Below are 72,089 nucleotides of genomic sequence, written 5' to 3' on the forward strand. Positions count from 1 at the left end.
TCGATGTAAATGTTAAACAGATCCTCACAACAGGTGGGGGAAGCTGAGCAGCCTTGAAACTGAAAACATTTGTGAACATAATGTACCACTCAGCGGGTGAAAAGGCCCTGAGCCTTCCAATTAGGAGGACGGAAAGGCAACCTGATTATGGAACGCTGCCCAATGCAGCAACAGAATAATCTTGATGAACTAAAAAATGGTAATGAGGGCGCACATGTCTTACTGTATTACCTTTACACTTTAATATCCTGAATTAGATTAGTGTCTCTCGTTCTTGTTCAATGGTAGTTGGTGTAGCGCAGTACTGAACGGGTCAAAGGGTCGTTGTTTCCAACTCCACTGCAATGTATAGGGTATTACAGTGGAGCACTGGGTTGGGCTGCTGGTAGTTGACAAATTAATTAGTCATTAAATTTGTAGTGACTTGGCATGTGTAATGCCGTTTGCTCATTATAAGGTGCATCACTTTTAGGCCTGCTACAAATTGATTAATCTAATCCTCCCATCTCACGCTGGCAGGTTTCAGTGCCAAGATGCCTAATACCTTGAGGTTGCTATCCCTGGATTCTCAAACAATGATTCTTATGAGCATGACATCAAACATCACTGTGCAGTGCATGTATTATTTAAATCTTAGAGGTGATGGGCAAGTTATCATGTCTAGGCATTGTCCAGAGGTTGGCATTCCAGACAAGGTATATAGACCAGAGTAGCAGTACTACCTCTTGGTTTAATATGTTGACATGTTTTGACATGTTCTTCAGCATGTTCCCGTATGCTTTGCAGTGAAAACCAGCTCTCCTCGAGCTCAGAAACCTGAGCTCAAGTTCGGGTAGCCGAAGGCTACCGAGGGTTTGTCCAGGGCACGCAAAGCATCCTGGAGTTCCCACATAGCACACATTGTGCATACACCCGGTCTCAGCTGCCTTACCATATTCCCAGACGTATTTTATATTATTTTAATATAAGTATTATATATTTTATAATTATGCACCTCTTTCCCCCTCTCACCAAATTCTTTAACAGAATTCTCACTCTGTTCCACCTCACTCAGTTCCCTCCTCACGCTGCTGGGTTCTCTGCTCAAGATTGCCAGGCAAAGATTATTGCTGTAAATTATTCTGCACTGAAAGTAGTCTACATCAGAGCAAAGTTCTTGTGAGTTGATGTGACATATTTCTGTTTTTATATTGAGGACACTATATATAGGAAATATTATACTCCAATGGGTCATTCATAGTTTACTGTCAAGGATTTTTTTGCTTGCAGGCAAAAAAAATAATGTTGAACAATTCTAAATTACTTTTATTATTCTTAGGCCCAGAAGCCTAAACATTTATATAATAATGACTGATAATCCTTGCACTTGATATACACTTTATCACCTCATCAAAACATCTCAAAGCACTTAACAGGATTTACTAAAAAGTGTAGTGAGTGTGAATTTGTCTGTGAACTTGACAGCCAATTTACATGCAGCAATGTCCTATTGATGGCCAGGAGGTGGCCAGGATATGTTTATGCAATAGATCTGACCAGTTCAATTTTGACATGTTCTACATTTCATGGATCGAATGTTTTAGGAGGTGTCACCCCACAGCCACAGAGGGTTCATGAGGAGAGTGAATGGGTGACCACCCGGCATGGTAGGAAGAGGGGACGGGCAGTGCAGAAGTCCCCTGAGAGTGTGGCACTCACAAACTGGTTCTCTGTACTGAATACCTGTGAGAGTGATGGCACCTCTGGGGAGAGGAGTCGAAAGTAAATGGATGCACAGGGGAATACAGGGAAGAGTGTCAATGCAATTATCATTGGGGACACAACGGTGAAAAGAGTAAACAGATGTTTCTGCAACAAAAACGTGACTCTCGCATAGTCTGTTGCCTCCCTGGTGCCAGGGTTGAAGACATCATGGAATGGGTGCAAAACATTCTACAGGAGGGAGGGGAACATACACAAGTCGTGGTCCATGTTGGGATCTGTGACGTAGGGAAAAAAAGGGTTGAGATCCTACACAGAGTGTATCAGAAGCTAGGGAAAAAGCTAAAAAGTAAGACCTCAAAGTTGGTGATCTCTGAATTACTCCCAGTGCATTGTGCAAGTGAATGGCAATATTGATTAAAGACACAGTTACGGTCCAAAAACACAATATATTTGGTTAGAGTTAAGGAGCAGAAAAGGAGCTATTACTTTGTTAGGTGCACACTATAGACCACAAAATTGTGGAAAGGAGATAGATGAGCAAATCTGCAAACAGATTTCAGAAAGATGCAAAACCAACAGAGTAGTGATGATGTGGGCTTCAATTATCCTAACATAGACTGGCAAAATAATAGTGTAAAGGGCAAGGAGGGGAAAGATTCCTGAAATGTGTGCAGGGTAACTTTCTGGATAAATATTTTCCAGCCCAACAAGGAAGGAAACGTGCTGGATTGAGTTCTGGGGAATGAAGTGGGGCAAGTGGAGTAGGTTTCAGTAGGAGCTCATCTGGACAACTGTGATCACAACATCATTAGGTTTAGAGTACTTGTGGAAACAACAACAACAAAATTACATTTGTAGAGCACCTTTCACGTTGGGAGGACGTCTCAAAGTGCTGAACAGTCAGATGCCAGGACCCGAGCATGGGGGAGGGGTGTTGTAGGGGTAAGGGTAGGCAGAGAGGAGGGAGGGAGACCAAAGGCACAGTCGAAGAGAAGGTTCTTGAGACCGGCCTCGAAGGAGGCAAGGAAGGAAATGAGGCAAAGGGACCGTGGGATGGAGTTCCAGAGTGTGGGGGCAGAGAAGCTGAAGCCCGGCCACTAACGGTAGGGAGGGTCGGGAGGGGGACGTAGAGCAAGCCGAAGCCTAATGAACGGGACAAGGAACAATCAAAGGTGAAGATACTTAACTGGAAGAGAACTAATTTCAGTGTGTTAAAAAGGGACCTAGCCAAGATGGACTGGAAAGAAAGATTGGCAGGTAAAACAGCTAATGAGCAATGGGAAGCCTTCAAGGAGGAGATAGTTCAGGGACAGAACCAATACAATAAAGGTAGTGCATCCAAACCTTCCTGGATGACAAGTCCTGTAGCTCAGTGGTTAGAGCACTCGCCTTGCAAGCGAGATACCTAGGTTCAATTCCAGGCAGGGCGAAACCTTGGGCAAGTTTCCTTACTCCACACGCCTAATAATAATCCCTCCCAAAAACAAAACAATAATAAATTGGTCAGTTTCAATCCACGACTGTTTGTGGGACATTGCTGTGCGCAATTGGCTGCCACATTTCGCCCACAAATATACGGTCAATTCACTTTACAGCATATTCTGTGAAGCGCTTTGAGACGTCTCGAAGATGTGATAAGCGCTATATCAAATGCAAGGATTTTTATTATTAAGGAAATTACGATTAAAATAAAACAGAAAAAGGTAGCTTGTGATAAATGCCATGTCCAAAATACAGAAGATAATCAAATCAAATATAGAAAGTACAGAGGAGAACTGAAAAAGGAAATAAGAGGGTCAAAGAGATTGTATGAGAAAAGATTAGCAGGTAACATAAAAGGAAACCCTAAGGAATTTTATAAGCATATAAAGAATAAAAGGTTAGTCAAAGGTAGGGCAGGTCCATTTAGCAACCAAAGAGGAAATCTTCTTGTGGAGGCAGAGATGGCTGACATACTGAATGCCATACAGGTGCCAGAGGACTGGAGGGTTGCCATGTACAAGAAGGGACAGAAGGATAAAACTGGGAACTACAAGCCAGTCAGCCTAACGTCAGTAGTAGGGAAACTTCTAGAGACTATGATTCGGGACAAAATAAACTTTCACTAGAAAAATATGGGTTAATAAAGGACAGCCAACAGTGGCAGCATGGGTACAGAACTGGCTAGGAGACCGGAAGCAGAGAATGGTGATGAACGGTTGCTTTTCTGACTGGAGGGAAGTATTCAGTGGTGTCCCCCAGGAATCAGTATTGGGATCACTGCTTTTTTTTTATCTATATAAATGACCTGGAATTGGGTATAGAGAATACAGATGATACTAAGCTAGGAAAAGTAGTAAACAGCGAGGAGGATAGTAGCAGATTGTAAGGGGATATGGACAGATTGATAAAGTGGGCAGACATGTGGCAGATGAAGTTTAATGTGGAGAAATGTGAACTGATGCATTTTGGGAGGAAGAATGAGGAGAGGCAATATAAGATGATGGTAGAATCGTAAAGGCAGTGAAGGAACAGAGCGATCTGAAGGGTTCATATAAGTAAATCTTTGAAGGTGGCAGGACGGGTAGATAAAGCTGTTAAAAATGCATCCGGGATACTAGGCTTTATGAATAGGGGCATAGAATACAAAAGTCAGGAAGTTGTGATGAACCTTTATAAAACACTGGTTAGGCCTCAGCTAGAGAACTGTGTTCATTTCTGGGCACCACATTTTAGGAAGGATGTCCATGCATTAGAGAGGGTGCAAAGGAGATTTACCAGGATGGTACTAGGAATGAGGAACGTCAGTTATCAGGAGAGGCTAGAGAAGCTTGGATCCTTGGAGCAGAGAAGGTTAAGAGGAAACTTAATAGAAGTTTTCAAAATTATGAGGGGATTCGATGGGTGAACAAGGAGAAACTATTTCCACTGGCAGCTGGGTCGGTAACCCGAGGGCATGGATTTAAAATAGTTGTTAAAACAGAGCGGAGGTGAGGAGAAATTTTTTCACATAGCTAGTTGGTTGGATCTGGAATCTGGAATCCATTGCCTGAAAGTGTGGTGAAAGCTGATTCGATAACAACTTTTAAGAGAGAAGTAGATAATTATTTGGGAGGACAAGTTTGCGGGGCTATGGGGAGAGCGCGGAGGAATGAGATTGATTTGGATAGCACTTTTCAAACAGCCGGCACAGACACGATGGGGCAAATGGCCTCCTTCTGTGCTGTATAGTTCTACGATTCTATGATTTCATATACAGGTAGAACCTTAATCAATTTGCTGAAATGTCTCAACGTGCTTCACAGGATTAACTGTAAAATGTAATAGTCACTAGGCGAGCCCTAGGGCTGATTTGGGCACAGCAATGTGCCACAAACAGCCTTGAAGTGAATGATCAATTTTATCTGAAGGACTGTTACAAAAGCCTCTCAAATCTGTGTGACTTTAATCCAAGTCCTGGGCAAAGTCCTCACTTGGTTTCAGATTTAAGAAATCCTGTTAGAAAGTGTCATATATTAATCCAACAGTTGTGCATTAATAGTAGAGAATTTTGAGCAGCTTGTGTTATCTATCACAAGTAGTTGTTGCTACTGGCAACAGTATTTACTGTGACTGTAGCTACTCAACACAGCCGAAAGGCTTTAAATATTAAGCTACTCTTTCCAAATTGTACTGTGGTTGTAAATATTACTGAGTCAGTATGAATATGAGAAACAGTTCACTGTTTGACTAAACATGGTATTGTTGCTAACCAATTGGACTTGATGTATTACATTCAGTGGACAAATCACTGTGCTTATTATGCTGAAAAATTTGTTCTGAGTTTAGATTAAGCTCAAAGGCCAATTACGTATGTGCATTCCTTGCACCTACACAGGTTTGTTGCCATTTAGACTCATGGCTCACATACTCCTAAATTTAGGTGAGATTACTATACATTTACCGCAACTAAGAGGCTTGGGGGAGGATTCCACTGAAAAAGGTACACTTGACAGCAAAGCCATGATCCTGTTGTGTCTTTTGTAATCACAGCACTCACTACTGATGACCAACCACAGTTAAATATTAGTTTCCTTCCCACTGCACTTAGTTATCAAGTTGCCAAATATCATTACATGATATAATGTACAAAATACATATAAGGTCTCTTTCGTGATTCCTACAGCAAATTCCTGGCATCAACTGGAACTGCACTTCCTACCCTCTCCCCACCATCCGCACTGCCTCCTCCCAATTCAGAGGAAAGGCAGCACTGGGCAAACTATAGGAGCCATAATAAACTTCAAAAGAACTGTATAATGAATGATCTCAAGTGGCAACTTCTGCAACTAACAGTGTGTACATGTCGGAGACAATTGCTCCATTTAGGTTTAGAAACCCTGTGGAAATTAATGGGGCTTTGTACAACAGAGCTGAAAGACATTGATTAGTTGACTTGAGCAGACTCTCTCCACTTATTCTCAATGAAAGGATTCGATACGGTGGATGTTGATAGGCGGTTTCTACTTGTTGGTGAGTCCAAAATGAGAGGACGTGAATATAAGATAGCTCATAGTTCTAATATAGAGTTTAAGAGTTTCATGCAGAAGGTGGTGAGAATATGGAACTCATGGGTGGAAGCTCTGGTTGAAGCAAAAAGCATCAGTGAAATGAAGAGGAAAGCTGATGTACATATAATAATAATAATAATCCTTGATAGAGCGCTTTTCACGTCTTCTAGACATCTCAAAGTGCTTCACAGAGTATACTGTAAAGTGAATTGACTGTATATTTGTGGGCGAAACACGGTAGCCAATTGTGCACAGCGGTGTCCCATAAACAGGCGAGGATTGAATGACAACATTTTTATTGTGTTTTTTTTGTGGGGGGAATAATATCCCCAGAAAAGCAACCCACCAATCGACTAACAGCCAGTTTCCTACTTACTGTTAGGCAAATAAAGGTGTGTGGAGTAAGGAAACTTGCCCAACTTTTCATCCTGCTGGGAATAGAACCCAGGCAAGTGCTCTAACCACTGAGTTACAGGATTCCAGCAAGGGAGAAGGGAAATGGTGGGGGAGAAGAGAGGAGTATAGGAGGGGTGGGGGCTCATGTGGAGTATAAATATCAGCACAGATACTTGGTCCGAATGGCCCATGTCCTATCGTTCTATATAACTCTCTTCCAATGGCAGTGAGTCCGTTGAGGTTCTGTTCAATGGATCCTGGCAAATGGTCGTTTCATACAAATGGCCATTATTTATCCATGATCCTGGATGGGCAAGCTATTTGACTGTGAGGAACATTAAAAACAAGCCTGATCACAACCTTACCCAACCATACACACAAACACACATAGGTTCCAGTTGGGAACGATGGATAGCAATTGGGAATGAAACCCTTGGCTGATTTTGCCCCTCACTAACACAAGTGCAGCGAAGATCATTGTAGAGTAGCAGGCCAACTACTTAACCCGAGTTGGCTGGATTGAAACTTGTAACTTTCTCGTCTTTCTGGTTTTGGGTATACACCATTTCGGAAGTTTTAGAACCCAAGGCGTACATGAAGCTAGAAACTAAATGAGTGTACTGGCTTAATTTATAACAACTGTACAGCCACTGGTTAATTTGGAAATTTGGAAACTTCGAGGCTAGACACAGAAACGGAGAGAGAGGGGTGAGTGAAACCAGAACATTCCCATAACAATTATATCAAGCTTAACTCAGTTACGACTACTTTATTTCACTGTATGGTATTATTTGTTTGGCAAATACATGGAAACAGATAGCCTCCTCCCAAGTAAACTGCTCCCTTTAAAGCTTTGAAACTCTCCCACAGCAGATCAGAGATTAAATCTTTATGTGAATACTGTAGCTTGGGGTTGGGATTCTGTTACTCATACGTATAAAATAAGGGGTGGAGGGGAGAAAAAGAACCCAGAACCCATTGCAATAAGTATAAGTGAACAAAAAAAAGGAGGTGAAGGTTTTGAGATGGTTGCAAACTGAGCTGCCACAACAGAGGTAGTTGTTAATTAACTGAAAGGGAGAAAGTCTCCTTCACTGCTCTCTCTCTGCTGCTCTTTCTATGAATCCTGGATTGAAATCTGAGTCCAGGTAACCCCTCCTCTTCCCTCCCTCTCTCTCCCTCCTCCCTCCCCCTCTCTCTCTCTCTCTCTCTCCTTCCCTCCCCCTTCTCTCTCTCTCTCTCTTTCTCTCTCTCTCTCTCTCTCTGCCCTCCTACTTTACTCAAAGTGAGCCCAGATTCGAAGTGGATCCACAAAAAACTTCTGCAAAAGTTGGAAGAAAAGTTTGTTGGGTGTCTCTCTCTTTTTTTTTTTGGGTGGGTGGGTGGGTGGGGGAGAGGGTTTGGGGTTGGAGAGGGGGGGGGGTGGTAAATTAACGTTGCCACCTGGAATCAGGGAGTGGTGTGAAGGAGCTGGAAATCCTTGGGGGAATTAGTTATTTCTTGGCTGTCGAGAAAGAGAAAGAGGGAGAGGGACAGAGAGAGGGGATCGAAAGTGTTTCCTTTATATACAGTGTATAGAGAAAAGCAGAGCCTGGGGAAGACATGGAAAGATTGCTGTGGTTACTGGTAGCAATGCTGAATTTTGGTAAGTTTTTTTTTATTCTTCCCCCACCCCCTCTCCCCTCCCCTCCCCTCTGCAAGCTCTTGACATTGGCTTCTTAAGTCACCTCCACGTGTGCCCCTTTTTTTTTGTAAAAAAAAATTAAAAATAACCAAATTGTACTTTTTATTTATTTGTATGGAAAATCCCCCAAAGGAAAAAAAAAAGGAGAAACAAATATTGGGCAAAGGGACGATTTGCTTCGATCTGGTATCTGCAAGATCCGAAAGGAAAGGGTAGCAATGCAATTTAACCCCAATTCCTTCCATGGCCCTGTTGAAATGAGTACCTGAGGTGTCTTTAATATATGTGTGTGTGTGTGGGAGTGTTTCTCCAGCTTTCAGTCACTAGATAAGCAAATAAACAAATGCACAAATAATTGCAAAGCTCTTTTTTTTTGGGGGGGGGGGAGGAGAGAGACAGACAGAGAGGGAGAGACTGGGAGGCTTTCCCCCTTTTTTCCCCTTTCTCTCCCCTGCCCTGTTGGACTCTGAATCAGGGTTGAACCCATTCCATGTTGCCAACCCATCGCTTTTCCAAGTGTGTGGGAATTCTGTGTGTGGTTTCGTGCTCAGTTTTGGAGGATGAACTGTTTGCAGAGACGAGAGACACAGAGACACACACACACACACACACACAGACACACACACACAGACACTAGACAGAGAGATTCAGAGACAAGAGAGAGAGAGAAGAAGAAGAGAGAGAGAGAGATTGCTTTGAGAGCTGCAACTGTAACATGTTAAAACAATTGCCAAAATAAACCCAGAACGTGGGTCCTTCCTAAATCCGACCTGTTCCTGGAATTCCAGAGAAAGGGAAGTTGTTTCACGTGCACCGATCGTTTGATTTCATTGCATTGTAAATGTATGTGTGTGTGTGTGTATATATATATATATATATAAAAACAATGCACAGGCACCATTTTAATCTTGCGAATTCTGCATGTACATGTGAAACTAATGGGAAGAGATTGCAAAATCCCCTGTGAGTGAGTCAGTCTGCAAAGTGGTTTTCCTCCCCTCACCCCTTGTCCTGATGTTCCCTTTATCTTAAACGTGTTGGTATCTAAAAGATATATATATATATATATATATATATATGCACATCTGCAACCTCTGCCAGTTTATTGCTATAAACAGGCATCGGTGTGTCTGGAATATTTACTCATCCTGTAGATTCAGTGTCTCCTGTGGATTTATTATCTCTGCACCAGTGTCATTTTGGTTGGTTTGGATGCACCACTTTCCCACTGGGATACCGACGTGTGTACCTTTGCAAATTTCAACAGTGTGTGGGGGGCAGATGGAGAGAGAGAGAGAGAAAAGAGAGAGAGAGAGAGGGGGGGGGGTGGGGGTGGGGGGGAGACACTGTTCTCCCCTCACCCCAAAAATCAATGGCACATCCAGGCTTGAGACTTGGCTTCAATCTTTACTGCTCTCCTCCTCCTCCTCCTCCTCCTCCTCCACATCCAGCTCAGAAATCAGAGCTGAGTCCTTATCCACAAGCTTGTTCTTTAAATGGGATCATATCCCCATGTGTCAAAAAATAAATTGCATTACCTTGCAAGCAAAGAAGAGAGAGAAATGAATAGAAAGTGCCAGACAGAAAGTGCCTCCATAATGGATGCCAGCAGTTTTGCAAGATCCTGGGAATCACCAGGCATTTTCAGTGTAATAAGAGGGAGGAGGAGGAGGTGGTGGTGGGTTGGGGGGAGGGGGGGGGTGGGGAGTTCTGATATTTTTATGTTCAGTTTTTCTGCTTTGTTAGCACTCACTGTTCGCATTTAAAATTTTAATGGGTTTAACAAAGATGTTCTTCAATGAAAGGCGAAGATGGTTATTTTTTCATCACCTTCCCCTCCTCCGCCTCCTCCTCCCATCCCTTGAGTCCTCTGTACAAATTGGCATCTCTGTAATTTAATCTGGGATGTGATTTCAGTTCATTGGAGTGATATTAGCATCTCCAATCTGCGATGATGATCTTTTCATAATTAACATCTGAAGAATGCTGAATGAGACTTTAATATCTGAGCAATTATTAGAGAATTAAATTGGGAGTTGTCCTCCCCCCAGATTAATTTAGGATTCCCATTTAAAATATTTTTAGGCTTGTTGTCATAGCAACCAACCTTAAAAGACACACCCATTTAGGAAGAAAGAATTGCAGCCATGCCTTACTGTAAGTGGTGACCTTATGATAATGGTATTGGTGATATCAATAGCACTTGTGGTATTTTTAATACTTTTGTTTAGAATGCAGAGGGTTTTCAACTGATCATTGCAAAAAATATTGCATTCATTAAAGTGCTTTCATCTTCACAGCCTGTCTGTTCTGTGTAATTGGAGTACTGTATATGTGCATTGGCTTCCTGGCTAACATTGCTCTAGAAACTTGCAACTCCTCGTTTTAATATTAAATTGGCAAAATTCACTGGAGAGAATCCAAGGGTGGCTGGTAGCTAAATACAAATGAAACCCAGAACTGCTTAATGATGAATCAGTAAAAACTCACTCAGTCATTTTCCAGCACTGAAGTTTCTTAGTTCAATCCATAAAAATCACATACCCCTCAAAAAAAAACAATGGTAACCAGAGATTAACTAATGTATATTTTGACCTAAACTTTTAATGTAATTTATTTTCAGAAGTGCTTTTGGTTCCTATTTTTAGAATGGGGAGTGGAGGTGCTCAAACCCTTGTTAATTGTCACATTAGGAGCTATTAGACATGGCCGAGCATGTTTCTGTCATTAATAATTCTCATTCACCACTTTGCTCTTGTCTTGTAATGGTTTTGATGCAAATACCGTGGCCTAAACTGTGGTGCTTGCTGAAACCCTTAAGCCTCTCTGAACTACAATGAGTTTGTTTCAGCAGGCTTTTATGTTCAATCTAAAAAAAAGAAATTACTGCAGGCCTTGTGTTTCAGCTTGATAACGCATTAGGAGTGCGAATGTCGTGAGCATGTCAGTGATAGACAGTGAATGAAGGCGTAAGTGACAACAGAGCCTCTGGAGAGCAAGGGAAGAAAAAAACGTTCACTTGTCATTTCAGGCCTGGAACAAAAGGCTCAAGGCTCCGGAAGTTCCACAGGGCTTTGAAACTGAAAATGTGTCTTCAGAGCTTCAGTGTTGGCCTGGGGGAATTCTGAAATGTCTGCTCCCATTTTGCCTTTCGCCTGCAGTTTTAAACCATGAAGCAGGAGAGGAGGTGGGGACAGGAGGGAAGTGAAATGCCAGCGACAATTTTCTTCACCCTCCCCATTTCTCCTCATTTGGTCTTGCTGGGCTTCATAGGGGGATGAGAAGGATAGTTGGGCACTTGGCAATTCTAAACTTTTAGGAGTGCCTCTCTCTTTTGGCCCAGCTTCCAGGATGTGCATCAAGACTTCCCAGTGCAGACCCTTTTTGGTGGAAATGCCTGTCACCTGGCTTCTAAATGGTATCTCCGCGCAGTGGTGCAGTTGAATGAAGATTGAGGACAAGCCTTGCCATATTGAGTTCTGACTCACTGACTTCACTTTAGGTTGAGTAGAAAATCCACCTACCTGCCCTTTAGTGTCTAGTTTAAAGCTCTGGTGACTGTGCCCAAGGAAATGTCCATTCTGCAGTATGTTATGGTCTTTATGACACCTGTGTTCTGAGATGCATTGAGATACATTTTAGAAGAATGAAATCTTGATGGTAAAATCATCTAGGTTACACTAACCACCAGGATGAGGGAGCAAAATGTGGTTTCTTCCTTAAGTGCTCCGAGACGCCGTCCAGCGTGAAGGGTGCTTTATAAATGCAAGCTGTTGTTGCTTCTGCGCTGGTGATACTACTGGCAGTGATGGAAAATCACCAGTAACGGAACAATTTGGAGAGAAATCCTAGGTTTCTAACTCCAGCTCTCTGTTTCCTGGGACAAAGCTGAAAGCTCTTCTTACTCATGTTAGCTCTAAATCTCATCATGTGTCTGTGGTTTTTTGATGGCCCTAAAAGCTTCTCTCAAATGTTCAGTGCTCTGAGACGCTACCCTACGTGGAGGGTGCTATATAAGTGAAAGTTGTTGTTGTTCAAAGATCTGTTTAGAGCAATGGCTGAATTAATTTGCACTGACTGCAATTATATTGCAAGGTGAAAATCCATGACCTGCAGACACTGCCGTTTCATAATAAATCACTGCAGCCAAACTGAAGTACAAAAATAAATAAATAACCCTTGCATTTGATATAGTTATGTCATCAAGACATCTAAAAATGCTTCACTGGGTTTACTGTAAAGTCTAGTTACTGTCTATAGCATACTTCCAGATCATGTGTCTCAACTCAGATTTAGACTGTCTTTGGCAAATCTCGATTAAACTTAAAACCACCAGAATAGTTCTGAATGGTCTAGGTATTTATAATATTAAAAGGAAACTTAGCTGTTTTTCTCTTCTCTTTGCCACCCCCCGCGCCGCCCCCACACACACTTTCCCTGTTTTCAACACTTGGCAGTTCATTTTCTTGTTTGCCTATATAGCCAGGGCACTGGTGAGTGTACTTCTGAGGTGCACAGCAATTGGGAAGCACAAGGCTGCAGAAGAACAGTGCAGGCATGTAGGGCTCAACAGCATGTTAAACTTCATCAGCCGTGTGTTTATGCGTAACAGAATAAATAGCCCACCCAGGAGAGGGGCAAGAAGTGACTACTGTATATACCTTCACTCTGTTATTTTGGCTGCCAGGTTGATCGATGAATATATAAATAGTGGTTTAGCTGGTTAATATGTACAACATAGAATTAGCACTATTCCTATGCTTTTATGTACTGCTCTGAATTCCCTCCTTGCCATGTCCTTGCTCGAAGTTATAAAACTCACCCTATATAAAACTCTCACCTGATGACTTTTATCTTCACTCACCAGCATCTTATAGCTTGCACATGAGTAGCTGTATTATAAATAAAAGTTACGAGGCACAGCAAAATCTTTTAATATCCTTAACTGTAATTTGATCAGTTAAGGACTGCAAAACCTCTGCTACAATTTTACAAACCAACTTTATAAAATTGGATTCTCTCATCTACTTCTCCCATTGTCTTCAAAAGTCTCCTAAAAATATATATATTATCTCTTTGACGATACCTTTAAATTTATTACTGAATTTCCCTGCTCAGTATTTACCACAATATTTATCAAGTGCTTTGACACATTCTTTCACTGAAGGGTGCTACAGTATCGATATGCAGGTTGTTGTATTGTGGTAGGTGTGGCTTAGTCACAATATTGTTGTTTGTGGGGTATTGCTGGTGCAGATCAGCTATTGCATTTGCTTAGATAACACTGAATATGTTTCACAATAACTTGGGTGACACGCTTTAATGTGCTACAATGTGGTAATTTGATAAATCAAATGCCACCAGTGTTACATATGTTAGAAGTTGGTTTCTCTCAATGGGTTACATCCTATGGTACCCTGTGTTGCACTGTGGTTTTAGTGGTAATTGGCATTGTGTCACACTTGTGGGGATGGTGGCAATGTATCAGGCTCCTGGTTAAAGCACACGCCCTTGATTTATTATCCCTGTCTGATGGGGTTAATCTGAAAATAGGGAAGAAGGTCGACTTCTACTGTATTTTGTACTTCCTTTGCTTCAAAGAAATGAGCCCAACTGCGCTCATCAAAAGACAAAAATAAAACACAAAATAATGTTGAAGAAGTAAAATTTAACATGTTGTGGCATTTCACTCATTCGTTTGCTCCATTCCTTGTTCGCTCACTTTCTCGTCTGACTATCTAAGCAGCATCTCTTCCTTCCTGTATCCTCGCTTTCAGCTTTTTCGGTGCTTTTTGTAGTTCCTCTACAGGGCTTACTCTCCATTTCCTGTTGCTGCCTATTTGGGTCTTGTTGTGCTCCTCTCCCACAGCCCATTCTTCTCTTTGCACGTCTTCCCAAACCAAAGATTCTAGAGCAGAATTTTTCCACCATCCAACCTAACTATGACGAGGTTCCCTTGAAGTTGCACTGAAAACCTTTCTGTGTGTCGATGGCAAAAAAAAAATAAAACAAGGCTTGGTACTGTAGCTCCAGCTCCTCCACTTATCAGCCAGTGTAACTCTTTGACCCTTTATGCACTTGAATGAAGTGGCCCAGCATGACTAGTTTGTTTTTGACTGAACCGCCAAGTCCAGATTTGCGCAATTATTCTGCTATTTCCTCCTTTTCTAAAGGGCATTGTCTGGTCTTCTCCGCAGACAGCTGTCTATATTTGCAATCTATATCCAGCAACTACTGCAGTCACATTGACAGTTGTCTGGAGCTGAAGGACAGAATAGGTTCCTTACAAATGCAAAAAAAGAAGCTGCACAATGGAAGAGTTATTGGGTGAATCCTGGCGTAAATGTAAGGTCTGGAGTTATTGTGCTAAGGTTTGCCCTGATGTATAAAGACAATGAGGAAAATTGTAGTGTTTAAAACTATGCTACACGTAAGCTCCAGACAGCTGGCTTTACCAACACGCCAGTAAAGTGTATTATACAGGACATTATTACAGCTGTCTGTAAACCAGTTCCATTTGTCATGCAAGGATACAGACTATTGCAAAATTGCAGAAGCAAATAAAACTACAAACAGGGACTCCTCAAGCGCTTCAAATAAACTCTTTTAGTGAGATAGCACGACTGTTTATTACTTTAGTATTTCAAAGTTTTTACTTCAGATGAGATACAGAATTAGTCATCGGTAATGGAGAAAGGTAAAAGCATAAAGATCCTCTATTCAAAGGTCTTTCTTCACATTTGTTTCACTTTTGATAACTCTTGTCAGCATGACTTTGTTGGTAGCATTCTCCCCTTTGATTTTGAGGTTGTGGTTTCAACCCTCTCATGTTGGGACTTTGAAATCACAGTCATATAGTCCAGGCTGACACTACAATTCAGTACGAGGCGAGATCTGCATTGTTGGAAATGCCTTCCTTTGAATGAGACATTAAACTAAGCTCCCATCTGCGTATTCAGATGAACGATAAAAATCTCATGATACTCTTCAAAAAGAAGAAAGTTTCAATTAAAAAAAATATTCACTTCATGGCTGTTTGTGGGACATAGCAGTGTGAAAATTGACTGTCAAGTATGTCAACGAAACACATAGTAGCTACACCTTACTGTATATCCTGTGAAGCACATTTAGACATCCTCCTAACATGAAAGATGTTATATAAATGTAAATTGTATGGTGTTATTATCTGTACTTGATCCAGTTATAAAGCATAGGCCAATGGTGAGGCTTATTGGAAACATTACTGGATTGCATTGAATATAGATACTGGATCATCTTGTCATCCTCATTTATAATGCCAGTTGATATATTGCTGGATAGAAATGCAAATTAGGCAAAGTAGTTCTTCAGTTAGAAATTGAAATAGCGGCAATGCCTTTTCATTTGAGATGCCAACTGCATTCCAGTGCTTGTACTTTGTCCTCCCAATGTACCACACAGTTGGACCCCAATAGCAGTACCCAGGGTTTTTTTCACGGACTCCTTACTCATACGTTCCAACTTCATAGCAGGCGTTGGCACAACTAACTGCAGTCGTTGCACTCTTCAGCTTTGAAGTTGCCAAGCCCTTTCCTACAGAGTAAAACAAAACCATGTTGATTATTGGCCTGAATCCAGATCTGAGAATAGTCAACGTAATGTATTGGGGGATAAATTATCCAGTCTTAGCTTTGCTGTCATGTCCAATGGCAACCTTCTATTAAGAAAGGGAGTTCCTTGAGTTTAATATATGGGCACAGAGGCCTTGAGAATAAGAGTAGCCTTGATTGCTTTTTCTGTTCACTTTTCAGTTGAATGATGTAAGTTAGTGACTGTATGAGTACAGAGCAGCTGACAAACCTCTTCCCACCAAACTTTTATTACATAGGAACGCAGGAATGTACAACGATGGAAAAATATACCATTGCAATTTATTTGTCTGGTCCTGAAAAGTGCCCCAAATTCTTTACATATGGGTTTTCCTGAGAAAAGTGTTTTAGAGAAGGGAGACCTTGCGTTTTTTCACTTGTGTCCTCTTATCTTTAGTTCCCATGGACATCAGTTCTAAAGGGCTCAGTGGATAAAAGCACCACGTAGTGTTACTAAGCTGTAGAAATTTACATGGCTCCAGGTTTGATCTGTTGTCTATGCGGAGTTATCTGATATAAAGTCGAGTGGCAATTTGGGGTCAACAGTGCTTCTGAGTTCAATGACTTGGAGAGGAACAGTCTGGGGTGTACCTGCTATTGGAAACTCAGTACAAGTTATTGAATAATTTATCAAGGTTCTGGCCAGTCTTTTGTCATTCCAATGGGAACAGCGTGCATTTATTTAGCACCTTGCATGTACAGTAATATTGTAGCATTTGATATATTGCCTTATCTCAAAGTCGAAAAGTCTCAAAGTACTTCACATGATTTAACTGTAATGTGTAGTGACTGTGTATTTTTAGGGAAACACATCAGTCATTTTGCATACACACAGCAATGTCCCACAAATAGCCATGAACCGAATGTTTAATTTTACCTGGAGGATTGTTGGTAACATCAGGAGAAATTCCCTTCTCTGCCATGTAAAACAGAAGTGAAAGTTTTTCTATAGACAAACACAGCAGATGATGTTACAAGGTTGTGTGCTGTTTTATATAAATTACCTTCATAATAGTTTCATATTTCATTATAATAAACCGACTGCACAAAATTGGACATTTGAGATTGCATTTACCCTTGCGCTGGTTTTGAGGTCATTTGAGCTTCATACCTCCTACATTGCTCTGTCTTTCCTATAGGGTTAACTAAGTCTGTACATTTTTGCTAGGATAAATACCTGAATTAGTCAGCATTCATGCTTTGTGCCAAATCAAATGTCCAATCCAGACCGAGTTCCACATATGTGTGCCACTTACACATGGAAATTTCCCTGGGTCTGGAATAAAATATGCACTCTCTTCCTTGAGGGCCACACCCTACTTACCTAATTCTGGAAAGTCTTAAGTGCTAGTTGGCAAGAGCCAAGGCTTGCGGACCCCAGAGCGTGAGTTTAATTGCAGCTGGAGTTTAACCAGCTAAAACCACCTAGCTTGCCATTGAAGGCACTGTCTGGCAAGTTTTCCTGCTGCTTGTTCATCTGGGACAACCCTGCATCTTCGGGTTTTGGCTTGCGGAGTTAACAGGAGCGCAGTGGGAAGAATCCCTGATCCCAGTGACTGGTCTGCTAATGAACCAAGCTGGCTGGTCTGTCATCAGAAGTGCCCTGGAGTACTGTGGATCTGTCTGGCTCAGGAACTGGACGATCAAGATTGCTACAGAGGGTTGATTCGATTATGACATTCCAATGCCAACAGGAGCCAACTCAGTTCCAAGGAGACTCTGCTGACCCCTAATAGGATAGTCATTGTCTGCTCGAGTGATGATCTGGGCTATCAGGGCATTTACTGCATAGCTGTTGTTTGTTTCTTTCTTTCTTTCTTTCTTTGAGTCATTTCAGCTCCCAGATTTTCTCTCCAAGATGGATTAGTTCAGGTTTGCAGTAAATATCATTAAGAAGCAGGTCATTAAACATTGCGTTATGTCATTGGCTACACATACAGTAGTTTATTAAGTTTTAACAATTCTATAATCCAGTAACCACTCAAATTTTGTCTTCAACAATCTCCGTTACATAAATAACTTCTGTTTGTGAAGGTGCTTTCTCACATTATTGGAACATTGAATGCTTTGCCACAAATTATTATAATTATAGGAATCCTTGTATTTGGTGTAACATCTGTAACACTGAGAACACCTCAACATATTTCACAAAGTTTCTGTAAACTATAGTGACTTTGTATCTGCAAGGGAAAATGGCAGCCCCTGTCCCACAAACAGCCATGGGGTAAATGACCAATTTTCTCTGGAGGCTTGTTGGCCAGGACTTGAGGAGAAACTATTCTCTTTGTGAATGGGATCCACCTGAATAGGCAGGCAGACAAGACCTCAGTTTAATGTTTAATCTGCAGGACAGCACCTTCAACAACAATGTAGCACACTCAAGCACTATATTGAGTGTCAGCTGGACTATGCAAGTCCAAAGTCCCAACATGAGGCTTCAACATCTGTCTTCTGACTCAAGAGTCCAGAATGCTACTAACTGAGCCAGACTGACACCTCTATGGACCTAAATATACTCCTGTACAGTAATTTAATTGATCCACATCCATGCAAGTACAAAGAAAGCCAACCCCCAGTTTTATAGAATATAACACTAAGGCTGTCTTGCATTTTTCTGTTTTGTCATGACCTATTGTTCAGAACTGAATTCCTTTGTACATGAATCTTTGCAGTGCTCAATACCACCACATCCAATGCAACCTTTAACATTATTACACCTTCAAATTGTCTATCAACCCTTAAATATGTACAGGAGACAATAGACCCTCCCTAACAAGAATACTGACTTGATCTAAGAATTTCTGGCTGTCAGTTCTCTTGGTCAGGTTAGATGGTGTTGTAGTTTCAAAGTTTTTAAGGAAATAGGGAGCAGAAGGCTGTAAACTGGAACGTTGGATCATATCGAGAAAAGGTCAACATACAGGGCAGGCAGTTTCAGAGCAGTCGAAGGAAGATGTTGGAATAATAGAGCCCAAGTTTGGGCAGTTAATGGGATTCTGCTGCTCAGTTGTTCAGTTTTGTGATACAACTGATACAATGTCCAGGAAACCTAAAGAAACATAAATGGTATCTGTCTCAGAATGTGCCAGCCTGTGTTGTGCTATTTAGTGAAGCCATAGTGGATGTGTGGTATTCTAAATGTTGGCTTTCATGATGTGTACTGGAAGTAACAGTTCCAGTTCCTTGTACAATCTATAACCATTGAACCCTCATCAAAATCCTTGCACCTTATCACATGAATCGAGACATCTCAAAGCGCTTCATAGGACTTTCTGTGAAGTGCAGTGACTGTGTAACTGTAGGCGAACATGGTGCACAGTAATGTCCCACAAGGAACCCAGCATTCCCTAACCACTCAAAACATTGCACAGCAACAACTTGTACTTGTGTCACATTTTTCACATAAGAAACCATCTCAAAGCACTTTCCAGAGATGGGGAGGAAACAAAAGTAAAGTGTGTGTGTGGGGGGGTGGGGAGGGGGTGGTGGTGGTAGGAGGTTGTAGGAGGAAGCACGGTCAAAGAGGTAGGTTTCTAGAATGGTTTTGAAGGTAGAGAGGGAGGGTGCAAGCAGGAGGGATTTTAGTAGAGTTCCAGAAAGAAGGTTTGTGGTGCAACATTTCGTTTTAATTAATTTTCTTTTATTTTGATGTACAATAACTTTTATTAATACCTAAGCTTTTTGGCCATCCTCCCTGTTTTGCACTTGAGGAATTTAATGCTCTGGCCGTTTTTGGATTAGAATTCGATTCCTTAACAATGCAAACTGATGTCAGTGCTTAGCTCACAGTCCATTTCAATGCTTGGAGAGCATTCTGTTGTCAGACATACTGTTCTTCGGTTGACACATTAAACTAAGCTGTCTTAAGCTGAGGTTCAGGTGGTTGTTAAATATCCCATTACACTATTTGAAGAGGGAAGAGAATTTCTCCCAATATCCTGACCAACAATTGTCGTATAAAATTGGTCATTCACTTCATGGCTGTTTGTGGGACATTGCTGTGACAATTGCTTACACAGTCACTACACTTTACAGAAACTTGTGAAGTGCTTTCAGATGTTTGACATTATAAGTCCTGTCTCAAATGCAAAGATTATTGTTAATTATCATTTAACCTCAAAGCTCAGCTATGACATTTATACAACCTATTTTCAGTGTATAAATTCCTGGCCGTTTTGCTTTGTAATATAATCTTAAACTACTTTGTATATGAAATAAAAATATTAAAAGTTACAAACTAAAGACCCTGTAGCCCCTTTTCCTGGCCAGATGCTATTGTTGTATGACAGAAAATGTCACTCTTCTGTTGTTTAGAGCATGTATTGCCAATTGTTCCTTTTGTTTTGGCTGACGTTATTTGTCCTTGAGAATTTTTTTTATTACATTTTCAGTCAAAATGTTTTGGCCATTTTATTGAAGCAATATAGAAGTTAATGTACTGTCCTCCTTTAAGGATCCGAGTGGCCTGAATTAATCAAATGAGAAATGTCAGATTAGCCAGCTGTAATCATAGCAATGGAATTATTTAGTATCAGTCGAGCAGAAAGTTATTTTTCATTTCTCAAGTGTAATATTCCTTGCATTTGATACATTGTGATGTCGCAAATCACAGGTAAATGATGTAAAGTGTATTTACTGTGTATTTTGTTGACAAATGCGGCAGTCAGTTGGCACACAGCAATGTTCCATAAACAGCCATGAAGTGAATGACCAATTTATCCGGAGAAATTGTTTGGAAGGACACCGGCAGAAACTCCTTTCTCTTTTTAAATAATAATAATAATAATAATAATCCTTGCATTTGATATAGCGCTTTTCACGTCAGGAAGACGTCCCAAAGCGCTTCACAGAACACACTGTAAAATGAATTGACTGTATATTTGTGGGCGAACGCGGCAGCCAATTGCGCACAGCAATGTCCCACAAACAGTCGTAGATTGAAAATGACCAATTTAATTATTGTTTTTGTTTTTTGGAGGGATTATTATTAGGCGTGTGGAGTAAGGAAACTTGCCCAAGGTTTCGCCCTGCCTGGAATTGAACTCAGGTCTCTCACATGCAAAGCGAGTGCTCTAACCACTGAGCTACAGGACTCCACTAATGCCAAGGGATCTTTAACTTTCACTTGAACAGGCAGACGTGACCTCGATTTAATGTCTCATCCGAAGGACAGTGCCTCCTCTTCATCCTCTCAATGCAGATGTAAATTGACTATACCCTCACATATTTATAAGAGGAAGGGAATTGGTGTTTGAGTGGGAGATTTTGAATCAGATCAGCTGAATGGAGAATTGTAGACCTTGGCTTGGATCTGAAATCTGATCGGATCTCTGAATCTCAAGATGGCATGCTTGGAGCACAATCTATCGAGAAAAAGCTTTTCATATCATGGGAACCAGTGGCTACACATTGGATATTGCACTAGAGTAACTTTTAGAGGTGCCCAGGTCTCTTACAGCTATACTTGAGCTACAAAAAAAATTATCTCGATAAAACAGCTGATTTGGCCTTCCTGGGTAAAGTACTCCATAGTCTTGACAATCATTTGCTTGGAGAAATGTCTACTGGATTCGCTTTTAATCGGTTTAGCTCCAGCTGTAATATTATGTGGTATAAGAGAAATGACCTGTAACTCATGATCCCAATGATTTAAAAAAAGTGGAATTTGCCCTGCTTCCTTTACAGGGTAAATTCCACAACAACAGCCACAACAAAGAAACACGAACACTTGTTGTGAAGACCCAGGTAGACAGGCAGCTGTTTGTAAGTTGGGATAAGTTTCTCTCAGTTTCCATTTCCAAAATAAGGAAGGAACAACTTACTTGTTCAACAGTAGGAAGTACACTCAAATAATATTGTAAGCACCTCTGGCACTCAATGCTCCCAACATCCCTAAAGGAATTAACAAGTTAACAAACTGTTCATAGCCTGCCAATGCTCACTGTCTAGGTTCATGGTTGAATAAAGGACAGTTAGGCACGGGTGCTTAGTGCTTAATAGAGAAAAATGTAGTCAAATGTCTTCAGGAGAAGATTTGTCTTGGACAGGGGAAGAGAAAGAGAAATGCTGCAGTAAAGACTGGAGATTTTCTGTTAATAGATGGCCATTAGTACTGAATGAGGATTGGCAAGATCCTCGGTACAGTGCAGGCATAAATCATTGTTACTGTTCACTTCAGTTCCTGATAATTTGCTGCCTTGCTGGACAGAGGTGCAGAATTCCCCTGCTGGCCCCATTGTACTGAAAGACTGTTTGATAAAGGTTTCATACCCAGTTCTGTATCTGAACTCTTCAAATGTGTGTGCGCTCAGTCTGCCCGGATTCAATTAGTCAAACTCTTTACGGTTAAGCTACTTTGAACCCCTGTGGCTAAACATGATTTAGTAAGAGCCCTATGTGCTGAACTGGGAAAGGGGAAGAATAAGCCCCACTCCCCCTCCTGACCGCCATCCACTGATACTTGTTCACGTGTGGGTGTTTACTACAGGCAGGATCGGGCTTGTCTGTAATGAGTAATGCATTTATGTAGTCTGCACTTAACACATGAGGAATGACCACCTAAACGAGATGTGTGGACTTGGATTTGTGCCTGTCAATCTGTACTCCAGCTTGAATCAGTGTCCCGAAGAGAGTTGGGAAGAAAATTAGAGATTAAAATAAATGCAGATGCTTCACTTCTGCTGAAAGAGATTGCAAACTGATGCTTTGAAAATGAGATGCATATTATGCACAATTGCTCCATTCGGATAATACTCAAAATAGTTTCTACACATCAGCCGGTAAAACAGATTCAATATAATATCATCATCTTCTCCCACTGCTTTTCTGCCCTCTCAACTTCACTGCTTAATAATGGTTTATCTACACACTCAAGTCTGAGCAATGATATCAACCAGACTGAGATAAGGAGGCATTGGGCGGAATTAGAAACTATGTCCAATCTTGGCTGATACAATTAAGACACAGGGTCAAATAATCTCCCAGACCATGATCAGAGTTTGAATAATTGCCCCACGGATAAATAATTTATCTTGCATTCACTTCTGTGTTAAAGCTGGATTGCCTACTCCAGTATGGAGCTTAGCCCTTCATCTGCATTTTTCAAACAATATAGCTTAAGCATTGGCTGATCTGATTCAAATCCATGTTGGAACAACTTAACAAATAGATAATTATTTGGGGAGAGAGTGGGAGAATGGGATTTATTTGGATAGTTCTTTTCAAAGAGCCGACACAGACACAATGGGCTGAATGGCCTCTTTCTGTGCTGTATGATTCTATGAACATGCAGTGAAGTTTGCCTTCAAGTATTGATGACCATCAGCAACTGGCTCTGTAGCTTCAATCACTGGATCGCAGTTGATGGAGGTTTTGGGCGCCATTCATGGGGAAATTGTTTAAAGATCTATAAGGAGCTTCTAGGGCCCCAGGTCATCATGTTGTCTGTGTGAGGGGAGGAAAGAAGCAAAGACCTGCATTGAATTGAGTCTAAGGGAGGTGAATACAATACAATTTACCCTTATTTAGCACCTTTCACATCAAGAGGACATCAATGTGTTTGACAATTGCAGCTGGGCACCAGAGTAGGGGTGGGAGCTGGGGGGGGAAGAGGAGAAAGATAGCCAAAAGTGCTGTCAAAGAGCGAGAATATGAAGCGCACCTTGAAAGAGAGGAGCGATGGAGCGATTCGGTGGGACCTGGGGATGTGACTGGGGAAGATGTGAGATGCCACAGTATTCTAAGGATACATTGTTGATGACAATGTGACCAGTTTCCCTGATTCATCCATTGAGAATTTAAGGTTTAGACATGATCTCACCTTGTGAGCCAATATCAGATGGAATAGGATAAACCCTACTGTACAGTCACTGAAAAATGTACATGAGCTTATTACTGATATGTTGTATGGTCACTGTTACACTTACCATCCTATGCACCCAAGGAATCTATCCCATTGTGTTTTATGTGCTCTGGAGAATGTAAATAATACCCAAGTTGCTAAATCTATTCTGCAGTTAATGATGGATCAAGCTTTAAATGGATTTAATATTCAGCCAGATGCCTGGACAAATGGGCTGCTTATGCCATTTTTCACTACTTCTGGCATCTGTGTAGGACCCCAGCCAGCAATATGGCTGATACCTTGATGCTCTGCATTAATTCAGTGCCAATTTCATGTTTCATTTCCTTATTAGGATGCCTTTGTTTTGGATGTTATTTTGTACAGGGATTTGCCTGGCTTGTCATCCATGTTCTGTGCCCTGCTGGTGGGTTGTAGGCTAATTACTGTACAGTTTTGTTCTTAGTACTGTAGCGGGTAATTTGGCTATGTTTTCATTGGTTATTGATGTCTCCGGAAAGCATTTGTTACCAAGCCATTTGTAGTTCATCTAATCTGTATTGAGTCCGGTTGTTACTGAGGAGAGTTGGCTACTGAAATACCTCCCCTCCAATAAAAGTCAGGATAAGTGCCTGTGTGACACTTGTAGATGATTGGGTGGACGTCAACTACAGTATCTGTGAACTTGGTTGCAGAGAGTTCACGGATTGTTGTGTATTTGGCTGTGCTTCTGTGTGTGCGTGTGTTTGGTTGTGTGTGTGTGTGTAATAATAATAATAATCCTTGCATTTGATATAGCGCTTTTCACGTCGGGAGGACGTCCCAAAGCGCTTCACAGAACACACTGTAAAGTGAATTGACTGTATATTTGTAGGCGAACGGGGCAGCCAATTGCGCACAGCAATGTCCCACAAACAGTCGTAGATTGAAAATGACCAATTTATTATTGTTTTTGGTTTTGGAGGGATTATTATTAGGCTCTGTGTGGAGTAAGGAAACTTGCCCAAGGTTTGGCCCTCTGCCTGGAATTGAACTCAGGTCTCTCACTTGCAAAGCGAGTGCTCTAACCAGTGAGCTACAGGACTCCACATATATGAAGGTAGGGGAGGGATAGATCTTGCTTGGGTCGGCTACTTAATATAATAATAATCCTTGCATTTGGTAAAGTGGCTTTCACATCAAGACCAACTCCCAAAGCGCTTTACAGGATATACTGCAATGTTGAACTATTTGCATTCAGATTATTGAGTGAATGTAATTGCCACTCCCGTACTTTTAAAGCCCGAGGCTTGGGGTGTTTTGTATACTAATAGGGTCGCTGTGGTGATGAAAAATATTTTGGCATAAGTCAGGTTCTACAGGTTTTATTCGCTTTTCATTGAGGAGTTGGCTTGTCTACGGGAGAAGGGAGAGACTGACTGGTGAATTCTATTATAAATGGATTCACACATGCCTGTGAAAATGCCAATCATCACATTGCTGTTTATACAACAAGAAGATTACATTTGTATAGCACCTTTCACGTTGGGAGGATGTCCCAAGGCTCTGATTTTACAGGGTGGGGACTGGGTGAATAAGGGGTAAATATTGTGTACAGTATGGATGTAGCTGTATCATAGACTACTGTAAGCCACATTATCTTTCTATTTGCTGGTGTGATTACATAGAATTAATAGAAACTGGAGCACCTGGACAAGCTATTTGACCCAGCAAGTCCATGTTGGTGTTTAAATTCCTCCCATCCTAATCTCCCCACGTCCCCATATTCCTCTATTTTCTTTGCCCTCATGAATGTAATGATGATGACATCCTTTTTGTTTTTACAGCTAGTTTTCACCATTACTTCCCCTTCTTGTTCTCTTAAAGGTAATGATTTGTGCTAGGCATTATTCCTCAGGTACCTCTTTCCCTCCTGGTATCTTGGCCGTACCTTATTGTGAGTGTCAGCTGTGGATATTGGCTGAAAGATTACAGGTGTATCTCAACAGAGCCCAATCCTGCCTTTATACAACAGGGACTGGAACCCTGCCTAATTCTCCTTGCCACTCCCTCTCCCTGCCAGTGCCAATTGTTGTGTCCCAATTGCAACCTTTTATGGCGATTGAACGGGTTGTTACCGATGATTAATGCTTTGCTGCTAAATAACCTCAGCATATTGCAGGTGTAACACCAATTTTTACTGAGGCTTTTAAGTTTCATTTGATTCATACATATAGTTGAGAGCTGCTGTGGAGAAAACGTAAAGGCTGAAATTTAATCTGTGTCAGCTCTGCTGATCTTAAACCACGCGATGGGAGTAATCAGAAACCCAAGATTGAGTTATAGCTAAGCATTTCCTCAGTAGCAACCCACGTGTGCCGGAAAATGGTATGAAATCATTATGAAGGTATACAACTGTGGCTTGATTTTAAAGGGGCCACTGCCACTGTCAGAATGATATTAGCGCAGGATTCCAGCAGCGCCTGGAAATGCAAAAGGCAGCAATGCTTGCAACAAACAAAATGGCTGCTCGGATGCAAGGTTTGCTTGATGCAATATTCTCCAATGATTGATATTCTCCTTCAGTTCACTTCTCACTGTAGAATGACCACAGAGAACCACCTGACCAATCTCCTAGAAATGTTGGTAACCCAATAAACCAGTTCATTAGTTACAGTAAAATAGCTCAGGAAAATTCAGCCCACAGTTGATATAGGAAAAAAAACTTAATTTACAATGGGTTACTTAGGAAAGAGGCCAGCTTCCTCCTCCTCTTCAAGCTGTGCTTTATAAGCTAGTTTACTAATCTTGCACCCTTGGCATTTTGAAGGTTAAAGGATACTTTCATCAGCAAAAGAAACACTTAACTGGACTGAAAATGGGCAATTGCTTGGCTTAGACTGTCCAGACATTTTTTGGCTTGCAGACCAGAAATTTCTGCTCACCAGTTTTGAGAGTTGAAAGGGGTTTCGTTTTCAAAACATCAATTGCTCATATGACCTCACAATATAAGGCTTATAAATTGAGATGAAAGTACGCAGCCATTACAATGCATTCTTTTTCACATGCTCCAAAAATTTACAAAGAACCTAAAACTGGAGTGTTCGGATTTTGGCCTGAATTCCAGAGTTGCTATTCTTGAGAATGACCTTTGACTCTTCCCGTCATGCCAGCTCACAGTCTGGCCTGCCTGCCTGTGCCTTTCAAGTCAAAATTTTCAAGCAAAGTGAAAATTGCAGAGTAAGCAATGGGCAAATCTTGGAATCCCCTTTATCTCATAGGAACAGGAGAAGGCCATTCAGCCCTTTGAGTCTGCTCCACCATTCTATAGAATCATGATGATCTGCACCTCAATTCCAATTACCTGCCGTTGTCTCATATCCCTTGATATTCTTACCTAACAGAAATCCATTCACCTCAATCTTGAAAATTTGAATGGTTCCAGCCATCCACAGCCTTTTTTGGGAGAGAGTTCCAGATTTCCATGACCCTTTGTGTGAAAAAATGCCTCCTGATTTCACTCCTAAATGGCCTAGCTCTAATTTTAACATGATGTCCCTTGTTCTGGATTCCCCCACCAGAGGAAATAGTTTCTCTGTAGCTGCCTGTCAAATACAGATCAAGTTTATGCAACCTGTCCAGCTTCAAAACCTACCTAAAAGTGCCTATGGGCATCCTCCCCTCCCCCTGGGCTGATCTATGACCTGGCCACACTTCCAAACTACTGTATCACTATGTTTATTCCTTTTACATTGATGGTTTAGGATCGCTACCCATCAACCATTAAATACAACCATGCTTAGAATCATAGAAAGTTACAGCGCAGAAGGAGGCCGTTTAGTCTATCGAGTCTGCACCATCTGTGAGAAGTTGTTAATTTAATCCCATTGCTCCGCCCTATCCCCATATCCCTTCAAGCCTTTATCTTTCATGAACAGACAGAGAGAACCCTGGTCACAAATCAACAGAATGTCATTTGTAACTTTGACCAAGGCTGTCTCTGTGCTATGGACAGGACGGAAACCAGATTGGAGAAGTTTGTACAGGGAGTAGCGGGAGAGGAAAGAGTGAAACTGGGAAGCAACAACTCATTCCAGGACCTTGGAAAGAAAGGGAATGTTGGAGATGGGGCGGTAACTTGAGAAGAGAGATGGGTCAAAGGGTTGTTTTTTGGGGGTGTGGGTGTTTAAGAGGGTGGGAATGGTGCCAATAGACAAGAGAGAGGTTCACAATGTCTGATAGTATGTGGGCAAGAGGATAGAGCCGGGAGGTAAGTAGAGGGATAGAGATGGAGATAAGGGAGCAGGTGGCGAGCTTCATTTGGGAAATGATGGAGGTGAGAGAAGAGAGGGAGATGAGTTCAAAAGTGTGGAGGCCAAATACCTAAACTAGGTCACGTTTCTACAGCTATTATGCTAAAGCATCATAGATACCTGTCCTGGCCAACAATCCAACTTCCAACAACCTGGCCTGGCCAACAATTCGCCAAATAAAACTGGTCATTCACTTCATGTTTGTGGAGCATTTCTGTGCCCAATTTGACTGTCGCATTCACCTACAAAATACAGTCGGTGCAATCTGCAGCATTTCCTGTGAAGGACTTTGAGATGTCCTTCTGCTCTTGAAGGGCGCTAAATCAAATGCAAAGATTATTATTTTTATCCAATTTACCTTTATTCTTTCAAGCACAACACTGTTGCTAAAGATTTTACAATGTATCCTATTGAATTTACTCTAAAAGAAATAGATATGTATTTACCTGCTTAAATATGCTTTAGCTAAGACTTTTGTTAACTCAAGGAATCGCTGGAACGCTTTCCTTAATATTTCCCAACAGCTGGACGCATCCTTTCAGCTACTTTTGGAGTATATTTTTTGAGGAGAAAAAGTTACTATTAATGAAAAACTAAAGTGCAAACATTTGACTGCAAACACTATTTTTAAAATGGCTGCCCTGGCAATGGGTGAGCAAGGGAGAGATAAATTAATCATAATTTATGACATAAATGCATAAACACACATATTTATTTTATGAACTTTTTTAAAAACGGTTCGAGCAGTGCCCAAATAGCTGAAGCAGCCCTTGGGAGGTGGTGAATCTAAGTTCTGGTGGAAAGATTATGAGTTCTGAGATTGCTTTGTTTAACCCTTCAGGCATCAGTCACAGTAGTACAGTTGTTCTGCTTGTAATGGGTTTCTGATTTATTCCATGTGGCGTCAGATCAATGCAGGCGATTCTCTATACATCCTCTGGTGAGGCTGATTTAAACATAGCGGAGTGATGAATGCATTTTTGTGTGCAAACCCATTTCCTCTACTTCGGGGACCCGATTCGCTCAGGTGCAGTTACTGTGCCTGTTAGGCTGCCTGTGGACTTTTATAAAAGCAGTCTGCGTTTTTGTACGCATATTCAAACATGCATTTCGGAAGTGCAGAGGATTGAATCCCTAAACACTGACAGATTTCTTCTGGAGTCAGCTTTTAATGAGGCTGGTTTCGAAATATAAATTGGAGACATCTTGGATTGAGGACTGGCGAGCTGGCCACATAGTTTTACTCTGCAGTACAGATGATGCATGGGATTCTCACAGGCCTCTTGCTTGTTTTTTGCACCTGGGACATGTTTCAAACGTGTGATTTGGTGTGAAGAGCAACTACTAAATAGCAAGCTGCAAAGGAGAGAGGGAGGTAATCTCTTCAGATCTTGGGAATACTCTTGGCTTGTCAATGAAATTTATAATGTAAGTTCACACCGGTAGAGTGTTGATCATCCGAGAATAAGCCCCCTCAAGCTTTTGCTAATTTGATTTGGCTCGGTCGGTATTCCTGTTTTTGGGGTCAGAACGTTGTTGGTTTAAGTCCAAAGTCTGGACTTATAGTCCAGGCTGACACTAAAGAACAGTACTGAGGGAGTGCCGACAACTGTCAGACATGACGTCCTTCAGATGAGGCATAAAAATACATGTCCCGGCTCCCTTTTCAGTTAGAAATGAAAGATCCTATGACGCTATTCTAAAAGACAAGGGAGTGTCCTGGGCAATAAACCTCACAATTAATTTGTCATTCGCTTCATTGCTGTTTGCAGGACATTACCGTGAGCAAATGGCTGCCTCCTTTGCCAATGAAAACAGACACTTCACAGTCATTACCTGTGAAGCACTTTGGAAAAAGTTTTGATGTGATAAGATGCTACAGAAATTCAAGTTCTTTCCTTGCGGACACAATCTTGACAGGGCTATGGTGGTGCAATGACCGTACTGTAATTACTGTGAATCAATATTGAAAATATTTCCTCTGGTGGGGGAATCCAGAACATGGGGGCATAATCGTAAAATTAGAGCTAGGCCATTTAGGAGTGAAGTCAGGAAGCCTTTTTTTTACCCAAAGGGTAGTAGAATTCTGAAACTCTCTCCCCCAAAAGGCTGGATCCAATCACGTTTTTACGACTGAGGTGGATAGATTTCTGTTAGGTCAGGGTATCAAGGGATATGGAGCAAAAGTAGGTAATTGGAGTTGCTGCACAGATCAGCCATGATCAAATTGAATGGCGGAACAGGCCAGAGGGACTGAATGGCCTACTCCTGTTCCTATGAAAGGAAATAATTGTTGTTCTTTCTTCCGTTCTCCTGCAGGTCTAAGCTCTGGTCGTATAGTGAAAGTGCCGTCAGGCCCTCTGTACCGTGTGCTAGGCAGCTCTGTCGACATCCCGTGCAGTGTCAGTGAGTACCAGGGCCCGGCTGAACAGAATTTTGATTGGACGGTGCTCCGCGGGGACCGGTCTGTTAAGATTGACAGCACGTGGGAACCGAATTTCTTCGACCCCGAATATAAAGAGAAAGTGACGAGAAGAGAGATCACAGTGCAGAGGCTCAGCAACAACTCCACCCAGCTTCATTTCACCAGTGTTACATTTCAAGATGAAGGACAATACACTTGTGAGACACCCAGTACTGATGAGAATAGTGCCGGGAACTACGACGCTCAGGTATATCTGAAAGGTAAGTTTAGGGGAAGTTGTATTCATTCTTACAGTATAATGCAATTTATGTTTATATACTGTTATACCGCCTTTCGTATCGGGAGAGCATCTCAAAAAGCATTTTACCCTGCTGGCTGGGCACCTGAGCTGGGGGTGGGGGTGAGTGGGAGCTGAAGAGGGTGAGTAGCCGGAAAGGTGACTAAAAACAGTCAAAAGGGTAAGCCTTGAGGCAGGAAAGGAAAGGGGAAGAGTCAAAGGGACTCCAGGGAACATGAACAGAGTGGCTGAGAGCTCGCCTGCTGATAGTGGGGAGGATAAGTCCTGTAGCTCAGTGGTTAGAGCACTCGCTTTGCAAGTGAGAGACCCGAGTTCAATTCCAGGCAGAGGGCGAAACCTTGGGCAAGTTTCCTTACTCCACACAGAGCCTAATAATAATCCCTCCAAAACCAAAAACAATAATAAATTGGTCATTTTCAATCTACGACTGTTTGTGGGACATTGCTGTGCGCAATTGGCTGCCGCGTTCGCCCACAAATATACAGTCAATTCACTTTACAGTGTGTTCTGTGAAGCGCTTTGGGACGTCCTCCCGACGTGAAAAGCGCTATATCAAATGCAAGGATTATTATTATTATTATAAGGCAGGCGACATGAAACGTGGGTAGGTAGTATATTTAACTGGTCTTTTCTATTGAAAGACTAGGCATGAAGATCCCCAGCTAGATTATATACACTTTCATTACATTTCCCACTGTTAACAGTACAGTGGAACATTGATGATCTCCGAGGAGACAATCCTGGTAGATAATTGAAATCAGTAGATATTTCAGATTTGCTTCAAAATCATGAGTTTCACCTTTTTATTGTATAATTTTTATGTTGGGATGTTTGGGATGTCCTCGCAACATGAAAGATGCTACATAAACGAAATGTGTTATTTGTTGCTGTTGATGTTACAGTACATCAAGGTAAGTAAAACATGGGATTGTTTCATAACTGTTATACGAAAGCTGGGGGGAGAAGGGAAGTGGGAGGGGTAGAGAGATTGCCACACTCTCAGCAATCCCATCTCCCCAGCCAATGGCACGATGGATGGGCTTGAAGATTTCAGTGCTGGCTCTGGAACTCTTATCCCCCAGTGCCTTCGCCGCTTCCTCCCTCTCCTCCTTCAAGGCCGGTCTCAAAACCTTTCTCTTTGACCGAGCCTTCAGCTCCCCTCTCGACTCTCTTCCCCCTTCTCGCTCCCTCCCTTCCCTCCCCTCACCCTGACCATTCCCCCTCCTTGCTCCCTCCCTTCCCTCCCCTCACCCTGACCATTTCCCCCCTGCTCGGGTCATGACCCAACTGTGCAGTGCCTTGGGACGTCCTCCTGACGTGAAAGGCGCTTTATAAATGGAATCTTGTTGTTGTTGTTGTTGTTGTCATTGCTGTTTGCAGTCATGGAGAGCAATGTTATAATAAATAATAGTTAATCCTTGCATTTGTTATGGCGCTTTTCACATTTTCTAGAAGTCTCAAAGCGCTTAGTGCTTGTGGTGCACTTGCACACTGAGCACTTTATTTAACCAACTGATGCAACAGGAAGCCCAGACTCAATGAAATGAGAAGTTTCCTTTACTTTACAGATAATTAACAGGTGCTAGAGAGAGTTTGTTTTAATGTCTGTGACCTCCGCTCCTCAGACTTCAGTCTGTGTCTCATTCTTCATTCCCTCTGCCCCACCATTGGTAGCGAGCCTTGAGCCCCCGTGCCCCTCTTGTCTGAAACTCTCTCTCAAAGTGCTTCTCTCCTCACCCTGGAAACTCTCTTAGAATGAATCTTTAGAATGAATCTTTTTGAGCATGCCTTTAGCCAATCTCCTTAAATTCCCCCTTCTTTCCTTTCTGCCTAGGTATCCCTATTACCTTGGGAAGCCCTTCAGTGTATTATAGCTTAATGGTTAGTACACTCGCTTCGCAGGAAAGGGGACCTGAGTTTGATTCCCAGCAGGGCGAAACGCTGGGCATGTTTCCTTACTCCACACGCCGCCTTTGTTTACCTAGCAGTAAACAAGAACCCGGTTGTTAGTCTTTTAGCGGAACGTTTTTCTGGGGGTATTAATCCCTCCCAAAAATAATAAAAATATATAATAATAATTTGGTCACTCAATCCACGACTGTTTGTGGGACACTGCTGTATACAATTGGCTGCCGAGTTTCACCCACATAATGTACAGTCAATTCACTTTTGCAATATATTCGTATATTCTGTGAAGCGCTTTGAGATGTCTCAAAGACGTGATAAGGCCCAATATCAGGTGCAAGGATTATTGTTATTATTCTTGTTCATCCGATGTGCAAGGCCCTTTATAGGTGTGAGTTGTAATTCTGCTGTTTTCATACCAGAATGGATTATCACATTTTTCTGTCTTTAATACTTGCTCTGTTGATCCAGTTACTGAACCAGAAAGCTTGTGACAGTCAAAGAGGCTTTACTGTGTAGAATAGATCCCAAGTTAATGTTGTCATTCCTTAATGTGGGAATGTTCAAGTCTCACTGGGGTGTGCTTCCAGTAGCATTCTTGGTCCTGGCCATCTGCCACTATTATTACTGTACTGCGTGAAGCAGTGTAAGCTGTTCCAGAGTGTAAAGCAAGGGTGAGTGAGTGAGTGAGTGAGTAAACTGATTGTCCCTTTATAGTACTTAGTTTTGCAATGAAATTCAATACTGGTTGCTTCCCTTTTAAGCTTCTTGAAATATTTCTGGTTTCAATCAGTCCTGACTTATTTCTCTCATTTGAACAGTGATTCCCGATGGACTAACAGTGACACTCGGAAAATCCCGAAGTATAAAATCTAGGAATTACACGGAAGGGGAGTCACTGGAACTCCAATGTATCGCAACCACAACCTCAACTATTCACACGCATGTGGCCATCACGTGGAGGTTAAAGTCAGAAGAGAGTGGGACCATGATGGATATTCTGTCGCTTACCGCAAAGGGAAAATTAAAGTCCGGTGACCAGTACAAAGACCGGTATGAAAGTGGTGACGTGAGGATGAGCATTGAAGAAAGCGGTGTCTACAAATTGCTTATTGACCGTTTGCGTCCCGAGGATCAGGGCACCTACCTGTGCGTAGCAGAGGAATGGGTTATGGAAGATGTTGCCACCTGGAAAAATATCCTCGAGAAAAACACAGACATTGCATCGATTAAAGTACGATCATTGGGTAGGTCACTTTTGATTTGACATGTAATCGATTCTAGGACTGGTTAAAACTTCATGGAGATGTTACAGAACAACTGGTCCAACGTTAGCCAGGGTCGGGTCCAGTTGGTGATAAATAAGTTGATACTTATTGAGCTTTCACGCACGAAGAATGGTAATTCTGAGCAGAGGTTATTTTTGCTTTCGATTTTTGTTTCTTTTGACAACACCGAAAGGGGAGAAAGTACACCTGGAATTCGGGTCACTATCATTTTCTGAGCATGTCAGAGCATTCAGAGTTTTGGAAATTGTTGAATTGATTCTCGTCTTTTGAGACATTTTTCTGTCCAGTTCTTAAAAGAAGCTGGCTGCAAAATATAAAGATTTGCCTAATTCTCAACCCTCTGAAACTCTACATGACTGGAGTAAATCTTGACCTAGGTGGAATTTCTCCCCCTGAATTCGTGCTGAGCAAACAGCTTGGTACCAATCATGAATTTGTTCATCTTTTGAAAGTTGTTTGCTCAGACATACAGTTTTGAGTTCGGAGTTCGGAGCTCAGACCCACCATTTCGAACTGCCATGGACTGACTCAAATCTCATACACCCTGCCCTGGGATCACTTCTGCTATTTGAACTCCCTGGGCTTTGATGATCTTGTCTGAAATATTACTAAAGAATGTATTTTTTTTTCAGCTGAGGCTCTGGCAGTCTCCACATTCAGTGGCAACCTGACTCTAAACAAAGAAAGTAACCTTAATCTCAGCTGCCTTGTGACAGGAGTTGAGGATCTGGCTGTGGTCGAGGTGGGCTGGTATTTCAGCTCTTCTCTGCCAACCAATGCTCAGAGCCAATCAAGCCTGGTGTACATGGACCGAACGGCAGTAGTGAACAATTCGAATTCCGTCACACTGAGCAAGATTAGCAGCAACGAGTACAGACTGAGAGTGCAGCAGGTTGACGAAACGGACAGTGGCTACTACTACTGCACAGCATCCGTCTGGATCCGGGGGTCGAGCGGAACGTGGAAAAAAGCAGCAGAAAAGACATCTAATTCTGTCCCTGTCAGAGTTAGTTTCTTAGGTAATTTATTACTTACAGCATTTTATTATAATAATAATCTTTGCATTTAATATAATGCCTTTGAGACGTCTCAAAGCGCTTCACAGGATTTACTGTGAAACGTAATGACTGTGTGTTTTGCAGGCGAACTTGGTAGCCAATTTTAAACAGAGCAATGTGTCCCAAACAGAAATCTATATTGAGCCACAAATCGGTGTGTTTTACAACTGTAGACAGGATAATTAATGTACAACATTACCTGTTATGCACATAACCCCATTATGACGATGGATCCATAACACTGGACATGGTGTTACAACAGGTCACGTGGTGGTGGTGGGAGGCGGGGGTGGTGGGGGGGTGCGGCGCGGGGGGAGAACTAGCAATTAGTTGCACTTCCAGGTCATCGGGTCACCACTGACAACCCTGTTCTCCGCTCCTCAAATAATGGTTAAAGAGGCTGAAAATCAGACTGATTTGCTCCTTTGACTCGGCTGTTATTTGGCTAGCGAAGATCCCATGAAAACAACTTTGAAGGGAAATCTACAAGAAGAGGTCAATGCGCTTGCATAGGAGTGGTGTATCCCCAGGGCTAGTCTTTCTGCATCTCCAGCTTTATATTTTGGGAGTCAGATCCACTGTATTTGCTGTCAAGCACTGTGGGATGCTGCCCTGCCTGAGGAGCGCTATATAAATGCAAGTTGTTGCTGTTGTATGCGACTTGGCCCGGGAGATCAGGCTCATAGTCGGGTCTTGCTGGACGTGTTGTTGGGAAAACCAGACATTACGTATCTCAGGTCTCCTCAAGAGATGAAAGTAGTTTACAAACTGAGTAAGTCACACTCTAATATTGGAGGGTGAGAGGGGGTTACTGAGATCCAATTGAGGCAACTTCATTTGCTGTCCCCACTCTGCACAGACCCAGGGACCATCCATTGAATGTCCTTTATAGCAGGATAATCCTTGTATTTCATATCACGCCTTACCATGTCTTTGAGACGTCTCAAAGCTCTTCACAGAATATACTGTAAAATGAATTGACTGTATATTTTGTGGGTGAAAAGATAAGATCTTATAAGTCAGGCTGACTGACCCATATCCAAGGTGCTTTTCTTTGGTTGTCCAGCATGCATTTGAGATGTGAGGTGAACTTTGTTCTGATCGACTTATCATCCTCAGATTCTTCGTATTCTGTGAAAATGAATTTGATAAAGGGAGCTCATTCCTTTGGGGATTCAGCGGTGATGGAATGTCAAGTGGTGGATGTGCAGAACCTAGGGAGCTCGGGGATGGAGAGTCCCAGACTCACCGTGTCCTGGTATTTCAAACCTGAGAAGAATGGCAGTGACTGGGTGAATATACCCTTAGCATCGATGAATGAAGAGCTGATACTAACAGTGGACAATGAGTATAAGGAGCGAGCAGAAAAGGGAGAACTAATTTTCACCAAATCTCAGCTCAATACTTTCAGGTTTCAGATTCAGCAGGCTCTCATCTCTGATAAAGGCGAATATTTTTGCAAAGTCTCTGCCTGGGTTAAGCATCGGGATGACTCGAGGATGAAATCCAAGACAGTCGCTTCAGACCCTGTCATCATGTCCTGGCAAACACAAGGTGAATTAAGTGTTCCTGGCATATTCTAACAAGAACAAAAGATTTATTTATTTAAGACAAGGAAAATCCATTGCTAGCAAACCACTACTGATTGTTTTCAAGCAACATAATGTATCCTTCTCACTTTATCTCTTCCCTCTCCAGAAATGCATCCAAATATTTGCCTCGAGTTGTTTATAATGTTCACTTCAATAATTCCTGTCAATTTATTAAATACAATCTTGCTTTTTATATATCAAAGAGTATTTTTGTATGTAGATTAAATTATTCTCTCCTACTTTCCTAAAAGTGCGTGCATTTAGTTTGATAGATTATAGTATCTCCCTTGTTGAACCATCAATGCCTGGGTTGAAAAATTTCCTGTGTAGGTCTCCCCCACTGCTTTGGAAAAGCAGCTGATTGAGGTTGGAAACTTGATCTACTGAACTTTGAGGATGCTATACCATACCCAACTATTCTAGGAAGTTTGAGATCCAGCATTTTGTGCATTAGACAATCCACAAGATCATGGGATAGGTTTGGATGAAGGACTGTTGGCCCATTTGATCTCATGCCCACCAGAATGCCCACCCTTCTGCCTTCCTGTTATTAGCAACAAGCTGTTTCTTAAACCAATCCATTGCAGCAGCTTCAACAACCCTTCCTTGTAAACCATTCCAGCTGTCCTGGAAGCTCCCCTCTATGTAAAGGAATACTTCCTGTTGTCTGTCTGAAACTTGCCCTTCACATCTCAGAGCTTGCGACGTCTAGTCTGCTATTCTCCCCATATAAGGCTAGCAGGTGGATGATCTGAAGGGATCAGTACGATACCTTTTGATAGCAACAGCTGCCAGTTACAGTTGACCCAGATTTCCTGCATTTCACTGTTTTGTCTTGATGACTTGATAAGGCACTACGTCAAATGCAAGTATTATTATTAATATTATTGTTCTCTATTTCTCAGTTCCAAGCTTGAATATTAAAGCAACAGGGGAGAAGCCAGTGTCTACAAGAGGCAATACGTTTGAGATGACCTGTAGCGTTTCCTCCAAGCACGTGACTGTGTCCCGTTACTCAGTGGTGATCGCAATGAAAGAACCAACCTCTCCCGATGCAAATGACATTAAAACACTAATTTCCTTGAGCCGGGACTCTGTGGTCCAACTGGAGACCTGGGACACCAAGGACCGATCGGAGGATGTCATTCTGGAGAAGGTCAGCGACAACGAATTTCGTTTCCGGCTGTTCAGGACCCAGTTTGCTGACGAAGGAATGTATTATTGCATGGTTCAGGCATGGATACCAGACACGAATGGCGGGTGGCTCAAGTCTGCTGCAAACTCATCAAATACAGTATCTATTGCCTTTAAAACAGCAGGTAGGTGTGCATTTAATCACTCCAGAAAAGTACAGTCCTGCTATTAGCTCAGGCTGCAGTTATGCTGGACATTCATATCTGCTTCTGCAGAAAACTGGTGATCTGAGGGGAGAAATTCCTTCTGGGTCCAGACTTTTTCCCCTTATCATTTTGAAGCGTGGACATTCAAGAGAACTTTCAAATTCTGTCTCAATTTTGAAGCCAGTTTTCCGTAGTCCTAAAAAGAACCTACAGAAAACCCGCTTCTAGATTTAAGATTGAGTTTAAGAATTGACCAAAATTTGCAGTGAAATACTAAGCGAAAAAAATTCTAACTCTGGATCCAGATGGAATTCCTCCAGGGTCATAAAATCCCTTGGTGCGTGGGTGGTCTGGACTTTGGAACAAATGGAAAGTTTGCGACCTTGAATGCGCAATTGAATGGAAGTTCCTAAAACCGACAGAGGAGGGTTACCATTTCGGGTTTTTTCGGAGTGCTGGTTTTCCTCAAAAGTCTCCCAGCTGATCCAGTGAGAAGACTCTTTTCCCCCCTCATACACACATACCACCAACACCAATGATGTGGACAGCTGTTGTGCATCTGTTCTCTGACACTGACTGCACTGCTAAGTTGTGACCCAGGCAAACAATAATCCTATGTTTGGCTGGAAACACACGTAAGCCCTTACATACCACCAAGGCCTTTCTACCTTACATAAAGCAGGCATTTTCAGGACAGACTCACAGATTGTACCAAAATAAATACTCATGTTAGTTACAACCGTTTCCCTGACAGGGCACAACTCATCAATAGTTAAAACACTACGTGGTGTATAGATTAACCCCCAGAGCAATTCTGCAAAAGGTTCTGAGCCTCACGGAGTTTGTTGAAATAAGCGTGTCTCAGTATTTCCATTGCTCTGTGTTCTGTTTCTTTCAAAGACAGAATAGCAACATTTCTTGTGGTGAACTACCAGAGTTTTGTTCAAACTATAAAAGAATATCTACTGAATACAGTATTTCACTCTGCCTGATAAGAGACTGAATTTAAGCATTTTCCATACATTCTGCGTGAACTTAATATCTTAAAGAAATTTACAAAAGACTCAGTGAAATTTCATGGGTGAGACCATTGATGTGCAGCCCAAATTAAAAATGGTTACGAGGCTGCCCTTGGAAGAATATGTTATATAACCTGCAAGCACTTCCATAGTGTTTGGAAGTTATATAACTTATAATACCCGCATTATAAGGCGCTATATTGTAATGTGAGTTTGCTTATAGACCCCAACATTTACTTAGTGAAAAACAAATGCGGCCGAAGGTGATGTTGGCAGCGACTTGATGACAGTCATGTTTTAGTATACATGCAAACAGCAAAGTCGACATTATGAACTGACCAGAAGTGCTGTGAATGTGGAAGTGCCTACCAATGTGATCACGCCCCGCCATAATACTGTTTGGTATTTTATAGAAGCCCACCCCACCCCCACCCAATCTATTCATATAGGAACAGGAGCCCTGCGATAATGGCACTCCACTATATTCCTTTTATTATATGAGTAATATAGAGAATTACTAAATCCTCTATTTGCCTGTTCACATTTGTGACACTGTTTCTAAGAGGATTACAATACAGTGATGGTGCATGGAGCTGCACCAGGGCTGTAGGAAGTAGTGGTGAACAGTCCACATTAATTTTATTCATTACTGAATGCATATAGTTGATTCTACGTCACCTCTGGGACCTTGGATTGAATCCAACCCAAACAGGGAGAATGAAAGCCTCCTGTCTAAAATCATAGAACTCATTTACTGTAGGTTGTTCACCCATCATGTCTGTACTGGTGCTTGCTCCCATACTGGAACTACCTACAGTAAACTCCTGATACCTCGATGCTGGGTTAACTTCTCACTACCGTTTGTGTCATCATGGTGTCAATATCCTGGCTGCATTTATTTATATACTTATCCAATAGCCTAAATCGCGACTCTGGATAACTCGTCACTAAGCCCTTTCTCCTTGGAGTGGCGAGTTATCAGGAGTTTACTGTGTTCTGCTCCCATTCTCCTACTTTTTTCTCTGTTGGAGGCCTGATGTAAGGTTGTATGATAAAGCACTATGACTCCAGTTCTAATGCAGCACAGACGGAGAGAATGAATGTTCCTTTTCTCTTCTGACTGTTAAGCTTCCTAATTTTGGGGTGGGTCAGCCGGGTGTCTGACACATGCGGAAACCCATCACCATGATGAGATTTCCAGGCATCCCACCTACACAATTCCCAGAGAGAGATTGTTCGAATGGAATGCACGCTTTCTCCCTGGAGGGATGCATCCTGCTTACCCAATTCCGGAAAGCATTAGGCACAGGTTGCAAAGAGCCTAGACTTGGGGACCCCAGAGTGTGCGTTGGGATACTGCTGACATCTCACCAGCTAAAACTGCTTAGCTTGCCATTGATGTTGCTGTCCAGGAAGCTTTCCCACTGCTTGTCCAATTAGGACCACACTACCTATTGGCTTTGACTTGCAGGGTTAACAGGAGCTGAGTGGGATGACTCCCTGCCCCCAGTGACTGGTCTGTCCTTCCAGGTCCTGCCGATGAGCCAGGCTGGCTGTGCAGTTATCAGCAGTGCCCTGGAATACTGTGGACCCGCCTGGCTCGGGAACCGGACTACCGAGAGCGCCACAGAGGACTGGCTTGATTCTGACATTTCATTGCCAGGCATGTCACCTCGGAGCCAATTCAGCTCCAAGGGGACCCCGCTAACCAACCCGCCTCCTCCCCCACCCCCCAGAAGGATAGTCACAGTTGGTTGTTCGACATCCGACAAGCATGGGTTTGAGTCCTCACTAGGTGGATGGTAGATACAAGGAACTCCCTGTGAGCTTCCCGGTGGGCAACACATCTCAGCACGAAATGGTTGAGAGCCATGCCACCTTCTTTCTGTGTACAGCTTGGGCACATGGTCCCTTCCCATTGAGCGATGGTTCCACCAGTTGGAGGTACGGAATTTAAGCGGCTGCTGCTTGCCTCTCTGCAGGCCAATCAAGGTGGATTCCAGGCGCTGGACATACAAACATTTGTTCACGAACTCAGGACCCCAAGTAGCGCTTTCCTGCAGTTGTTACCCCAAGCCTCAGAGTTTCCTCATCAGCTATCTAGTAGGCATTTGCCTTCAGTGTGGTGCGTGGACATTTATCATGGTGCAATCCTACTTAATCCTACGAGGCCCTCCTGATTGGCTCACGTCAGCGCCTCCGCACCTCAGGCGCCGACACCATCAGCATCCAAGGCTGCACTCTCCACCTCTCAGGAACCTTGGCTTTTTGTTCGACCCTGAGCTGTCCTTTCTCCCTCACATCCGCACCACAACTGGCACCGCCTTCCATCACCTCCGGAACATCGCCAGACTACGGCATTACCTCACCCCTCACGCTGCTGAAACCCTGGTTCACGCCTTTGTCACCTCAAGGCTGGACTATGGGAACTCTCTCCTCGCCGGCCTTCCCGGCACCTCCCTCCACAAGCTGCAGGTCATTCAGAACTCTGCAGCTCGTGTACTGTCCCGCACCAGACTTCGGGACCACATCACTCCCACCCTCGCTCGCCTCCACTGGCTCCCCATCCCCAGAGGATTGATTTCAAGATCCTCATCCTCACCTACAAGGCCATTCACGGCCTTGCTCCCTCCTACCTCTCCAACCTACTATCCCCCTACCTACCTGCCCGTACCCTCCGTTCCCCCGGCTCCGGTCTGCTCCACGTCCCCCGCCCCAATCGCCCTACCATCGGTGGTCGGGCCTTCAGCCTCTCAGCCCCGAGGCTCTGGAACTCTATCCCCCAGTGCCTTCGCCGCCTCCTCCCTCTCCTCCTTCAAGGCCGGTCTCAAAACCTTTCTCTTTGACCGAGCCTTCAGCTCCCCTCGACTCTCTACCCCCTCCTCACTCCCTTCCTTCCCTCCCCTCACCCTGACCATTTCCCCCCTCCTCGCTCCCTCCCTTCCCTCCCCTCACCCTAACCATTTCCCCCCTCCTCGCTCCCTCCCTTCCCTCCCCTCACCCTGACCATTTCCCCCCTGCTCGGGTCATGACCCAACTGTGCAGCGCCTTGGGACATCCTCCTGACGTGAAAGGCGCTTTATAAATGGAATCTTGTTGTTGTTGTTGTTAATGCATTCTCAAAACTATTGTTAAATACAATGTTAGTCCTTGATGCCCTGAACTACTACTTGTGTACTGATTAGTTTCCCTTTTTCTTTTCAGCTCCCTGGTTTAATGTGACATTAGAATCTGATAAACACCATGTGTTGCAAGGAGAGACTGTGCAGATTAACTGTGTCATTGACTTGTTGGAGATATCCAAGAACACAGGTAATTTTAGAGAGGTGTCTGAAATCTGTCACAAAAATATTCTACTTTCTCAAGAATAGGCTCGTCTAATGAGCTATTTGCTTTGAGCACATTGCCTTGTCGGCTTATCTATTAAATAGACGCTTGCATTGTGCAATCCATACATTGACCCTATTGATGGTTGAGCAGCCTTGTCTTAAGGGTACAGCAGTTCTGGCTAAATATATATTGTGCTGTGTGGAGACTAGTTTATTTAACTCATTAACTAAGTATTTTGTGTCTAACACACAGTCAAGGTGTCTTTGAGGGCTGAGAACTCTACTGCTTCCATAGTAAACACTTTTTTGTATACCTATAACCTACATAAACTAACTTTCCGGTAATTTAGAATATGCCAAACTAAACAATGCTTTTCAAAAAACATTATTACTGTGAACAGGAAGTCAAACCCTATTGCAACCCATTAAGTTGTATTTCACTGTGGACCTGGTTGTTGTGGTCTTGTCTGAATTCTGTCTTACCTCCTCTAGATGTCTTTTACGAGGTTGAATGGTTGGCTTCTGAACAGCTGTACTTGAATACAAGCCTCCTGGTGTCCATAGATCAGAAGTCGGTGGTGACACACGCTAAGGGCAACATGACCACAAGCATCAGTGCCGAGAGGATCAGTGAACACGAATTCTGCTTGCGGATACATTGTGCTGAGAAGAGAGACGCAAAGTTTTATTACTGTGCGGTGACACCATGGATTAAATCAGAGATTGGAGATTGGCAGAAAATGAGTCAGCAAACATCGGATCCACTTGCAGTGCGAGTTAATATTTCAGGTGTGTTTTGAGTCCGCATATTTTATCCAGAATCACTGAGGAGATGCAGCTGATTCTCAGAATTGCAAGTGCTAACACATGCACTGTGCTGAGGAATCTTTGTTTGTATTTTGGTTCTAAAATTCCACAAGGATTTCTTTTAGACTTCACTTCCATTCAAAAAAATATTAAATCCCAAGCAGCAATGCTGGGGTAGAGAATTCAGTGTTACAAAACGTAATGACTTTTATTTTAATCCTTGCATTTGATAATAATCATCCTTATACTTGATATAAGCACCCTATCGCATCATTGAGACGTCTCACAGAATATACTGTAAAGTAAATTGACTGTACATTTTGTGGGTGAAACGCAGCAGCCAATTGCACACAACAGTGTCCCACAAAGAGTCGTGGATTTGATAGAGAAATAAGAAAATCTTCCATCACTATTTTAGTGGTGTGGTCCACCAAATTTTTCTCCTCCAATTTTATCTCCTCTCTTTCCCTGGCTCATCCATAAGTTTCTAAACTTGTTGGTGTGAGTTTAGAATGGGAAATTGTTTAAAAATCTTTCTTAGAATTGGGAACTTATCAGGAAAAATCACCAAGGATGTGAGGTGAGTGTGGAGTGAGTGTGGATCTGTTTCTCCTTTAACTCTGCACCCAACTCATTGCGTGTTCACCTTTTATACCACCGAGAGAATAGGTTTGTAACCACTTGTTGATTTCATTACCATTTCTTGCAGTTTCAGCCAGTTCTTTCCCTGATGATATGACAGCATTGATTTTGACTGCCAAGCGTAAATTGAGGTCTTCTATTGGAAAGATCACAAGAGGGGCTCAGTTGAAAAAGTCGTTTCATAGAATTACATGGAAAGTTCTAGAATAGAAAGAAAAGAAACTGGCCATTCAACCCAATTAGTCGGTGCCAATGTTTATACTCCAATTAGCCTCCATCCCTCCTAATCCACTCTCTGTCCTATACCCTTCTGTTCCTTTCAGCTCATTTGAACTCATCCTTGCAGAATACCCACCCTACCGACCTCTCAAGCTGTTTCTCAAGTGGGTCCAGCATACAGGCCTCATACCCTTCCAGTCGTTAATTACTGTGTAAAGTTGACACAGTGGAGCTAAAAAGATTCCCCTGGAACGCCATGGCATTAGTGGAGTCTTGCAGTGTAAAGTATGTAGCCAACACCCAGCCCAGTACAGCCTTGGGTTCAGAGTCTCATGAGTCTCACTTTCCCTGCAGAACACACAGGTTATGTTACAATGTGCTTCTAGTGGTGGCAGGTTGCCAGTAACGCTATCACTTTTCTCAGGAGCGACTTTTTAACCCCAGTGTTTGGAACATGACAAGGCCAGATAGGCATGCACTAACTCTACTTGTTTCACTCCCCTACTTTTAGTGCTGGATTCTTTTAAGATGCCTTTGATATACGGGATCACCAGTACCTTGATTGTGGGAATCCTCGCCTGTGCGATCGGATGGTGCACTTCGCAGTGTTGCTGCAGGGAGGAGAAGCGCGGAACGAGACGCGAGAATCGCAAATTAATACAAATGGAAATGGACTAAGAAACTCTTGCACTGGAGGTGAGAGGGACCATCGGGTGAACAACAGCAATTGGACTCTGCAGCTTTGAGAAGAAAAAAAGCAGATGTCAGTCAGTGATAATCTTTTTAGAATTGTTACATGTGCAATGATTGTATTTTTTTAAGGAAGCCATTCCCACCCAATTTTTTATCAATGAACAATAACTCTTTATCAATGACTTAATGTGGTTTTATGACGATTTTTTTTTCCTTTGTCGTCTGTTAGGGTGAATGGGATCCATGATACTGCGGAACTCCTTCTAGTCCCACCAATGATTCTGAATATTTACTATCAACATCTCTAGAAAAAAACAACCTGGGTACTCCCCTAGTCGCTGTCGGTCACCAATATCATGGTTCCAAATTATCTGGTGGGGAGAGTGAATGGGAGAAGTAGCTGCATATCGTAACTTGGGGATTTGGGCTGTGACTACATGCCAGCAAGACAAAAAAAACTTTAAATCAAGAATCTGATCAGAATGAAACTCTTGGGTGATTCACAGTTGTGTGCTGTGTTGCAGAGTAAGACACATGCATTCTGTCAAAATTTCTCAGAATTTCTTGCGTGAAAACGTTCAAAGCCACGGAATAAAACAGAACATCCAGAAAGCACTATTACGCGTTGCTGTCAGACAATCTTTCATTGAGAAGCACAAAGGGCAAGCGACGAGCAAGATTTAATCTACCTAGCTTTAAATGATGTCTTTTTGTTTAGGCTTGGAGGTGGTGTGTGTAAGGGTGGGGGGCGGAGAGTTGCTGGTTCCATTTCACACAATCTTCCCAGGGACTATAGGAGAGTAATAGATTGCACAGTTTTCATTGCTTCCTTTAAGAACACATGATTTGAAAATGTATTATCAAGGGACATCGTACTGAGAGAGGCTGCACCAGTGCTGCGCGCTTCATAAAGTGAGCCCAGTGTGAAATTCACAGCTTTAGCTTGAACTATATATCTACACATAAATATATCTGTAATCGTAATGTGGAATAAAAGCACAGAACGGAATTAGATGCAGTATCAAATCCAAACTAAAGAAAAGTATAGCTGAATGAATCATTGACTCACTCGTCCTGGTCTAGTATCAGTATAGGTATCATGTGCCTGTAGTGGAGCTGATATGGGAACAGTGCAGCCATCTATCTGTGCAGATTCATTGAAAGAGCAACTGCAGTCCTGGCCAAGCTATTTGAACTAAGACGATGTGCACTTTGCCCTTTATTTTTTAATCCCAGTGTTGTTCATATTGGAGAGAGGGTATTGCACCTGTTTTTCCCCCTGTTTTTCCCCCTGTTTGGCAATCCTAATGGCCGATTGGGAATAGAATCCCCCAGTTCACTGGTTGGGTTATGCCAGCCTCCCAGAAACAGGAGAAATCCATGCTCAACAAGATGCAAACAAATACACTATAAATTTGTTGATCCCTGATGTCTCTCTCTGTCTACTGTGTACAGTAAATTCTAAAGAGTGTAACGGTTTCTATCTGTACTGCAATAGGAATGATATAAATATACTGCGTGGAGGCTCTCTGATGATTTTGTCAGGGCCAAGGCAGTAAATACTCAACAACTTGGACAGGAAGGTTGACTCCCTGGTCTGTGCTGCCTCAAGCTTATAGTTGGGCATCAGGTTAGGGCATAATCAATAGGAAAAGTCACAATGTTTCCCCTGAATTGCTGTCCAATGGCCCTGATGGAAGTCCTCCCCTGAGGCCTGAAATTCCATCTGGTGTTACCCTGTAGGACCATTTTTCCTTATTGTTTTAGAATTGCGGAAAATTGTTAACTTTCAGGATCCATTTGGAAACTGGTTCTTTTTAATAACTGGAAAACTGGTTTCCAAAGTAAGGCTGAATTTAAGAGTTTCCCGCAGTCCTGTGCATTCTTAAATTTTAGGGCAAAATAGTCTTACAAGCTAAAACTAGGTAGAATTTGGTGCCACTGGTGGGCTCAGATGGGATGGAGCTATTGACTCACTTTAGACAGGTCACTGCCCACTCATGACATGCCTCTAGTGGAAATTAATGACAAAAATCCAATGACGCCCTTTTGAACCTGAAGTACACTTTATTACTAGAAAGGAGCATGTTCCTTTTTGATTGTGTTAAAAGCAATGACATTTACAAAATGGCACTAATGCATGAATTGAAGAACAACTGAGGTCACCGCTTGGATCTGGTACTACTTTTGATCACACTGTTAATTAATCTGCTCGCCCCACCCTCCAAGTCTTCACCAAATGATTTACAACTGTAACCTCACAGGCACAGGGAAATGTTAACATAAAAATTATAGGGACAGAGAGTTCCAAGATAGGTTTGGAAATCACAATGGCACTTCATTACATTTCTTTAAATTGCATTTGCAATGTATCCTATTACTGTTTCTCAATGAATGTTTGGTCCCTTGAGTCTGGGATAAACAGGCTATTGCTTTTAATGAGAACCAGGGTTATCCTCAGAATATTGCACAGTCTGCAGTTTGCTGCACCAGCATTCATTCAGATCAAGGCTATTCTCCACATCAAGGCTATCAGCCTCAAATATGAACACGTCTGGTAATGACATCAAAAATCCATTGGTCAGGATTATCTCTGAACTAAATAGAGAGAATTGGATGGGATTTGATGTGTTAAAAGCTGACTATTGCATCTTATTTCTTGCCTTAAGACAGCCACTGCATGGTTACTCATAAGCTGCCCTGGAAAAAGTATCAATTGAAATGACTTGCTCACGTTAATCATATGAAAAGTTTTAAGACAAATTCTTCAGGAAACAGAAGAGAGCAACAAACGTAAATTGTGGAAAGAGGAGAGGCATTGCGTATGTTATGGGTTACATAGTCAACTATTCAGAATATAGGACACACCAACCAGCCAGCATGAATACATCAATCAAGGAAAGCCCTAGTAATGGACGATAATGTAACTTGAATAAAGTCGAGATGGGGCTGCTTGGAGCTGAGGTACAAGACATGATACAGTTATGATGCCACTTTCAAGTATGTTTGAGGAAGTGTTTAACTAGAAAATCCTGAAAGTGCTCATTTGTCATTTCATTACTTCTTTGAGGGAGGGAGCAGGCAGTACAAGACGTTTCTCAGAAACTGCTGCCAGCAGTTGTTAGAACCTGGTGTTTATTCTAATGGGGTATCAGCATTAAACCTACAGGATCGAACTGTCTGGAAAACAAGCCCTTGCTTTGTGAATGGCTCAGGCCTTTCGTCTGATAAATGATGAAGAGCAAATCCCTTGATCTAACTTTAACCTCTTATGTTTTCCCTTTTATGATAAATCTATCCGACAAAATCAAATTATCTTTCCTTTCATCTCAGGTGATACTTATGAATAGAAATTTATCCTGGGGCTCTTCAGATTCACTTTGGTAGGTACCAGTGTTAGCAAAGATCCTGTGACAAAAGGTCTTACATGTGTAGTGATAAGTAGCTACCTGGCAGGCTGATTACAATCACTACAAATTCACTGGGACAAGTGCAGACTTATTGTTGCTGCTTGTTGGCTTCAGGTTTCAATAAAACTAAAGTTCTTTAAATGGAAATTCCCTGCCACTATTATTTAGAAAGAAGCAACCTGACAGGTTTGTCCATTTGCTTGCTGTGTGTGAAGCGTTTGGTTGAGATCAGTCTGATTAGAAATGTATATTTGCTTACAAAATACAATGAACCTGTGAAATGCTGTATCAAAAGGAAAGATTAAATGGCAATAAGTAAGGAGCAGCATCCACTCACTATTATGCAAGTTACTTTTTGATATAAGATTACACTGGTGCTGAAGTTGCTCCAGTCTACCTTGAGGCTGTTAAAACAGGATTGTGCTCTGGATTGAGCACATTTTAATGTAACAGGTTTCTTGTCCATGGTCCAGGTACCTTTGTTTGTTCTTTTAAATTAGATGTTTCTTTTTCTTCCTTCCTTAATTGAATTTCATTGCGCCATTCTCCATACCTGGTCTGCTCTGAGGCCTCCGCCAACGCTGCTTGGAATCTGACCACTAGGAGGTGCTAAAAGAGCAACCAGAATGCTTTTCTTGCCAACCTTCACCTCCTCATTAAAAGATTCCTGGGATCTGCTCTGCACTTCCCAATACTGATGTAGCTGAGGTTGCGAACTCAGTGATACAAGGCTCACTTGGAGGGTTTAAGTAATGTGGGAAAGGGCAAGAACCAACACGTGACATCAGAGAGTCTGACCTCTCTGATGTCTCATGTTGGTTCTTGCGCTTTCCCACATTACTTCTTGAAAGTACGATTTGGGTGTTAATAGATTTAAAGCATCTTGATGACATAACACCCTTCTGGCTATTCCTTTGGGTTAAGGAAAACGCATCTTTTGCTTGAAATTAGTTTCAAAATGTTATTGCACAACCAGAATTAAGAAAAGGTTGGGAAGTAATGAACAGTTCAAGGTTTCTTGTCTACTGAATATTATTATTATTATTACTATGTTTAAACCCCATCTTTCTTTGTGAAATTCCACTGGTGTGTTTTTCAGAGTTTTAAATAAAAAGTTTTGGGAAAGAAAAAGAAATGCAAAAGAAGTGAGAATGTGAGTTTCCGGTACTTTGCAACATGTTTGTTTTAAACCCGTGTTTGGTTTATTAATTAAAATTGGTCATGTTTTTAATAATGTAATTCTCTGCTGAATGTCTTCAGAAATTTGGAATTATTTACATTGCAAGAGGGGCTTCTTACTTAGCCACTTGATAGCACTTCATATGAATATGGCTTCAGCTAGTCCTAAATATGATCAGCAGTAGGTATTTTTAGCTTTTATTTCTGCTGTTACAAGATCAAAATCACAAGATTAGTTTGAATGGTTCCTTTGAAGTACTTTCTTTCTGCCCATCTGAGCTCCTACTTAAAGGACAACCACCCTACCATCATAGCATCAAGTTGCTTTATAAATGAGTCCACCACCAGCTTTCCTGGCAACCTATTCCAGTTGTCCTGACGTGAAAGGCGCTATACAAATGTAATTTTGTTGTTGTTAATTATACTCTGCCTACAAAATATAGTCAACGCACTTCACAGTAAAAGAATACAGCAAAGCACTTTGGGATATTTGAACCACATGATATCAAATGCAAGGATTATCACAAGATTCAGCAGACTACGGAACCACATTGAAAAATATATTATGAAACACTGTCTTCCTAGGTAAGAGATCCTAAAATTGGTTTCAATTCACCAGAGGCTTTGAGGATGTTCTTTTTGATTGCAAATTTTGATAAGCTGGAAAACAAAGGCCAAATACCTTCTCTAGAATTGGGGACAAGAGTCACAGCCATTCAGTTGGCTCTCGCCAATCTATGCATCTCACTGGGATGAGACGAGCAGGGTGCGTCTGTACAGCGAGAGGGTGCTCTTTCCATTCCAGACGACGAGGAATTTCCATTGTAGGTAGCACGCAAATTTTCTGGCCAACAATCCGTCAGATAAAATTGGTCAGTTGATATCAAATGGAAAGATTATTAGTGTTATAATATGCAGAACTCTTCAGTCTGGTTTATGTACTCTTTCAAGCATGATGATGGGTTTCCACATGTGTAAGACATCCAGCTGACCAAAACAATCTTGCTGATGTAAATGGCTATATACACAGTCACTGCATATGAGAAGAGTTGCCTGTGAAGTGCTTTGAGGAGTTTTGAGATGATTGGGTGCAATAAAAGTATGAGGATTTTCCTTCTAAAATCAGCCATCAGTAACCATTCTTCTTTGCTTTCACACCCTCCACACTTTACAGGATTAAGGAAATAATAATGATAATAATAATCCTTGCGTTTGATATAGCACCTTATCACATTGATAAACTGACAGGATATTCTGTAAAGTGGATTGACTGTATTTTGTAGGTGAAACAGCAACTAGATTGTACACAGCAATGTCCCACAAACAGTCATGGAGTGAGTGACCAATTTAATATGGGAAGTTGTTAGCTAAAACACTGGGAGAAAATTCCTTTTCTTTTCGATCTATCACCCCCATCTGAACAGGCAGATGGGACCTTGGTTTAACGTCTCATCCAAAGGATGGGATCCACTGCGATAATTGTTACAAACCTCGAAATGCAAGTCTTTTTTAAAAAAATCTTTGCAAATGCAGGCAGTCTAGGCCTGTTTATCCTAACTATGTAACAATCAGTGACTCAGAAACCCATTCTGTTGACTTTTTGCTCAATGGATGAATAGAATTGGTGACATAAACAGTTGTAATTTGTATAGTGCCGCTTCATAAAGATGAGTTGCCTAAATAACAATTCACAATACTGAGGAGGTTGTGTAGCTTTCACCACTGAACTTCTACTGTGTTCATATTAAACTACAATTGCCTAATGCTCTTGGAACAATTCCACCTTTCATTCTGGCTGTTTTGCTTTATATTTGGCTCATGGGGCTTATGAATGCTGTGGGAAGACATCGGGATTATCGGACTCCACATCTCAAATGTCAAGAACAGAGTGGTAAGATATACAGGAGTCGCAAAAGAATTTGCAAAGCATTTGTAAATCCTGATTCCTGCTGGGAACCAGAAATCCTGCTGGGAATATTGGGATTCTTGACTGCACAGTTTCTAATTGGGGCAGACCACTCACTGGGACCACTGATTCTTCCCATTAATTTCCTGTTAATCCTACAAACTAAAGCACTGGGTGGTCCGAGCTAAGCAAATGGTGGGAACTTTGCCAGAGAGTTTTCACCATATTAAGCTGCGGTTTATCTGTTTAAATTCCAGCATTTTCCCAATGAACACTTCTGCGACCCTAGCTTTGTCTCCGGATGTGAAAGGCGCTATATAGATTCAATTTGCTGTTGTTGCTTTTGTGCCTAATACTTTCCAGGTAAATAGGATCTGTCCCACCATGAAAAGAATGTGCATTATATTCTAGATAAAGGGTAATTTTCATGTGTAGCTGGTATACATATGTAGTACTCTCAGTTTGCTTTGGATACTTTTGATCATTATAAGGGTTTTGGTGTGTATCGGACACCCATCTGACCAAAGTAAAGGCGCCAGACTGGTTAGGGTATCAGCTATGAGACTCTTATAGGAGTGCACTAAATGTATTGTCAGACTACAAGAAGAGCATCTAATTTATAGCTTTAGAATCACGATGGACCCGAAAATAACAATACGCTTATATCCAGATACAGGGCAACTTTTTAAATTGTCTTCCAAAGAATTTATTTAATAAATTATGTGTGATATGCATTCCGCAAATCTGTAAACGAAACATGGAAATTTATGACATCTCCCATCAATAGTTTATCAATTATTCATCTACCATTTATCTGTGGGTTTCCTGCTTCTGCTAACTCCTAGGCTATGCACAGATGTTTCATCGTGCATTTGTGCAGCCCCAATGGACATAAAAGGTTGGTTTGTGTTTTACTGGCTGGCCTGAGGGCTGAACGTTTGGTCACTGTTACGCCATTCACAATTATAATGAGGAAATCCCATTGGAGACCAACGTTCTCAATGCTGACTGGAATCTTTTTTTTGTGTATCTACTGCAAAACCTCAAATGTCATTCACGAGACCTGTAACTGCAGCAGAAAATCATGAATAACTTTTGTCTTCTTGCATTTTTGCCACAGTGTAAATGGATACGATTGAAAGACAAAGGTTATGATTTAGATGCAGACTGAGTGCATTTTAAGAGTTCACCACAAACTGGCTGGATTTTCCCCCAACTCTTTCAAATAAAATTACTAAATTCTTGTTATTTTTTCTCCGCTGACTAAACACAAATCGCATTCATCTGGTACAATGTACGATGATTAGCTTTTTATTGGCGAGGGAAAACTGGAATGCTTTGCCGAGTGTGGTGGTTGAGGCAGAATTCAAATTAGCTTCCAAGGCAGAATTAGATAGATATCTAAAAAGGGAATAATTTGCAGATAGCACAGGAGGAAAAGGCAGGCAAATAGAATGGAATGGATTGCTGTTTCAAAGAGCTGGCACAGACATGATAGGCTGCATGGCCTTCTTAAGTGCTGTTACGTTCTGTCTAGCCCTCTGAGCATTGCCAGGGTGAAACGTTTGGCAAGTTTACTTACTCCACACACCTGTTTACCTAGTAGTAAATAGGAACCTGGTTGTTAGTTAATTGGTGGATTGCTTTTCCAGAGGAAAAAATCCCTTCAAAAATAAATAAATACATACATACATTCATCATTGGTCATTCAATCCATGACTGTTTATGGGACACTGCTGTGCGCAATTGGCTGCTGCATTTCAGCCACAAAATGTACAGTCAATTTGCTTTATAGTATATTCTATGAAGCGCTTTAAGACGTCTTGATGATAAGGCGCTATATCAAAATGCAAGGATTATTATTATTATTGGAGACGGGTTTTCTTCCCTGAACACTACTAAGTTGTGTGTGGCACTTTTGCCGCACCATGGATCACAGCTTTGCAGTGCTGGTTAACTCAAGTAAAAACTCTCATACCAAATATCACATTTTTCATCCTATAATTATAACCACTCCTATTCTTGAACGTCATGTGTTTTGTTCAAATTGACAATAAGCAATTTCTATTTGAAATAAAGTCATGTGAAGGTTTTGACAGAGCAACGTGTGGTTGAATACCAGAATCCTTCACAGACATTCAGCAAATCCTAAAGCAGAGGATTGTTAGTCGATTGGCGGATCGCTTTTTCAGGGGTAATAATTCCTTCAAAAAAAATTATAATACATTGGTCACTTAATCCATGACTGTTTGTGGGACACTGCTGTGCCCAATTGCCTGCTGCGTTTTCGCCCACAAAATATACAGTCAATTCAGTTTATAGAGTATATTCTGCGAAGCGCTTTGAGATGCCTCAAAGACGTGATAAGGTGCTATATGATATGCAATTTTTTTTATTTATAATCCTCTTCTTTCAGAATGTCTTCCTCATCTTTTTGGTCACTTTTCCTCCCCACCCTCTCCCGTCCCCTTTCCCAGTTCACCCCAGACACAACTCAGGCTCCCATTCCGTGAAGAACTTTGATATATCCTCCCAACATGAAATTAAATGCTAATTAAATGGAAATTATTGTTGTTCATCAATAATACTGTGCTCTTGGTTCAATGTCTTACCCTGTGACCTCTATTGACTACTCAATGCTTTCTGGACTCGCAGCTCCACTCTGGAGTCTGACACTACGTGCGCCTTCATTCTGAGGAAACCTATAGCTATTGCCTACACTAATGCACTACAGTCATTCTTACTGCTGTACAAGGGACCTTTTCTTCAGGAAATACTGCTCGGTGTGTACTCGTAACTTATTGTGTAGTACTGTGTTTGTGGCTAACCAGGCATGGATTGCATTGCATTGCATTTTTTGGGGAATGACCTAGAATTCATACTGTTTTCACAACCATAGTGTGAATGCGGGCTTTGAATATGGCCCGGTATTATTCTCAGCGATGAAGAAAGTGAACTGAAACTTTTCAGATTTACTGGGAAGCGAGTGTTTCAATACACATCCTGCTGATCTAAGGATTTGAGTAGTTGAAAGGTACAATTTGAGATTTTTACTGTGGTTACAGCCTCTTCTGGTGGTGACAAGGAACTGCATTTTAAGCACCATTTATTTCACCTTGATCTTCCCAAAGTGAAACCTCTGTTAGCTGAAGAGTGGTGAATAATCTGACCTCTTGTCTCTCCAATGCTGCAGCTGGCTGGCTGCAAGGCATTCACTGCTCAGGGTCTGCAATTTCCTACTGAAGTACAAACCAATGTACACAAAGCCCTATCCACCCCGATTTAAGCATTGGAGTTATAAAAATAATAATTTTCCTTGCATCTGATATACCGCCTATAATGTCAAAACCAGTTTGCAATGAATTGCTTCCAAGTGTAGCGACTGTGCATTGTAGCGAGTGTGATCTTCACACTAGTCGACAAATTCCCTTCATGCCCTGGCACCTCCCTACCTCTCCGACATGCTTATTCTCCACACCACTACCCACCACCTCCGGCCTCCTGCATGTTCCTCATCCCCTCCATTGCACCACCGGCGGCCATGCTTTCAGCTACTACTCTCCAAAACTCTGGAACTCTCTCACTCAATCCCTCTACCTTGCTCCCTCCTGCCCCATTTTCAGATCACCCCTTAAGATCTTCCTCTTTGACCATGCCTACGGTCACCTACCCCTCCCACCAGCTCAGGTCAGGCTCTCTCCCTGGTAAGTGCTCCGAGACACTAGCCTGAATGAAGAGCGCTACATAAATGCAAGTTGTTGTTGTATTGGTAGGAAAATGTAGAACCCGTTTATTTAGTCCACAGCAAGTTCCAACGAACAGCTTATCAGTGCTGTAAAGTTTTATGGTTTCTATGGCAAAGTGAATGATCAAATTATCTCCCTGAACACAGGGAGAGACCACACTTGAAAAGTGTTGTAGGATTTTTAATGACCCCCTCAACTACAAGGCAGGACCATTATTCAACGTTGCATCCAAAGGTCAGCATCTCTGACAATGCAGCACTCCCCAATAATACACCTGATTGCCAAGCTAGAACGGAAGCTCAGGTCTCAACGTGATGTTGGAATTCACAACCTTCTGACCTAGACATGCAACTGCTACCAACTGAGTTAAGCTGTGACCACAAGTACAAAACAACAACGACAAGATTACATTTGTATAGCGCCTATAGAATGTCCCAAGGTGCTGAAGTACAACTGGAATGAGAATTCACTTAGCAGCTCTTTGGTCGATTGATTTTTCTTCTGGCTTGCCAAACAGATCCAGTTCATTTGCACTAATGAGTCCAGATTTTCTTCTGTGCTTTGTATGCAAACAACATTTAGAAATAAAGACATCTACCCAAATAATTAGAAAGTGGTGCGGTGCTATTTCATATAAAAAATCTCCATCCACGAAATATGGAGAATCACCAGGGTCACGCTTCGTCCAATCTTCAGTTAAGACATTAAACCGAGATCCTATCACTCTGTTCAGGTGGATATTAAAGATCCCACGGCGCTATTTGGGAGGAAGTTTCTCCCAACTCTTCGTCAACACTTCCGGATCAAATTGATCATTCACTTCACAGTTGTTTCTGGGACATAGCTGTGAGCAAAATTGGTTACCTTGCTTGCCTACAAATACACAGTCACTATACTTCATGGTAAATCTTGTGAAATGCTGTGAGATGCTCAACAGCATGATAAGTTTTTACATGCGAAAACCCATCATCGTGCTTAAAAGTATCCAAACCAAGCTGAGACTTCCGTGCATCCCACGTACACATGGAAATTCAGAGATAGACTGTTGGAATGGAATGTGTACTCTTTCCCTGGAGGGACTCTTCCTGCTTACCTAATCCCAAAAAGTATTAGGTGCAGGTTGGCAAGAGCTAAGGCTTGGGGACCACAGAGTCTGCGTTGGGGCAACTGCTGGAGTCTAACCAGCTAAAACTGCGTAGTTTGCCATTGATATTGCTGTCTGATAAGCTTTCCTGCTGCTTATCCAGCTAGGATCACCCTACCCGTTAGGGCTTTGGCTTGCAGGGTTAACAGTAGCTGAGTGGAATGACATGTCATCTTGGAGCCAGTTTAGCTCAGCCCCTGTATAAAATGCAAGGATTTCTATATTCCGATTATGTAATTCAAGCACTCCGAGACTCTCCCCCATGTGAAGGGCACTTTATAAATGCAAGTTGTTGTTGTTGATCTACAACATCAGTGGGAGTTAGGAAGTGATCACTTCTGTTTTAAGAACACAGGAATTATCTTCCTCATAGTATGACTTGTACAAATTTTCCCTTTTGTGCAGGTTCAGGACTGCTCAGCAGGGCTGTACTCTGTACTCGCACAGATTCCTCATTAAGGCATTCTCTCATTTAAGTTCCTATGTAGCAAGGAATGCTTTTCCAGACTCAGAGAACAGTTATGCAGTTCTCAGCCAGTCATCAGACAGTCAGTCTGAGAGACTCCTTAGTTACCGTGACTGGTTCTGGGAAGTCATTAACGAACATTATTATTTTCAAATCTTCATTTCTCAGTTTTAAAGGCTGCTGTCCTTACGCAGCTTCCTTCAGCTTGAAGGTAGTCAGTAAGCCCTAGAGTTTTTTATTCTCTGACGTGGGTTGCATGAATTTGCTGCTTGAATGAGTAATTTGGAGCTACACACTCACTACGTTACCTATTATGGTAGTGTTTGTTCACTTTGTGGGATGCCAACAAATTGTACACTGTGGTTGAGTTTTCAAATAAAGCTATTAGTAGTTGAATCCATTTTCAGCCACTCAATATACACATGTACAGAATTGGCATGAATACCTGGCCAGGGTTACTGTTTTACATACGCACTTTGCAACATATCCTAATCGATCTATTTTAGAATTATCAAGAAGAATAAAGAAGAACAAAAACAATGTGCTTTTGTATAGTGCCCTTCATATAGAATAACATCTCGGAGTGCTTCACAATGCCTGGGCAGATGCCAAGCAAGTGAGAAGCAAGTGGGGGAAGGGGGAGTTGGCCAAATGCACAGTCAAAGTGGTAGGTTATATACACAGTCACTACACTTTACAGTGTGTTCTGTGAAGCGCTTTGGGACGTCCTCCCGACGTGAAAAGCGCTATATCAAATGCAAGGATTATTATAGGTTTTGAGGCGGAATTTAAAGACAGATAGAAACTGGGTGAGACGAAGAGGAAGACTAAGGGAGCTCTAGAGGTTAAGGGTTTACTAACTGATGGGTTGCTCACCGATTGTTGCGCAGAGGCGACAGGGAACACACCAAATTTTCTTGAAAATTCCAAAACAGAAAATGGCTTGGATATGTTCTGTCTTGCAAGCCGCAGAGATAAGGCAGCAACTTTAGACAGATTAAAGAAATGTTGGCAAGTAAATTGAGAAGTTCAGTATTTAAATGGATTCTTTAGAGAGTGTTACATATTTACTCTGATTTTCTTTTAGACACAGCAACTCAAACACAGTGAGTTGGGATGTTTATTTTGACACTTCACAAGTCAGTTCCAGGAACGGCCCTTCTACTTTGCTAGCAACTGAGGAATTAGATTCTCAAGGCTATGTATCTAACAAGAGATTTCATCCTGTAAAATAAAAATAAAAACTAGGAATGCTGGCAATGTGCGAGAAAAAACACAAATGCTCTAAATCCCCTGCAGGTCATTCAGCGTCTAAACGAGAACAATTAGTTAATGTTTCGGCTCAACGCTTCAGGGAGTCGGAGCTGTAGGTCCACAACCTACTGATTCAGAGGCGAGAGTGCTACCGCTGCGCCAGGCTGACAGACATAAAATTTAGGAAAAAACAAAAGGAGATAGGACAATTTATTCAACAATGTAGATATTCAACTCAACAAGACTTTTATGCAGCTAACCAAGTATAAACTGGAGATGCCAAGTTATGACGGTTAAGCACCTTGGGTTGTCCAAGACCCAATGTGTCCCAGTATGATATGATCAATAAACTCACTAACAAGCAGTGGCAAATTTTAAGGTAGTGACATGCTGTGTGGAGGGGAGGGGTTGGGGGGTAAGATAATGCATTAGAGAAGTACATGAAGAATGGGGAAAAAAGGAAATTGATTTGTAATTGACTTTACTGTGAGTGTAGAAGAGTCCCAGAGTGGAATTATTAAATCAATAATGCATGGACTGTATATAGGAGGAAAGGACTGAACCCAAACAACTTTTCTTTCACACTGACTCATTGTAATCTGATCTCTCTTGGCTTGCTTCACTGCACTTTGCCTGCCTTATTTGCATAGCATCAGAGGTTTGGTTTGTTGCTTAGTTACGAGCAGTACACATTGAAGATGACCCCTGTACTCAATCTGCAGACTTGTTTATGCATGCAACTTCACTCCAATATAAAAGAAGTAGGCAGCGCCAGAGAAAGATGCCAGTCTAAATGCTATCATACCCTGAGCACTGTTGCCAAAACCTACCAGCCGCTTAATGGCTTCATAACATTTGGGTATCAGCATTGCATGGGCATAAACGGTGGCTTATAACTGGCCATTGACATTTTGGCAACCCAGCAAAATATGCCCTTGTATCTGTATGTCATGAATACGTACAGAGCTGTTACACCGGATGTGAGTCAGAAAAGATATATGAGGCTGGAAGATAGAACTGGTGAAGCAACACAAGTACATTAATACAATTAAAAAACAGCTACTCTGAGGCTGCCAGGCAGGGAAAGTGGTGTTTAGGTGCAGTTCATGTTGATCCAACTCTACAGTCCCCTCCACCCTCTCCCCTCAACGAATATAGGCCTACTTTGTGTTCCCCGACCCACTGTGTCACCATTGGTAGCTGAGCCATCAGCCACTACGCCCCTAAGCTCTGGATCTCCCTGCCTCCGTCCCTCTGCCTCACCCCCTCTCTAGCTATCTTTAAATCCCACATTAAAACCTACCTCTTCAAACACGCCTATGGTCACCTCCCCTTTGCTCAGTGTCCAACCCCACCACTGTGGAGCGCTCCGAGACATTATTCTACGCAAAAGGTGCCGTATAAATGCAAGATGGTTTTGTTGCAGCAGAGTGAAGGGGAGGATGGGGGTCAGAAGGGCCTCTTTGTCAGAAAGTTGTGCTTTCAAGCTCTAAGTCAGGACTTTGAGCTTATATTCTAGGCTGACATTCCATTGCAGTTCTGAGGAGAGGCCCTGCAATATCAGAGGTGGTGTCCTTCGGCTGAGGTGTTCAACCAAGGTCCTATCTGCCTGTTTGGGTAGATGTTAAGGATCCGCTGGCACTATCTGAAAGGAACAGGGAGTTTCTCCTGATGGCCTCAGTTAACAATCTCCCAGATAAAATTGATCATTCACTTAATTACTGTTTGTGGGACATTGCAGTGCACAAATTGGCTATGGCATTCATTTCACAGTAACCTTGTGAAGGACCTTGACATTTTTGAAGGATGTGATAAGACACTATATTAAATGTGAAGATTTTTATTAAAATGCTGAGCAGTCTGAGAAAGGAATACGTTGGATTTTTATAGCACCTTATCCAGCAAAATGTTTCAAAGCTGGTACAGTTCAATTAATTCTGCTATGTTTTTCCTCTGGATCTCGAAGTGATCCAATGAGAAGCTGTTTGATTATTTCAATGTTACTTATACTGAACATCGATGGCTAAAATTGTCAGCACTTGCATCTTTGTATCTCTGAAGTGTGTAAAGTGATGGTGTAAACACTCTCTCAGATCAACATTTAAATCCCAAAATATTATACATTCTGAAAGGAAGGGTAGCAAATGCAACCTGATTAAATCTGCGTACCTAATTCTGGGGAGTATTAGACAGGGGTTGGCAGCAGAGGTTAATCAAAGACTGGAAGAGGTTGCCAGGAAAGATGGTAGAGTCCAAGACACATTTAAAAAGCAGCTTGATGCAGCGATGGGGGGGCAGAAGGGTGAGGATTCTGGAGGGATGAAGATCAGATGGGCTGAAGAGCTTACTTCATCATCCATAACCCGGCTGTTAGTCAATTAGTGGATCACTTTTCCGGGAATAATAATCTCTCCCCCCAAAAAATAATAATAATTTTGTCACTCAATCCACGACTGTTTGTGGGCCCATGCTGGGCGTAATTGCTTGCTGCGTTTCACCCACAAAATATGCAGTCAATTCACTTTACAGTATATTCTGTAAAGCACGTCTCTAAGACGCAACAGGCGCTATATCAAATGCAATGATTATTATTATTATTATCAATCTTGTGATCTTGGGGTTTAACCAGCTAAATTGCATAGCTTGCCATTGTGAGCACTTGCTGGAAAATCTCTTGCTGCCTGTCCAGCTAGGACCACTCTACCTAGAGCTGAGTGAGAAGAATCCCTGCCGATGAGGAAGCTGGCTTGGCTGTCATAAGCAGTGCCCTGGAGTACTAGGGACCAGCACTGGCTCAGGAATGGACTACCGAAAACGCCACAGAGGCTTGAGTGATTCCGACATTTCATTGCCAAGCACGACACAGCTCAGCTCTAAACAGGATAATTTCCTCAGGAGGATAGACCCAAGTTGGTCAGTTTCCTTGAGTTGAGGAGGGAAATGGTAGTGACTGCAGCTTGTAATGATATAATGGACAGTGGTCTTCACTGCTTTACAGCTCCCATGTGTGAAAGGACCACACACAAAGGTAGCAGAAAGGATATCTCATACTGTCCCTATTACCGTTACCCTCTGGCAATTAAAATAAAATAAATAAAAATTTGCTGGCATCATTCCTTTGGTTGAACTTAAAGAAAAATTCACACAAAAATTATTTTGCCTCTTACAATCTAAAGCTTCCTGCTGACTCAGGAACTTGGCGTTTTAAGTTTCAAACCAGCTTGGCTTGATTTTTTCCCTACAATTTAATAACTGCCTATTTTGAGGCTGGTAACAGAACTGCTTCTCAAATTACTGGTGGTTTCAATTTCCTCCTTATTTTTGACATTTGTCGTCATTGCTCGCAGGCAGATGGAGACATCAGAATGTCTCAATTAAAAGTGGGTTCTGTTGTGCCTTTAGCATGCACAGACTGGGCGATGACTATAACACTACAATTGCCTGGCTTGTGTTAGTAAACACATCCATAAAGTACACATACTGTGAAGCTATTTGCAATGCATTAGCCACTCTAGAAATGCAAGTTTTGGCCTTATCACCCTAAATAGTGGAACCGAGCTATGGGGTCAGATGGAAGCCATTCTTAATCATGTTAGATCTTTTAATCCCATTTGCCACCTGTTCTCCATACACTTTAATTAAGATGATTTCTTCATTATTGTTGTTGATGATGATCAATATACAACAACTCTCAAGATATCCCTTGTACAAGACTAGAAACATCACTAAACAACAACAAGATTGCATTTAAAGAGCGTCTTTCACGTCGGGAGGACGTCCCAAGGCGCTGGACAGTTGGGTCGGGACCCGAGCAGGGGAGAAATGGTCAGGGTGAGGGGAGGGAAGGGAGGGAGCGAGGAGGGGGTAGAGATTCAAGAGGGGAGGTGAAGGCACGGTTGAAGAGAAGTTTCCCCTAGTCCTGCACTGAAACATCATCTTACGTATGATCTCTCGTACCAGGTTTCCTGACTCCATCATCATCATCATCATAATCCTCGTCCTTGCCTTCCAGGCCCTCCACGGCCTTCCTGCCCTCCCTACCTCTGTGACCTGCTGACTGGATATCAACCTGTCCATTCCCTCCGCTCAGCAAGCTCTGGCCTGCTCCATGACCCCCACCTGGCCCGCTCCACCATCAGCTGTTGGGCCTTCAGTCTTTCTGCTCCCACCCTATGGAACTCCATTCCACATTGCCTTTGCCTTGCTCTCTCCCTTGCCTCTCAAAACCCTCCTCTTCGACCAAGCCTTCGGCCACCCTCCTATCCTCCCTGCTCTCCATGATCCCGTTCCCCAGCTCGGGTCCAAATCCCTGATTAACTAGCGCTTTTGGATGTCCTCCCGACGTGAAAGGTGCGATACAAATTTTCTGCTGTAATTGTATCTAAAGTCCCAATATGTGATATTCTGTGCACCCTTCAGCTTCAGCACAATTGCTAGGCCTACAGGGCATCAAAAAATAGGATTAACAAAGTCAATGATCTGTGTCAGAACATTCCAACTTTTCTTCTGAAGCACCTTTTCCACTCCCCCAAAAAGGGAACATGTGTGCTCAAATGGTTATTTAAACAGTGAAGTGACTACCAGGTGCATAGAATGAAGAAAACACAAATTACTGCAGATGATGGAAATCTGAAAACAAAAACAGAAGTCGCTGAGAACATTCAGCAGCATCTATGGAGAAAGGAAAGTGAGTCAACGTTTTAGGTCCATGACCCTTCGTCAGAACTGGGGCGTGTTGGGAGGGAGAAGCTTTTAAAGGCTAACAGAGAGGGGGGAGGTAGGGCAGGGAAGACAAAGGAGAAAATGGGATAGAGGACAGGGGATGATGGGTTAAATGTTAATGATGCAGAGCAAGGTAGGGGATTGCAATAAAGCAGGGGAATAGAGGTGTTAATACTGGAGAACAAAAGTGGGGGGAAAGAACTTGCAACAAAACAAACAGATCAGGGAGAGATGAGGTGTGCCTGGGACCCAGATGATGTGGTAATGGTCACAGAAGAGGGGGAGGGGGAATGTGAGCTGTTATGGTCTGAAATTGTTGAAATCAATATTGAGACCAGAGGGCTGTAAGGTCCTTAGCAGATAACTAAGGTGCTGTTCCTCGAGCTTGCGCTGTGGCTCATTGGAACAGCGTAGGAGACCGTGGATGGGGTGGTCAGAGTACGAGTGGGAGGGAGAGTTGAAATGGCAAGAAACCGGAAGCTCAGGGTTGTGCTTGTGGACAGAATGGAGGGGTTCGGCAAATCGGTCACCCAATCTGTGTTTTGTCTCCGCAATGTAGAGGAGACACATCGTGAGCAGTGAATGCAATAAACTACATTGGTGGTAGTACACATAAATCACTTGGACTCTGTGTTTGGGGTTCTGGATAGTGGTAATGGGAGGTGGTGAAAGGGCAGGTATTGCATCTCCTGCGCTAGCATGGGAAGATGCCGGAGGGAGGAGAAGAACTGTTGGTGGTGATGGAGGAATAAACCAGGGAGTCACGGAGGGAACGGTCCCTTCGGAATGCTGAGTGGGGAGGGGAGGGAAAGATATGTTTAGTGGTTGGATCATGCTGGAGGTGCCGGAAGTGGCAGAGAATTATTTCTTTGGATGTTGAGGCTGGTAGGGTGGATAATGAGGACCAGGGGGACCCTATCACAGTTCTGGGAAGAGGGGGAAGGAGTGAGGGCAGAGTTGCAGGAAATAGGGTGGACACAGTCAAGGGCCCTGTCCACCACCATGGATGGGAATCCTCGGTTGAGGAAAAAGGAAGACATTTCAGCTGCTCTGGCGTGAAAGGTGGCATCGTCAGAGCAGATGCGGAGGAGGCGGAGGAACTGGGAAAAGGGAATGGAGTCTTTACAGGAGATGGGGTGGGAGAAGGTATAGTCAAGGTAACTGTGGGAGTTGGTGGGCTTGTAAAAGATATCTGTTGGCATGGAATGAAGAGTCCATTGGGTTGTCTTGATTAAATACCTCTAAATGGATCAACAAATTGCCGAATTAAGGTGGCAAATAACTCAGTGAATCCAATGTATCAGCCTGATTCAGTCTGTAGCACTCCGAGTCTGAAGATTGTGGATTCAAGTCCTGGGTTGGGACTTTGTTTTTCCCATAAAATATTCAGTCAATTCACTTTACAGTACATTCTGTGAAGCGCTTTGAGATGTCTCAACAACGTGATAAGGCGCTATATCAAATTCAAGGATTATTATTATTTGAACTCACAGTCAAAAATGACTTCCAGTGCAGTGCTGGGGGAGTGTGGCATTGCTGGAGGTTCCAGCCTTCGGATGAGATATAAAACCGGGGTCCTGTCTGCCTGTTTAGGTGAACATCAAAGATCCTATTCGAAAGGAGAAGTGAGTTTCTTCCAATGTACTAGTTAAAAAAAATTAAGCTAAAATCAATTATTCACTTCATGGCCACGCTGTGCACAAAATTGGATGCCGCATTCGCCTGCAAATAGACAGTCAGTACACCTCACAGTAAAAACTTGTGAACCGTTTTATGTATTATATATATTACATATTTTATATGTTATATATTTCATATATATGTTGCATATTTGAAATTCACATATATATTATATATTGTGACGTGTTTTGGGACATCTCAATGACTTGATAAGGTACTATATTGAAAGCAGGTATTATTATATTATATTATTACCATTATATGAACAGCAGATACAGATGAGACTCCCATTGGTAGAAGTCCATTTTACTGCTCCCACACATTGAAGCTATAGTTTCCTCAAGGGGGTACGGATAATTATCAGAATACATATTGCATTTTTTACTCCTAAGGTTCATAATGTACTTAAAGGCATTAGTTGGAGCTGTGTTTCCCTATGGCAAACCACAGTCTGGTTCTGGACAGTAAAACTATCTTTAGACTATGCAGGATGCGAATTCCAGAGAGCATGCCCATTCTCTCTTCTGTGCTGTTCCATGCTGAGGTTCTGCCTAATGTTATCAACCCCCGCAGTCTAAGAGTTGTCTAAGACTGTAATTAACCTGGATTTCTAATAAAGACTTGAGATTTTTGCATATTGATGTCATTTAAGTAAAATGGATTTGACAGAATCAGATCAGTATTCAGTTCCATGATTATCTATACACAAACTGCACAGTACACATATTCAGTGCACATTATAGATTGCTCTGAGCATCCCAAAGAGAAATGTTAATGTGCCACAATTTCAACAGTATGAGAAATCAATGGGGGAAGAACAAATCTTAATAGGAATTTTTGAAAAGGAAGCACAAAGGAGATATGTCTGAAATGTCTAGTGGTTAGAGCACTCGCTTTGCAAGTGAGAGACCTGAGTTCAATTCCAGGCAGAGGGCGAAACCTTGGGCAAGTTTCCTTACTCCACACGCCTAATAATAATGCCTCCAAAAAAACAAAACAATAATAAATTGGTCATTTTCAATCTACGACTGTTTATCGTTTATCAATCTACGACTGTGCGCAATTGGCTGCCGCGTTCGCCCACAAATATACAGTCAATTCACTTTACAGTGTGTTCTGTGAAGCGCTTTGGGATGTCCTCCCGACGTGAAAAGCGGTATATCAAATGCAAGGATTATTATTATTATTATTAAATGTATCTTCTTTGAACTGTGAAGTGATGAAGGAAAGAAAGTATAATGAGAGGATTTCTCTATAGCCAGGCTGCAAGAACTACTTGCTCCCCGAGAGAAAAAACTAGTGATGGTTGTCTATTCTCGGAAATATGTAAATGGAATGGTGATAGTCTGGTTGAGTAACATAGAACCAAAAGATAGGAAACAATGAACTGGTGGAGGGAAAGAGAGAGAGAGAGAGAGAGAGAGAAAGAGAAAAAATGAACAATGAAGAGAGAGAGAGCGAAGAGAATATGAACTGGTGAAGTGAGAGAGAAAGAGAGAGAGGGAGAGAAAGACAACTGATGAAGGAAAAGAAAGAAAAGGAGAAAAGAAAAAGCAAAGGAATAAGTCACTTGGCCAAAGTAACAGAGGGTGAGCGACACCTGTGAAACAATACCCCAGCATGAATCACAAATAGAGAGTGCAAAATCAGAGAGCAGAAAAGCTTTTTGCTTTCTCTCTCTTTTGGCTCCTGAGGATCCACAGCATCTTCTTTGTCGCTGAAGCTTAGGTCCGTTGCCATCGGATAGGTAATGCATTTGCTGCTGTCGCCCATTGTCTTGAGGACAAGTGAAAGCGATTGTCTCCACAATGAAGGTTTTCTCCATTCACAGCCTGTTCACTTCAGGATGATCACCAGAAGCCGGCGCTATATCCCGCCACAAATTGACACCAGTGGAAGCAAGGAAAATAGTAAGCGGAACATGGAGCTGAACAAGACCTTGATCTTAACTGACTGGTGCAGTCTCTGTCCCTCCGACAATGAGCGGAAACAGAACCATTGGGGATAATCAGGAGTCTTTAATCCCATGGATTAATGATTCCTCCAGATTTTCCCATTTTATTTACCACATCTGTCAAATGGTATTAATGTAACGCCAATTCAAGAATTGGTCCCAACGTGTTATTTTCCTGTTTTCATTCAAACACGCAAAATGCACAGTTACTGCACTTTACAGTATATCCTTAAAATGTCCTGACGTGAAAAGCGCTGTACCATATGTAAGGATTATTATTACTATTCTGAGACACGCTCAAACAATAGTGTGCCTAAAAATAGTAGTAATAATTACTGTTGCATTTAAAATTAGTGACAATGAAAATGTGCCCAGTAAACAGGATAGTGATTATCTCTCTTTGCAACAAGAGTAGCTAACTGTTTAGTCCCACACTGGTGAGTTGCTCAGTTTTTCACATTTCTTTGAGATGCTTGTTGCTGCATTCTTCATAACTGATGTCATTTTGACTCTGTATATTATGCCTTTTAAAAAGCCTGTGTTTTGTGGGGTGGTCAGTACTGTGGCATTGGTGTCCTTGTACAGACTGTTTGAATCTCAGTAATGCTGCAAGACGTAGAAAAGGATTTCAATTGTAACTAATTTGAATGGAATCCAGATTATTCCCTGCAGCAAGGCTTCGTGTTTTTGAAGGAGACAGAGAGGAGCAGTGTTATAAAAGCAGGATGGATATCTGTTTATATTAACAGCACTCCGTGGACTGAGCATTTTTGAATTACGTACTTCAGTGAAGACTGAATTCTTTGACTTGGGTTTGAGTTATCATTCCGACACTGTAAGTGGAAGCATGGAACCTCTTATAATTATGGATATGAAAGTCCAGCTTGATGATGACAGAGAGATGTTGTGAAAGATATAGCTTTGAGACTGAAGGCTGATCATATGCTTTAAGGTCATATTTGAACTTAATCCTGTGAATTTCACAAAAATAATATCGAAATAATGCACAATTCTAAATTTGTGAATGAGATGTAAAATATTTTGGTGTAAATGTGAAATGATATGTTGTTGTGATTGGATGCAACTGCATAACACATCCAAATGATCGAGTTTTTATAAGTGTGCTCTTAAAATCTTTGAAAGTAGGAGTGGATTGAGAAGGGGCCATGTCGGGTCGGGATAAATGGCTCAAAGTGCTTCACATATCTGACTTGGAACCCGAGCTGAGGAGTGGCGAAGCTGAGGATTTGGGTGAGGAGATGACTGAATGTGTGGTTGAAAAGGAAGTTCTTAAGGTGGGTGTTAAAGGTGGGGGTGTGATGGAGAGAATTTGGATGGAGTTTCAACAGCAACAATAAATTACACTTGTATAGCACCCTTCACGTTGGAAAGATGTCCCAGGGCACTGGACAATCAGTGGTTTTTGGACCCGAGTTGGGAGTTAGGGTCAGGAGGGGTGGAGGTGGAAGGGTGTCTGAAAGTACGGTTGAAAAGGAAGGCCTTTAGATGGGGCTTGAAAGAGGCAGGAGAGGTAGTGAGGCGGAGGGATTGCGGGATAGAGTTCCAGAGTGTGGGGGAAGAGATGCTGAATGCCTGACCACCAATGGTGGACTGGGAAGTGCGGGGGACCTGAAGCAAGCCGGTGTCTGCTGAGCGGAGGGAGCAAACAGGCTGATATGGGGTTATGAGATTGGAGAGGTAGGGGGGAGCAAGACCATGTAGGGCCTTGACGGTGAGAACGAGGGTTTTGTACTCAATTCTCTGAGGAATGGGGAACCAGTGAAATTGGACAAGAGCGGAGATGATTGGTTTGCAGAGTCTGGTGAGGGAGAGAAAATGAGCTGTAGAGTTCTGAATAATGATTTATGAATAACCTCTTTCTGAATAATAATTTTCAGAGATAAAAGGTGGATTTTTTTTCCATTAAAAGGCATTAAAAGATGGATACTGGGTTTAATATATGTACAGGATGACCAAAAAGTTGAGATACCATTACAATGTCTAACAAGTCTTGAACAAATTATGATACTTTTTTTTAGATAATAGGGTAGATATCACAACTTTTTGGTCCATTATAAGGTGGGTTTTGCATGCCCTGTGGAAAGAGAGAGTTTGACGGGTCAAATTGTCGTTTTTTTTTTGGTTTGTGCTGTATCTTCTTAAAATATGGTATGGAATCCTATAGCTTAATGACTGGAGCACTCCTCTTGTAAGCGAGAGGACCTGGGTTAAATTCCCAGGCAGGGCAAAATGTTGGGCAAGCTTCCTTACTTCACACACCTCCATTTACCTAGCAGTAGATAGAAACCCGGTTGTTGGTCGATTAGCGGATCACTTTTCCTGGGATAATAATCCCTTCAAAAAAATAAATAAATAAAATAATAATAATTTGGTCACTCAATCCACGACTGTTTGTGAGACCACTGCTGTGCAATTGGCTGCCATATTTCACCCACAAAAATGTACAGTCAATTCTCTTTACAGTACATTCTGTGAAGCGCTTTGAAGATGTGATAAGGCGCTATTTCAATTGCAAAGAATTATTATTATTATTAGCCAATTTGCTCTCAAAGACAAGAGTATAGGGAATGGAAGCTCTGCGTTGTGCAGTAGGTGGCACTCATGAGCTTGAAGAAAACCATACAGGGTGGAGTCGAACCTCAACTGGTGTATAATATCTCATCTTCAATTGCCTGGAGCTCTTTACTTGACTAAAAAACAAACTAATATTTCATTTTCCACAACATGTCTCACAAAAGGTAAGCAAGAGATAAATCAGAGAAGTTTCTGTTGTGTATCTTCCCCTTTTTTTAAACTCTTTTTATGCTTTTCAATGACATTTGACCACAAACAATTTAATAAGCAATCTGCTTTTAAATGTTTGAGCGCAGAATTGTTATAGTAGTCAATTAGATGCTGACAGAGGAAGGAGAGAGAACTGGCTTTACATGACAAAGGAAGGAGAGAGACCTAGTGACAATAATGTTAGTGAGATTTCATTGTATGTGAGCTGTTCTCAGCTCCGTGGTATGAAGCTCATTGTAGTGTAAAGAATCATTCTTCAGCTCTCTCCAGAGTGTGGAAATTCCCTAGCCTTAGGCTGCACGACCATTTTGTCTTAAAATTTAAGACTGACTTGTGGAAAATTCTTTAATTCAGTTTCATTTGTAAGCTGGTTCCTTTTTTAAAATTGCTGAACTCTGCCCCCAAATTAAAACTTGATTGACATTAATAATAATAATCCTTGCATTTGATACAACACCTTATCACGTCTTTGAGACGTGATTAATGGTCATTGGATGGCAATAAGAACTAGGGACACTGATGATTTTACCTCCTCCCCTCAACAAAGGGTTCTGAAACTACCTGTACAAACACCAACCCTAGAGGCATGTATTGCAATGGGTTGTACCAGTTGAGTCATCTTCGGAGAAGTCTTTTACAAAGAGTTTTGTTTCTTCTCCATCATCCGCCACATTCTGAATCACTCACCGTACTACCCAACCAAGACCAACCCATGCCTAATCCTATGACTGTACAACTTTGCAGCTGCCTCAGGTTTTGTGGTTTCTTCACTGTGTGATGGAATGTGTACAAAACCAGCTCATAGCAACATGTTAGATTATTACTTTGTATCGGGAGGCAACACATTCCTGAATTTTCGAAATCCCCACTTGGAGTCAGAGCTCCCGCTGCCTTTGCTGATAAGAAATCCCAATCTATTACAAAAGTTACAAAATTATAATTGTTAAGTGCCTTTTACATCGGAAGGATGTCTCAAGATGCTATTAAAGAGGAATATTGGCACAGGACTGACTGGCCCGGTGACATTCCATACACAGGTGAAAACCTCACATCATGTAAGGATTGTCACAATATCAGGGATCGGTGGATGTGCAAAAATCCATTAGACATTTATTTTTGCCACTTCTGATACCCTGGCAACGGCAGCAGCTCTAAAACAAAGGACCTGCTGCAAAATTATCTGGGAGACCAGTCAAGATCCCAACATTTCTCACTTGTGGTTTGCGAGTGCGCAGAAGTCTCATGTCGCCTGACACTTACATGCTGATGTCTAGATGTCTGCTCACGCATTGTACATCATTTGCCACAATTTTCCTCCAGGAGTCTGGAGACAAGCGGAAAAGTGTCAGAGGCTGGGAATGTGGCAAGGCCTCAGGTTTCGTGCCTCAATTTGAGCATCAGTTGTTATAATAAAAAAGTGGCATTGGATGAAAAAGAAGAAAGAACTTCCATTTTCATAGAGACTTACCACATTGAAACAACTCAAATCGTTTCACAGTTGATTCCTATTAAGTGCATTGGCTGCTTTTTTGCACCAGTAAACTCTCCCATGAGGTGAATGACCAATTGATCTAGGGGATTGTCAGCTAGGACACTGGGAGAAATTCCCTTCGCTTTTTCAGTTGTGTCAAAGTATCTGTAATATCCACCTGAAAACAGGTTCATGTCTGCTTTATTCTTCTTCTGCTTCTATAGAAAAGTGAGCTCTATTCAGTGCTTCTCAGATAGTTTGTCTGCAATTAGGACTCCGCCATTACAGAAAGCCATCACAGTGCCTGCACGGCACTCTCAGTATTTGCAAGTTCCTACAAAGACCAAGACCAATATGTGAATAGTCCATAATTATCACATTGAATCCATCATGAACCATTGAATTTTTCACTCTGGTGCATTTTTCACTCCCCAGCTTCATAAACAGTAGAGAGAGAACAGTAAAGCTGCAGGAGTGAGACACTCTGGAAACAGTGGAGAGAGATGGCAGCACAGAAATGAGGCAATATTATCATCAAATTTTGCCCACAAAATATAGTCAACTCGCTTTACAGTATATTCTGTGAAGCGCTTTGAGACGTCTCGAACACGTGATAAGGCGCTATATCAAATGCAAGGAGTATTATTATTAACAACTTTTTGAGAATAAAGCCATTCTGTGACTTGTGAAACATTCCATCAATAAATGGTCCTGGAAACCAGGTGTTCTCATTAAAGAGCGGAAATGCATATTAAAAACAGAACCCATAGAACACTGAAGGAGGAGTGTACCTCGAGCAGCTATAATAAATTATACCACTGCTGTGCTATGGCACGGGTAGAGAAAACATGATATTGTGTGCCAGACTGGCCTGTCGAGATAGTAAATGGTCAATCACCAGGACAGACACTCTATACATGGGAGCCGGGAAATTCATAAATTTCTGCACGCTCCCAGTGCTTATTGGAAATCTCAATTAACACGTGGAATTCGACCAACAATGGAAGGGAAAATCAATGCAATGCGCATGAGGTGTAATTGCGGGCACAAAAGCAGGATTACCAGGTTCAACATAGGACTGCTGGCTTTCAAGCGTGGGAAAAATGAAACAAGCAAGCCAAAAAATTCCTGTTGTAAACAAGCTGCTGACTCAGCACTATCCAACATGGCGGAGACCAAATTGTGACCTGATGTTAATTGAAAGTTTGTTGAAAAAGTGAAAAGTCTTAATTATTAACGGTTTTGCAGAACTCCTTCCACCACCCCTTCCCTTCCCGCCATTCTGATTGCCTACAGGACTAAGGCACATTGACTGATCTTAAAACTTGCCAATTTGTGCACTGGACTACTTACTGGCCCAAGGAGGATGTCCAAGTGTCAGTTAGTGAAATACCAGTCTAACGCAACAAAATAAACAGGTTTATCTAGCTAACGTTCTGGCGTGTGTTGTGGCTAGCTTTGAACTCAACCATTATGGCGAGAGGCGCTAGTGGGAGGTTTCACAACTACAGACCAGTCTATAATTAATACACCAACTGTCCCCAGTTTTCAGCGGTCACAGTTGTTACCTAGGTATCACAGTGCCAGTCCTGCTACACAGTCTATCCAGTAAGACTGCTGTCTTCACTTCGTATGAAAGCCAGCTTGTGTTCTACAGAGGCAT

The 72,089-nt window shown here is 42.1% G+C and overlaps 1 protein-coding gene across 2 annotated transcripts; it reads left to right on the forward strand.

Annotated features, from left to right (window-relative positions):
• The first annotated feature begins 8,021 nt into the window (after window positions 1–8,021).
• On the forward strand, window positions 8,022–49,330 carry LOC103180164 (prostaglandin F2 receptor negative regulator). Of its 2 annotated transcripts, XM_042334146.1 has the most exons (10): window positions 8,022–8,274; window positions 30,393–30,758; window positions 33,523–33,948; window positions 34,623–35,009; window positions 36,168–36,602; window positions 37,546–37,959; window positions 42,204–42,311; window positions 42,821–43,117; window positions 44,508–44,692; window positions 44,919–49,330. In XM_042334146.1, the coding sequence occupies exons 1-9, from the start codon at window positions 8,232–8,234 to the stop codon at window positions 44,672–44,674; spliced, it is 2,643 nt and encodes an 880-aa protein (XP_042190080.1). In that variant the 5' UTR covers window positions 8,022–8,231; the 3' UTR covers window positions 44,675–44,692; window positions 44,919–49,330. The 2 variants fall into 2 exon arrangements, with proteins under 2 accessions (XP_042190080.1, XP_007894045.2); XM_007895854.2 differs by having other exon boundaries at window positions 44,508–49,330.
• The last annotated feature ends 22,759 nt before the right edge of the window (window positions 49,331–72,089 follow it).

This window comes from Callorhinchus milii, unplaced genomic scaffold (genome assembly GCF_018977255.1).
Source record: "Callorhinchus milii isolate IMCB2004 unplaced genomic scaffold, IMCB_Cmil_1.0 Scaffold4, whole genome shotgun sequence".
In the NCBI taxonomy this organism is placed as follows: domain Eukaryota; kingdom Metazoa; phylum Chordata; class Chondrichthyes; order Chimaeriformes; family Callorhinchidae; genus Callorhinchus; species Callorhinchus milii.

Coding starts and splice junctions, on each gene's coding strand:
- LOC103180164 (XM_007895854.2), top strand. CDS start 8,232: ATGGAAAGATTGCTGTGGTTACTGGTAGCAATGCTGAATTTTG. Junction 8,275..30,392: donor GGTAGCAATGCTGAATTTTG/GTAAGTTTTTTT, acceptor GTTCTCCTGCAG/GTCTAAGCTCTGGTCGTATA. Junction 30,759..33,522: donor CGCTCAGGTATATCTGAAAG/GTAAGTTTAGGG, acceptor TCATTTGAACAG/TGATTCCCGATGGACTAACA.